We start from the raw sequence: 50898 nt of genomic DNA on the forward strand, positions 1-50898 counted from the left end.
GGAGAGCCCCAACGAGGGCATCACCGACTTCCTCACCGGTAGGTGTGTGCGCTCGGTCGGTTCTGTGGGTGGGAACGGCCGCGGCCCGGCTGCTCTCACCGCGGTTCTCCTGCAGAACTGGCCAACTACGAGCGCAATGTGAACCGAGCCATCCACAAGTACAATGCGTACAGGTACCGCTTCCCTCCCGCCGCGTCCCCGTCCCGGGCCCCAGCCCGTTCGGGCGCTGACTGGCACTGTTCCGTAGGAAAGCGGCCTCGGTCATTTCTCGGTATCCGAGCAAGATACAGAGCGGGGCCGAAGCCAAGAAGCTGGTAGGTGCTCGTGTCGGTGTTGGCGGCGGGAGGATCTGGGGCAGCCGGAGCGGGGACGAGGTGCTGGGGGTTCCTGGGACGCGTGGGAGCAGCCCCGCTCCTGCCAGCGCCTCCTTCCGGTACCCGAATCAGACTTCGGGGACGCAGATGAGGTGTGGCCACTGTGGGGGTTTCAGAGCTGGAATGGGCATCCCATCTGAGCCTCTGCCTGTAAAAATATCTTTTCCCTTTGCCCTCTTACTCCTTTGTTAATTCAGAGATCTTGAGCAGTAAGAATCAAAGCCTTGTTCAAACTTACTGCTTCGGGGAAACTTGATATAGCCCTTGTATTACAGTGTTTATGCCATTTATATTGTACCCTTGAATTCTTGTGCTCTTTCATGGTCCAGTATTTTATTGTGGTCTTGGGTGCCCATAGTTCTTTCTGGACTCTAAATTCTAGGGAGTTTTCCTTGCTTCCCACATATAATGACTTTAAGTGATTTTTAAGTTAACTTGTTTGTACTCACCCCCAATATTTAGGATGGAGTGGGTGCTAAAATAGCTGAAAAGATAGATGAGTTCTTATCCACTGGAAAACTACGTAAATTGGAAAAGGTGGGTTTCTTTCTCCTGTTCTGTATTTCTCAATAGCTGCTTTTCTTGATAACTTGCAAAGTAGCCTGTTTGTTCATTGCTGTTGTTGTCCCTGGAGAGTCTTAGGAGTGGTGAACACAGGAGTGTATGGTAAGTAGAAATCAAGGATTGAGAAGCTCAGACAAAGCCTCAAAACTGTCTATTTATTAAAATATTTTAGCTTACATAATCAGCATGTGCAGGTCTTCTATCAGAAGTGGAAATCTGTTGCTGGAAGGCTGTGGAGTTTTGTGCTTTAGGCCTGCTGTTGGCCTTAGCGTGGCCAGTTGGGTGGTTTTCAGGCTAGTTACATGTGGCATAATAATGCACCACACTGCCCTTGGTACTGTTTTGCAGTGACTTACAGTGAACCTCCAAACTAGAGTGTGACTAATCTATTTTATCTTCTCAAGGCTTCATTTTATTTGTTTGTTTATTGCAAATGGAGTAAAGAAGGATTTGGGTTGCACTGTTTTTTGGTGGGTTTTTTTTGTAGATTCGACAAGATGATACAAGTGCTTCTATCAACTTCCTGACACGAGTCACTGGCATTGGGTAAAAGTTTCTTGGGGTGTTTTCTGGGCTTTTTTTCCCTGTTCCTGTTCATTTGATAGACTTAGGAGCAGAATTTGGGTGATTGCACATAATGAAGAGAATGAGCCTGAGCTGATAATGTAATGCCCACACTGACACACTGTAGTCATGATTATGGGATGGAATGATGCAAAAGGGTATAGAATTATGATCTATGGACTTTGTGGTAGAGGAGTGGAAGTGGAAAGCTTCCTGACAGGGGAAGGAGAGAGATGCAGGTCAAGAATGGAACTGTGGAAGTGAGACTCTTGCCTCAGGGTTTTCATAAAAGGAGAAGCAGAGCCTCAAAGGAGGCAACAAAACAAAAACAAACAAATAAAAAAAGCCCATCAGAACTCTGCTGCAATGTTATCATGCATTTGGTATTACTGTCTGAAGCAATATTGCCTATTTGCTGTGACTTTTTAAATTTCTTATACATCACTGTATAGTTATATCAACGCTAAAAAATGTGCAGGCCAAACTTTGGCTCTCTGCTGACCAAAAGCATAAACTGAAAATGAGTATGCTGAAAAGATGTAAGCATCACAAGGAACCTCAGTCTTACTCTTTAAGAACCTACACAGTTATAAATCATTCTAATGTCTTGTTCAGTGCTGTAAGATTCTTGCTGTTCCTGATGCCAGATTGCCTTGTCTCTTTGCAGTCCTGCTGCTGCTAGGAAGTTTGTTGAGGAAGGAATTAAGACTTTAGAAGGTAGGTGTGAATATGGGGCCTTGGTTCACACTCCAGTAATCTTTTTTTCTGTCAAGCTGCCTCTTAAACAGTGGTACTGTGGTAGCATATATGCCCTAGGCTTTGAGGAGGGCGTGTAAGATGCTAAAGCTAGTACACAGGCTTAAGGCATTTCATACATATCCAAAGTACAGTACATGCAGGTTACGTGGAAGGTAACAAGGACTTTGGTGGTCTATTAAGTCTTTGTTGGAAGTGCTCTGTGCATTTGTGGTCATCCTATCAGCTGCTGTGTAGGTAGTTTGAAATTCCCTCCTTTGAGGTTGTATTCTCCTTACGTATCCTTTATGTGCATCATCTTTGCACTGATGGAAACTTACTGTAAGATTTTTAGTCCTCAGTTAACTATTTTGTTTGGATTCTTTTCCAGATCTAAGAAAAATTGAGCACAAGCTGACCCATCACCAGCGAATTGGGTTGAAGTAAGCTTTCTTGGGTATAAGTGGTTGTGTTTCTAATGACTCCTTCAGACACCAGGATGTAATATAAGGTTACACAGGCTGAGTAAGGTTCCCTTCTTTCTGTGCTCTACGTGCCTTTTCAGCAGTTATTTAGAGCTTTTGTTTCATTTGGGTTGGAAGGCTTAGTCTCCATTCAGAGGGACGTTAATGTCAAGTGACTTCTTCAGTTAGCTCATGGAGAATCACTTTAGCAATGTTGTGGAGTTGTTTCTTCACAATCTGCATAGAAGTGGCCCAGGCTGGTTTTTTACGTGCTGTGAACAAGGTAACCTTTGCATGTCTGAATGTGAGAATGCTATGCAGAATGTGTGTTTGTCCCTCAGTATTCATCAGCTGGATTGCTGTTTGTTGAGTGTCTCTTCGGTGTGGTAGTTCTGGAAGAACTATAGCTGTGTTTGTCAGTAGCTGCAAGTGAACCAAATAAAGCCAATGGTGTTTCACTTGCCCTCTTTTTCTCCACAGTCAAGCAGCATGCTGACAATTTGAGTTTTATGGTGGAAGGCAAATATATCTGGAGCTGTATTTGAGTTGCGAGCTTCCATTTAGCTCCTTCCAACATAGGTCACCTCTGACCATGGGTGGGGAACCTGTTCCTCCTGCTCGCTGGTGGGCTGAGTTTTGTCAGAAACCTTCTATATTTTCAGAGGGCTATGTAAATATTAAGCAATTGGTTATACAGTAATACTTCTCCTACCTCATAGCAGCTCTTTGCATACAGTGGAAATACTGAAACTGGGTTCTGAGCATTGTCAAACTTGCAGTTGTGAGTTTTTACTGTCATCTTGCAAGATGTTTTCTAAGATGTTTGATGAGAGTCAGGAGCTTTTTGTGATGTGACAGTAGTGTAAGTTACTATTCTTTCCTCTGATATACGTTTAATTTACTAAAATTTTAAAATGCTGCCCCTGCCACTCTTTCAGATACTTCTATTTTTATATTTGCAGATACTTTGAAGATTTTGAGAAAAGAATCCCAAGGGAAGAAATGCTGCAAATGCAGGTAAAAATCTCATTGTTAAGAATGTGATGTACTGATGGCCAGTGAATGACTGGCCACCTCTAAACACGCTTCTTTCCTTTTTACATAGGAAATTGTGCTCAAAGAGATAAAGAAACTGGACCCAAATTATATTGCTACAGTCTGTGGCAGTTTTAGGCGAGGTTGGTATTCTGTGATCTTGTTATCTTTATTTTGGGATAGTAAGCAAGACAAGTTACAATGTATGTTGTTCTTCTTGACAGACTATGCTGGAACCTGGCTTTTCCTGTTAGTATTGTCTTGACTAGCTAGTTCAGTGATGAGACACCTGCATAAATCCTTGCTTCTCCATTCTTCCCCCGTAAAGAGTAGTATCTTGTAACATGAATTGTTTGCTTTGTTTTTAACAACATTAACAACATTTGTGTTTCATTGCTATAGAGCACAAGAAATTATTGGATATTTTCTTATGTATGGAGAATATAAACTTTTGATGAAAGAACAAGATTCTTTTGCTTTAAGATTATTTTTTGTTCTGCTATCTCTAATAGTGACCATTCCCTGCTAGAAAACCATGTTTATAAGAAGAGGTAAGATGTATGTACACCAACATTAGTATACTTTGCCACACATGGGATTTTTCTTTGCTTCTTTCTTGCCTAGGTGCAGAGTCAAGTGGCGATATGGATGTTCTCCTAACCCATCCCAGTTTCACATCCGAATCATCCAAACAGGTGCATTTCTCAGATGCCACAGATCAGAACTGTACATTTCATATAATCTCAGACTTGTATTGCAGCTTTTTGTGGTTTTGTATTTACTATAATATTTAACTTTTCTCTTGGATTACCATGTTTATTTTGAGGAGTTACAATTACTTCTCAGGTCCATGTATTATGTTGCATTTCTCTTGTGGAACTAGTCAATATACTTATTTTTACCCTTCTCTCCTTCCTCTTTCTGTCACATATATTCCCCCACCCCCTTGAATTAATGTGCTTTAATAATGCAGAACTGTAAAGCTAGCTGGATTAAAGGTAGACTGACTATTTCTTTATGTAGCCATAATCATTTAGATGATAAGAAACTGTCCTGCTGCCCTTGTAATCTTTTGGGACTAACGCTGAAGTAGTATTAATGATAGTGGGGTTTTTTTTTAATTGCCTTCCTTCTATAGATTTGTTGTTTAAAAGCTGAATTAGATTTGTCATTTCCAACTAAAGGCGATCTCACTCGGGGGTATTGGTGGAAATTGTTTTTATGTTGCACAACTGTAATTTTATTAGCTTTTTTCCAGTATTATTGTTACATTTTTTTCCGTTTTGGTCAAATTTCATGTAGAATAGTACATACAATTATGATGATGTCCTGTACTTATAGGAGCCTCTACCTAGTAAATAGGTAAGATAGTCTTTTATTTGTGAAGTAATTTCTTCTTCTTTGGTACCATTGTTCCTAGTCAAAACTTTTGCATCAGGTTGTAGAACAGCTGGAAAAAGTCCACTTTGTCACAGATATGCTGTCTAAAGGTGACACAAAATTCATGGTAAGAGCTTTTTTGGTGGTGAAGGATGTTGTGGGGGGATTACTTTTCCTGCCAGAAGCTAGAATGAATACAATTGCTTGGGTTGCTGGAACTGGGGGTGATGTGTGTTTGTTTTTTTAATTCTCCCGCTTGCATCTCATAAGAATTTCCTGCAGTTAACTCTGAGGGAATACATTATGGTAAGATTTCAGTATTAGAAAGTGTACAGATATTTGTGTAGTTCTAAACCCTGCTGACATAACCTTCATCACATATTGTCAATTGTGTCTGTATTGCTGGATGTTTCCTGGAACCTCAGCATAAAATCACATCTTCAATTGCACCAGTGACCACTTCTGTAACTGTGTCCTCAGGATCTTGGAAACATTTAGCTTTGATCTCAGAACTATGTTTACCTCATTTTGTCTAATATAGAATACACTTTTGTCTCCTTTTGTGTCAGTTTTGCTGCAGAACAGATCTAATGGATAAGCTACTAAACTTAGGATATAATAGGGAATATGTGGGATGCCTAAAGCAAGTAATGAATTACAAGAACATTAATTTTTTGTGTCCCATGGGGCAACTTGCTGATATTCGTGCATACTGAAATGCCTGATAATAATGAGGACAGGGAAATTAGGGCCCTTCCTGGTGCAATAAAAATTTAAGCAGTTGTATGCTACAACAGTTCTCACAACAGTGTAAAATAGTGATTCACTGTATGCTGATATCTGGCTGTTCTAGTAAAATATTTATTCAATTCAGCAGGGATTTAACTTTGCTTTCCAGGATGGCTGAGGATTATTTAGAGGTTGTTTAGGGGTGGGGAGGTAAAGATGGTTCTCAAATCTGTTTAATTTCATCTGACTTTCTCGCTTGCCTTAATTCCTCATAGGGTGTCTGTCAGCTGCCAGATAAAGAAGATGGAACAGCTTATCCACATCGCAGAATTGATATCCGGTACATGCATCAAAATCCCCCCACCCAAACCCCTAGTTTAGCTGTCTGCTACAGAGTAGGCATTTGCATCAGGTTTTTTCATTCAAATCTCTACTTCCATGTTCAGAACATGGCATTTACTAGGCTTCTAATGCCTTTGCAGTGTGGCAGCCACTGGACAACTGCCAGTAATTACAACAGGTTGTTAGCAATAATGCTGTGCTTCAAATCATGATGCTCTATTCAGATTCAGAATTGTGTCCTATTTTATTATCCTGCTGTGACACTGATTCTCAGCAGAAGTGCAAGCACCATAACCAGGTAGTGGCTGAACACCAGTAACTTCTGGGTAAGGGTAGATACACTGAACCTTTCTTTCATATGCAGTTCCTTTCACTTTCACATCTGGCTTGTGGGAAAACTAAATGTACAGAGTTGCAGAATGTAGATGCATAAATACAAAGTAAATCTACAAGCGTTGGAACTACTGGATTCTAAATAGCTTGTTACTTCTTTGTTGTATATTTATTCTAAGTCCTCACTTTTACTTTTTATTCTAGGCTTATCCCAAAAGACCAGTATTACTGTGGTGTACTGTATTTCACAGGAAGTGATATATTCAATAAGAACATGAGAACTCATGCTCTGGAAATGGGCTTCACAATCAATGAATATACAATACGCCGCCTGGGTGTTACTGGTCAGTCTGAGCTTTTGCACAGAGTATTCTTTCTAGTTACGCACTTTGTGTGATCTCCTTCAATGGGTTGCAATTGTTTCAGAAATACTTCTGATAAATGCTATAGTTTGTGAAATTCTTCACGGTGTCCTTTTTGATATTGGGCACCATTACACCAAGAAAGGGCAGCCTACTTACATACAGGCAGCTCTGTGGCACAAAGTTACCTATTGGGCCTCCTAAGCTACTTAAAGTCTTAGTGATTTAAAGATTTTTTTCTGTGCCATGCACAGCACATATTTGGTTTCCTACTCTTTTCACAGGGTATGTCATGTCATTCAGTTGCTTTGCTTTGGAGGAGATGTGATTATATATACCCACACACAATTATAAATTTATTTAACTACGTAACCACTTGGCCTTAAAGTTAATTCATTACCTTATTTCCTTTGACACTAATAAGAATCAGTATGTAAACACTATGAAAATTTCATGGAGGGTGGGGAGGTTGTTCTGGGTGGATTCTTCAGGGTTTTTTTACCTACAGCAGTTTTGTCTTAATCTTGCAATGCATTTGGCATTTCTGAATGGTACAGACTTTCCACCTTTCAAATATCCTGTGTAATTTGCTTGTAGGAGTTGCCGGAGAGGCCCTGCCAGTAGAATGTGAAAAAGACATCTTTGACTATATCCAGTGGAAATACCGAGAGCCAAAGGATCGGAGTGAATAACTAACTGCTTGTCTAGGTCTATAGCCTACAGAGATATTTTCATAGCTTCTTATGAAGATGTGAAAGTGCATAGTCTTATTTTGAATGTTACTTGAAAAAGGTTATATTACTGATAGCTAAAGCAAGTCCATGGCACTTGAACAGAATGTGTCGTGAAGATAGATCCTGTGAGATTTCCTTTTCATATAGTCACAGAATAATTTGGGTTGGTAAATGTCATGTAGTCCAGTCCCCCTGCCATGAGCAGGGCCATCTTTGACTAGAGAAGATTGCTTAGAGCCCAGTCCAATCTGACCTTGAATGTTTCTGGGGATGGGGCATCCAGCATCTCTCTTTGTATCTTATATATATCTAGATACCAGAATGAAAAAGCAGGCTATATCATGAAGTACTCCTGAAGAGTACCATTTTCAACTACTCTCTGTGTCTCATCATACCTGTGTTAAGTGTCTTGGTGCAGTGCTGAAGCTCATGACGAGTTGCTCCTGTGTACTGACTTCTAAAATCTTTCAGTATGGGCTATTTGCTAGGGTGGCCATTCTCCTGTTGCATGTGAACTGTGAATTTTGTTACTAGATATGTTGTAGTACTATTGATTGCAGTGCTCTGTGTTTCGTTCAGCTTGGTCTGATTAATTGATGCATTGCTAGTGCTCCTGTAGATCCAGTCTGCCCTTTTTAATATGCAAACCTGTCAAATCTTATTTTACACCTCCCCTTTAATATTTGGGAAAGGTAATGAGTATTTTGGATGTAAGACGAGGTCTCTTCAAGAATGCATTACTAGTTGTATTTGGGACAGGGATTCTGTTGGTTAACTTAAAAATTTTCAAAGTAGTAAACTACTAGCTTCCATGTGTTACAGAGCATTAGCATGGAATGTATTGGTGCTATTGTATTTGAATACTATTTCTTATTTTCATCTCGCTTAAGCCTGCAGAACAACTACATTTTCAACTTGTTCTTATACAAGGAGAGTTCATCAAGCTGATGCTCTTACTTATCCATTTATTTTCTTCCATTTTACTTGTTCGGAGTTTTAATTATTTTCTGGGAACGTTCCCCAGTGCTAATGCATGCAGTAGTATGTAAGAAAACTAGAAGTTAACTTGGTACTATGTGAAGTATTCTGATGCCTCATTGTAAAAAAATATATATAGCTGATATATTTAGTATTTACTTCAGTAATCAATAGGAATAAACAAATTGAATATTCCATCATGAATATGTGATATGTTTTCTCCTCGAGCCAGGTCTTATGAGCTCTCAGAGAACCTATCACACCCAAGATAGCCCAGCTACCTCAAATGGCATAAAATTAGCAGGGTGGCTTCTGAGGTAGTGTTGGAAACAGAAAAGTTTTAATAAAAGGCAAAATAACAAAGCTCTTACAGAGAAAAACCTGAGCCAGGGGCAAGAGGTTCTTGCTCCTGCTAAAACACCCTACAAAAGTGATTACATCTTTTGTTCTCTTCTTTTTCTAGTGAATTACTTAGGTGGGACCTTTTGGCTTCTGTCCAGTTGGTAGCCCTAAGTTTGAGGCGAAGTCCCAAAGGTCCTATGAGGTGTGTTTTTACCAAATTGAGGAGAGAAACTTCTGGGCTTTTTTCCTTTTTAAGTAGACAAAGGATAATTTGGCCACTCTGTCAACAGGGGGCACATTCCTACAAATGTGTAGTGGTGTTTGATTATTATTTTCTTCACTGTAATTTTAGAAGATCAAAAAGCAGTTTACCACGTTTACAAATGTTTCCTGGCCAGCACACAGCATTACACTGATGCCTTCTCCATCTTCAACAGGTAGCCCAGAAGACTACTTTGTCTTGGACCTTGACACAGAATTCGTTGGCTTGCAGTCCCTCTCCATAAAACTGTGAATTCTTCTATGTGCAAAAAAAGAAAATATCTTCTTTCGAGAGCTTGCTTGTTTTTTGTGAATTATATAAATATACATTGTGTCTTTTTTTTTTTCCCTCTCCTTTCTCTCCCCACTCCCTCTATCTCAGTTCCCTGGCTTTTCTTCTAGACTTGTACTAGACTGCAAGATGTCTGGTAATCGTAGGAGGCAATAGCTGTGAACCTTATCACAGGGAATCTGTGTAATTGGGCATGTACTATACTCTTATTTGGGTGCATAGACAACCTTATTTATGTGCAGAATAACAGCTGAGCTTTGTCAACGATACTAGCTGCACCATTCTGTCAGTGTTTGGTTTTGTCCTAGTTGCAGTCTTACCTTAAGAAGATTGGGTGGGCCTGTGTCCTTCCTTTGATTCAAGGCTATAGTTGCTCTAAGGGGTTTGTCTGTGCAGAAGTTCCAGACGGGGCTGACAGTGAGTTAAGGAGGTTTGCTGATCGAGGTTTGAGAGGGCCTTTAGTGCCCGCTGGAGTCTCGTACCGACTCTGACAGGCTGGGTGAGGCGGGGCTGCCCTGCACAGCTCCCTGGGCGCGGGGCCTGCGGCACTGAATACCTCCGCAGGAGGCGCCTCTTCTGCCCCTCCGAAGCACAACTTCGTGTCGCCGAGAGCGGAGGCGGCTCCGGCTGCACTGCAGCCTTTCGTCGCACCGGCGGGAGGCCGAAGCGCGCTCCTACGCGCGCTCCCGCCGCGCCGCCATGCTTTGACCGCGCGCGGGATGGAGCGGGGCCGCGCGGCGGCAGCCCACCCAGGTGGGCGGGACCGGAGCCTGGGCGCGTGCGCAGCGGTGGCGACGCGCATGCGGGCGTGGGGGCGCTGAGAGCCGTACCGGAGGCAGCGCGGGCGGCAGGTAGCATCAGGGCCGCGGCGGGGGGCCGGGCCGGGCGTGATAGGGCCTCGCGGCGCTGTCCGCGTGGAGCCCGGTGCCGTCCTCTGGGCCGGTGCCGTCCGAGGCGGAGGCGGGCGTCCCCTGAGTCACCTTGCCGCGGCGGGGCTGGGCCAGAAGCCCCAGGGGGCGCCGGCCCCTCGCTCCGGCGGCAATTCGTCGTCCACAGGCCCCCGGGCTGCCGAAAGGGCAGCCCCGGGACACGGGCCGGCTCTCTCTCTGAGACCAGGCGGCCGGGGGTCTTGCCAGTTGCTCCGCTTTCTCGGCCGGGAGGCACGAACTTATGGGGCGGCTGCGACCGAGTGTTCCTACGGCGCCGGCATTTCATCAGGGAGAGGAAGAGGCGCCGGAGCGCGCCCGCTCCGTTACCCGTTACGTAACGCGGGCAGTGCCGGGGGCGGGGGCGGCGCTCGCGCTCCCGGGGCCGCGCAGCCGGCGCCCCTCTGGTTCCACCGCGAAAGGCGCGTGTCGGTGGTCGTGGAGAAGGCCCCGCCGCATCCGTCAGTTAACATGAAACCGGCCTCACGGTTATTGTTATTTCTTTTGCAAGATTTTTTTTGCGGGTGGGGGTTGGTGTTTAGGGGAGTTTTTGTTTTTCTGCAGACTTATTTTAGAAGAGAAAGACTAATTTTCCACCGGGGAAGAGTTTGCCTGCCTTTTTACTGTGGGTTTTCTGGTGCAGAATCCCTAAATTGTGGTAACTAATAAAATGTATCATCTACGCTGCAATACTACATGCCCATCCATTTGAGCTATGTTCTCCTATGTAGTTGTAACAGTATTAGGAAATGTACCCCTATTAGCAAATTTAGTTTTTGCTGCTCTGTGTGCACAGTGCAGAAATACTTACTGATGGCTACTGAACAGTATACAGAGATCTCTTTCCTATTTTTCACATCTCTGAAAAAGCTTTCGTTGAAGTCACAAGTGTAGATGGAAGTGACACCTGTTTTCCTTTGGAATTGTTAAGCGTTGACAGCGTTTGGAAGTGTTGAGCGTTGAGGTCCCTTTCAGAATGGGTCCTGTCACAAAACCAGTATTTCGTCATTATCAGAACAGCAATAAGGCTCCTATGAGTTCTTTTTGCAATGTAAGTCTGTAAGGCCAGCATACGTAGTGGAATGTAATAGCTTGGGTTCAGTGATTCTAAATGGATTGGCTTTTATAAATTTTTTGAATTGAAGCTTGTTTTGGACAAAGCAACAATAATGCAAGGATGACTTTGATGAACATTTTTCAAAGATCTGACAGTTCTGTATTGGTGACGTACTCAGAGACTACTAATCATAGATGTTTATTAATGCTTTGGATATAGTTTGCATTTTATGCTTTTACAGCTAAGATTCTTACAGCTTCCTCTGTACTTCAGATCCAATGGCTGTCCCACCATCATACTGTGACTTGGGAAAGTCTGCCAGGGATGTTTTCAACAAGGGATATGGTAAGTAAGATGAGGATGGTTTGATTACCTTTCAGATTTTTCCCTTAGGCATCTTGAAAATGCCTGTAAGAACATGAGTACCTCAGAGATTCCCTAATACCTTACCAGCAGAGCCCTGGAGCATCTAGCCCCTTCTGATTCTGAACTTTGGACATATGTTATGATAGTACTGCAGTGGCAAAGAGTTCGAGGGGAAAATTACAAGTTTGACCTCAATATGCACTCCAGACTAGTCTCTGAAAAATGCTGCCTCCTTTTTTTGCCTTCTGATTTATCTATTTAGAGTCATTAAATCAGGGATACTGATATAGATTGGCTGTAGGAGACCACATGTGGCAGTAAACAGGTTCCTGAGGAAGAGTGACCTTTATGTTAATCAGAATAGCCTCTTGTTAAAGCTGGAGTGCAGATATTTTCACAGTATTTGCATTCGTTCCTTTTCTGGAAACAGTACTAGAAGGTGTTGATTTTTTTTTTAATTTGAGTTTGTGTGTAATAAAGATTTCATTTGTATCCCAAATCCATATGCTACATAAAACTAAAATGCACTGTGGTCTGGTCTCTCCCACCCTGCAGTTCAGGCTTTGCTAAGAATCAACTCAAGTTCCCTGTTTTAGAGTCAGTTACTTCAAGCTTTTCTACTTAGTGCAAGGGCCAGATATTTCCCTAGATTCAGAGCAGACAGAAAAGGAAGAAAGCAGTAGTACTTCTGTATATGGCACTAATTGAAGTAAGTTGAAACATATTTTTTTGGAGTAGAGAAGAAAAAATTCCTGCCTGAAATCAGAAATAAAATGTAAACTAAGTAAATCAGAAGACATGGTTAACTGTATTGATGGGTCCTAGACTGCAGGTAGCTACAGAAGGTGGAGGTACTTCACGGTTGGTATCTGTTATGACTATAAATTATGAGGCAACTTACTTTGAGTGGTCAGAATTCCTTCAGTCATTCTTCCCATAATCCTTGTAACCCTCAGTATGATCAACAACTGTTTAAACATGAAAAGTGTTTCAGCCCTACCTGGCTTACTTTGGGTGTGTTGAAAATAAGAAGCCTTGTTTGTATCTTTCAGTGAAACAGGTGCTATGTGCTATTTTATTTTCAGGATTTGGAATGGTCAAGTTAGAGTTGAAGACCAAGTCTTCCAGTGGGGTGGTAAGTATTTGGGGCTTTCAATATCACCAGCATAGCAGTGTAAGGACAAATTCCTGAACTGATAACAAGTATTAACTTGCTAGCAGGTGTTGCTTCTCTCTTTCATTTCTCATTTTAAAACTCATAGCTGACTGAGATATTTCTACAATAGTATTAAGCTGATGTAGCAGTACTTTTTTTTCTGTGGCATTCAAGAATTTTTGTACACCTTATTGTTACTTTCCTGCCTGTTCCATTGGCACATCCCAAAGATGAGTTTCTTCCCCTTACATAGCTCTCATTTCTACTTATGAATGCAACTGAGTTTCCCTGCGGTTACTAGTTTTCATAGGAATTTTAGTCCAGAGGGACTTTTATCCAAAAGGTCAAGGGACAAGTAAGCACCGGAGTTTAACTTAACTATGTTTTCACTCATTTCCACTGTGCTTAAAATTCAGGACTTAATTAAAACTGAAAACAGTCCTGCAGTACCCTGTATGTAGAATTTGAGAGCTTAAGTAAGCTTTAGCATTCCAAGTAACAAGAATCCTGTGATCCCCATTTTAATGATGGAGAAATGGAGCTACCTCACAATTTCACAGGAGGTCTGGCAAAACTAGGAATGGGTGTCATAATTTTGATCTTTAACCACAGGCATACATTATCTACTAGATAATATTTTTCTTACACTGACTCTGAGTTCAGCATGTCTTACCGCTCAGTGCTGTTCTGATTGGTAAGACGAGTCGCTTCTCAGCCTACTTTGTAACCGTATTTGCCTGAGCTCCCTCCTTCTCTTGCATTCTTATTGTGCAAATGGTGTAAGTCCTTACTTCTGTAGTACTGCATTCTGTCTCAGTTGAGCTTTTGATGATTACTTGCGTTGTGCACCAGGAACGCGTGGACACAAGGAACTATGTGGTCTCCATACTATGGCTGCCTCTGTTTACTGACATCTCTTGATAGGCAGTTTTCCTGGCTGGAAGTTTTGATTCTCAAATAATATGCTAATAGTTAATTATGCTGTCTTCTGATTGTGATGGAACATGAACAACTGTATTAAGTTCTAAAATGGGCTTTTTCTTTTCCATGCGATTTTCTCTGGATGTTTATCCAGTTGGTAAGAATGGTGACTGTTTTGACATGTTGGCTCTTTATTGCTTTGTCTGACAAGGCTTTCTGTGCTGCATACTAAGTCATTTGTAAACTGTTGAATTGTTTTTAGTTGCGTTGTTATTCACGCTGTACAGTTTGACTGTGTCCATAACCCTAGATATGCTGTATGATCCATGTATGTAAAGCCATTTGCAATCTTTGTCCAGCAATCCACAACAAGAACGCTGTAAAAACAGCAAGAGGGAAAACAAGATAGATATGGTATTGGTACAATTGTCTGTTGCTTCAGGTTTTGAGCTTGTTAGTGATTCTGATGTAACAATAATAGAGTTTTGGGGATGGAGATGAAGTTAGGAACAAAGCGTGAGAACTAATTCATACATGGATACGAATAGCCTCAGATTGTTACGACACAAACATTTGGGTGTTTTTCCCATGGACTTAGAAAACCACAGTGATAGTGTCTATTGATTATAACTGCTTCATAGATTGCAAGTGGTTTTGCCTACTAAGTGCACAGCATTCCTGTAGATGGTGGGCACCATGAACTAGAAGGACAGTGAGAAGCTATGCTTAACTGCTGATGCAGACTGGCGTGTGACATGGAGCCAGAATGAGTTTGATTTTTCAGCTAAAAAAACTTCAAGAAATAATGGTTTGGCAAGATGTTCTAGTTTACACAGATAAAGACTGATGGCAGCAGACTTCTGTCTCTGTGGTGTCTGCTTCCAGAAGCAGATTGAGTTCTTGATGCCTGAAAGAATGCTTTGGCTCTTGATCATATGACAATGCAGGGTTTTTTATTTCCTTTGGCTTTGAGACAAATGTTTACAATCTGTCCTTTACTTGATCTGAGAAAGAAGCCAAGCTTTTTTTAATCAGTTTCCTGTTCTAAGATTAGAAGAAAGTTACTTCTGAGTTTTGATGCAGGTTTGAGACATCTTTACATGGAATTTATGGAAGTGACATTAGAACAATTATGACAAAGACTACTTTAAGACATAGCAATTATGTCTTAAAGTAGTCTTAATACATCCTGACTTCTGTCACATGTTTTGGTAGCTGGCTAGATGTGTTACATAACTGCTGTGCTGTTGCAGTAGTGCATTATCTTAAGTGTCTCCTCCTGCCCCAGCGGCATCCCTCACCACCCCAAAATGTGTGTAAGGAGTGTGACCTGTCTCCCCAGCACTTAACAACCATTTAAAGACAGTCTTTGTATCCTTGTATACTCTGCAAAGTCCAGAATTGTCAAAGTAATGTACATCCAGGAATACAGTCCTGGAATGAGAAGGATCTGGAAAGTCAGGGTTCCAAAGCTTGGATATGTTGGAAATGGATCCTGCCATCTCTTAAGCACTGTATCCTTCAATACTTAAACTTCAAGAGAGACAAAACTTGTAAATGTAGTGACAGATTATTTATCTTCCTTCAAGGGAAATATTGGAGAGATGAGGATAACAAATGAGAGCAGTTCTCAGACGCTTCTTAAAACCTAACTCGTACACCTTGAGCTTACTACTGCTGCAGTGTGCCTGTTCACTGCTTAATATTCAGCTGTGTGTGAAACACTGCCTCTTGAGCTATTCCAGGAGAGATGTATATTGAGATTTCAAGTCCACTAAATAACAGGAAGCTCTGGTGTGTGAAGAATTGACCGAATAGCATATTACAAAATGCATGTTCCACAAAATTCAAAGTTATTTTTTTCATTACACTACTGAGTGAAGGACCTGACAGAGCGATGTCAAGGTGCTCAGGTCAGGTTACTTTCTGATACTGTAAAGGAGAAAAGGTCTGCAATTTGAAGGTGCCTTATGAAGGGTGACTTAACTTTTGAAGTGGAGTTATTGGCTGAGGGAATGAAAGAGAAGTTGTGGGGGAAGATACTAAAGTCATCACCACAGTATATGAAGAGTCTAAATGACAATAGCATAAATGGTAGGGGGAACCACAATGTTAGGGTGCAGTAGTTGGTATGAAAAGCATCAGTTCTCCAGAAAACATTTTCACTGCTGAAACATGGCAGGGGGAAATGACTACAATGCAAAAACACACAAGATGTTCAGAGACATGTGAGAAAATACTTCTTTTCTTTTTGCTATTCACCTAATTTGAATGTAGGATTGCTTTTAGAAGGGGGAGTGGATTTCCAGGACTGCAACAGGTGCTTTTCCATCCACAAATGAGACAGTACTAGTAAGATGGTAAAGGGAATTAGAGGAGATTGTGAAGAAAAATCCAGGAATATATACAGCTTTGTATCCCAAGCAAGTATCTTTTTATATCTGGATACAGAGTCACATGAAAGTACAGAGCAAATTGTGGAGTTTTGAAATAACTACCACTTTGGCAGTGAAAGTCAGAAAAAGGATTTTTTGATGCATAAGCATGGGAAAAAGTATGGTAAAGTTAAGATGCAGGGTAGCAAGTAATCAAACTCCCGTGATGAGAAGTGAATGAAGATGTCAGGTCTTGGTGTAACAGGGCTTTTGCCAACCTAGGCAAGTTCCAAGGCTCTTATCAGTACACCTCAATAAAAGAAATATTCAGAACAGAGATGCCAGAAGGAGTAGCATTTTGTGATGCAAAAGAAATTGTTTTAGGTGGGGATAGGGAAGAGGAGCATGATGATTTTGAGGGTTCTGTCAAAAGGCCTAAGGGCGTGAGTGCTGGCACTTGACAAGTGGAAAAACTGAATGTAATAAAATATAAAGACTGCTGAAACTCATGATTAGCTACTTAAACCCTGTGATTAGCTCAGTTGATTAGAGCATGGTGCTAATAACACCAAGGCTGCGGGTTCGATCTCTGTATGGGCCGTTCACATAAGAGTTGGACTTGATAATCCTTCTGGCTCCCTTCCAACTCAGACTTGTTTTGTGATTTTGTGATATTGTGCTCTTGACAGGAATTCACTGCAACCGGTTCTTCCAGCACGGACACAGGCAAGGCTTCAGGCAGTCTAGAGACCAAATATAAGGAGAAAGACCACGGACTTACATTCACTCAGAAGTGGAACACAGATAACACACTGGGAACAGAAGTTTGTGTCGAGAATCAAGTAAGACTAAGTAGATACTTTGGAAATGTGTCTGCAACTGGTATGAGACTGTATTGAGATGAACAGAAAACACTGGAGAATGAAAATTGTACAAAAGTATCTGGAGTATTAAAAGAAGTTACGTGTATTTGCAGAACACACAGGCTGGGAGTGGGGGGTGCTAGGTGATGATTTGGGGGTACAGTTACTGCAGTTACAGGTGTGTAGAATTACCTAGCTTAGTTGAATGAACCTAACTATGTAGAATTGTCACTGCTGCAGCCAGGCAGAGAAACCAAAGACAGGTCTCATAATTTTAAATGCTTTAATGTATAAGAACTCAAGTTTGGCTGCCTTGAGATTGAATATATTTTGTAAGGTTGAAGAGAAAGATGAATGTTTTCAGCTTGGCACTGCTTACACAAAGGGTTGCTAGCGTGCAGCACTCTTAAAACACAGTTCTTTTTGATATTATTATGTTTATGCCTTTCACTTAATGCCTCAAGGTAATGATGCCAAAGATAGTAAAAATTCTGTAGTGCCATCTGCCATGTATGGCCATCGTGTTTGTACTTTCACCTGTGCTTTAAAATAGAAAGTGCTGTTTAGCTAGTAACAAAGGTGGGGGAAAATGAGACGGGTATGTGCTTTGGCCTGTGAAGAAGTACTGTGTCTTAACAGAGTATCTGTAGATTATGAGAGATTTTTGAGCTACGGTATGGACTGTTTGAACTGTAAAGAGTAAGGAAACATGACTTGAGCAGTTTTCTTTCTGTCATTATTCTGTGAATAATTTTCTTGTGGTCAGTGTCATCTTCCTGTATGTAAAAACAGGAAGGTTTTACAAAGTCTGCTGTTAAAGGGCTTCCTTGTGGGAAGTCCTATTTTAATCCTTCATCATGCAGCATCTTCAGATTTCATTGTAAATCATGAGGGAGACATTATAGTTCTATTTTGTTTTCTCTTTAGACAGGAAGTAAGAGTACTACTAGTGGAATATAAGAAATTATGTTTCAACCGATTTTTGAGCAGATGTGTAATTTTCTTTGCAGTTGGCTGAAGGGTTGAAGGTGGCTCTTGACACTACATTTGTACCAAACACAGGGTAAACATTTTCTATTACCTTTATCTACAGACTGCTAGAATTTCCCATAACTTCTAAAAATACTTACTCTGCTCATTGTGTAAAAGCTCAGCATTTATTGGAGAAGATTCTGCAGTCACTGTAGAATCTTCTGCAGGCAGTGGATAATACTTAACTCGGAAGGACAAGTTCTGCTTGAAAGCATTCTTCAGCTTTTTGGCCAGTGGCAAATTTATTGTTCTGCAGTAGGTACTAATCTCTCTCCCCTTAAACGACTAGGTCTTCATGTTCTTGACAGTCCTATGGCTGTCAAGTCAGTAAAGCAAATTTTTTTTTTTCTTTTTGCTGATGCTTTTGGCCAAATGTCTGTGTGCAGTTGAATGAGGAGGTAGAATGGGCAATGGAATAGCACTTAGTTGTCTTTCTCTGTTCTCATGTACTTAAATTTGGTAAGTAGTAGAGCAAAGGAGGGCTGTTTATGTCTGAATAATGCACAGAGATTGAGACTGCTTTGCAAATAAGGACTGGTGTTCATTTATTGATGGGGAGAGCCTGTCAGAAGACTCTTTGAGTTTGAAATACTGCTTGGATATGAGGAATTAGAAGCTAAGTCAAAAATGAGACCCCAGGCCTAGGTATGAGCGACAGGCAGCACAAGTGTTCTGCCATGTCTTGAGTGGAAGAGAAAGGAGGTTAGGGGGAGAATGAAAGAGGCGGTAAAGTTTTGTCGTAGTTGTATTTGAATTGGCAGCAAAATCAACAGAGACATGCATCGGAGGGAGAAAGAGGTATCACAAGAGGGACAGAAAAAACAGACTAAGTGGATGATGTCCGGAGGATGAAAAAATCTGGTTTTGGTAGAGGAGACTGGTACCCAGCCGTGAAGAAAGGAAAGCAAGCACTGCACAAGAAAGGAACAGTGGAGAGAACCAAACAGACAAAAATTCATTGAAAGACAGACATTGCTGCAGGTTTATGGACGCTCCTGAAATAAACTGATGATGCCATAACACATTACACTCACAGAGGAAAAAAAATTGAAACCAGATGGGTTTTAAAGCATTAAGGAGAAACAATTTTGTCTTTCTTGCTTCTTGAGGATTGTGTGGAGTTTGAGGTGGTAGGGAGAAAAGCGGCACCAGGTGAATATAACTAATACCATTATCCTTATCCTGTGCCCTCTTTTCAGCAGCAGTTAAGTTTCGAGTAGGGAATACAGTAGTTTCATTAACTGGCCTTAAGGAACATGCATATTGGAATAAAACTACATATATTACATACTTGTGTACTACTGCGGATAAAACTGCGTGTTTCTGCAGGAAGAAGAGTGGAAAGTTGAAGACCACCTACAAAAGAGATTATATACATGTAGGCTGCAACGTAGACATTGATCTCTCTGGACCAACTATTTATGGCTGGGCAGTGGTGGGCTATGAAGGCTGGCTTGCTGGCTACCAGATGGCTTATGATACAGCCAAGTATAAGCTTTCACAAAGTAACTTTGCCTTGGGATATAAGGCAGGAGACTTTCAGCTGCACACTAATGTGTAAGTATTACCTGAGCCTAGAAAAACGACAGAGGAGCCACATTATAGGAATAGTTAGCAGTAATGGCTTTAGGTCAAAGGTGGGTGAAGGGAAGGGGATGCTGATTTGTTTCCAGTTAATTTATATTCAGTGTTTTCATTTCCAGTACAATTAAAACAGGGGCAACTTCCCATCTCTTGACTGTCTTGACACCTTGTTTCAGAGCAATTTTGGGGTTTGTATATCTAAGATGGTGATGCAAAGGTCCTTTATGGTAATTTTTAATTAAAAGCTGTGAGCTTTAACTTCTGTAATGGCATGAGACAAAAAAACCCTTCATTTAAACTATTGTACCTTCTCCCCCTCTCCATCAGACAGAAAGTTTCTCCCTGAGAAATGGCCAAGATGAAGGAGAAAGGCAGCTGTAGCATTGTGTTTGTTTCCAGCTGTCATCCCTGCATAGCTCTAGTCTTGGCATTCAGATGGCCTGAGATGCTTTGAAGATGGTGTATTTAAACAACTGTAATGCCACAACATGGTTTTCAGTCTTCTCATTCCTGTAACTGAAGTCTCCTTTATGTGTTACTACACAGTGGCAGTACCCACTGCCACTTTTTTTTTTTTTTTTTTTTTTTTTGTCAGAACCTCAAACTGTAGGTCTCTGGCCATTGCAAAGTCCTGTTCCATTCTGCAAAGCAAAACATGTTTGGTGTAAAAAAAATATGAGCACCAGTCTGCCAGCTCCAGCTAGGAAGTAGTGAGCCTGTTTAGGAGATAATGATCAAATGATTATGGGGAAGGGTTAATCTAAGGAGTTACTAAACAAGGCAAGGCTTGACACACTTGCATCTATTACAAACAGGAATGATGGCACTGAGTTTGGTGGGTCTATTTATCAGAAGGTTACTAATAAGGTTGAGACATCAGTCAATCTTGCATGGACTGCTGGCAGTAACAACACACGTTTTGGTATTGCTGGAAAGTACCAACTGGATGACAAGTCTTCTGTTGTGGTAAGAACTTTGTTACAGAAATGAGTATTTCAAGCTCCCCTAAATACTGAAACTTCATGTTACGAAGCAGTTGCTTTAACTAGTTACTGAGGAAGTATGGTAGATTGCAAACTGTGGCTTCTGATGTGGTTCAAATTTAAATTGGGACCTCACACATCACACTTGTGAAATTATGGGGGAAAAGAAGTCCTAAATATAATTTTGTCCATAGTGAAATAGTCTGACTAGTGTGCTGCAAAATGTATTTTAAAAGGTAATGAAAGGACACAGTGTCCTTTTAATTTTGAAATCCATAATGAAAAACCCTATTAAGGTTACAATGGTGGAAGTTAAGCTGAGCTTACAGCCCTCTCCGAACAGTAAGTTAACCCTTGAAAGTCAGCTGACAAGTGAGTGTTTTTAATACTAAGAATTGAAGTAACAAGCATTTATGTTTCAAAACAACAGGTTCCAGGACCATTGAACCAAAATTAAACATGAGAAATACTATTGTAAAGAGCTCAAAGAGTAGTAATGCAGAAAGGGGATTGCATATTCATGTATTTCTTGCTCATTAGAAGCAAAAAGAAAATCACTCCTGAGTGATGTGAACAGGCTCTGAGGCACTGTAGTAAGTAGCTCTTTAAAGGATATTAAGACATAATAGAGGAGGCAGTGAAGAACAGCATGGCATTCTGTGTAGGCAGAATTTGTGTAGGACTACTATTTGCTGAGAAAAGGAAAAGATTGTAACATGCTTCTAATAGAGATTCGTCCACAAGTAGCTGAAGAGCGTTAATACCTAAGCCCCCTTCTCAGGGCACTGGGACACTTCTGTAATATTTAAGTATTCAGTTTATAAATACTGTGATTTTTTTTTTCTTGTAGGCTAAAGTGAACAATGCCAGCCTCATTGGAATTGGTTACACTCATGCCCTCCGACCTGGTACGTAATTCTCACTGCAAATGGGCAAAAATAGCATTAAGTACTACACTGTGGTTTAATTCACTGTCATCTTAAAAACACAGTAGACGAACAAAGGAGCCAGAAGTCTGTACACAGACTCAGAAGTAAAGGATGTCTATGTACACAAGTTCCTGTGGCAACTAAGCCACGTTAGTGAAGTCAAGTAGCTGAGGCAGAGAGCACTGTACAGGGATCTCAGCGTATGATGGTTCTCATGACTTGCTTTTGTAGGTGTAAAGCTGACACTATCAGGCTTGGTTGACGCCAAGAATTTCAGTGCTGGAGGTCACAAACTCGGGCTGGGATTTGAGCTGGAAGCCTAACACAGCTTTAAGTAAAACAACTGGTGGTGCTCTGGAAGATGAAGGAAAAGTGTACCCCACGCACTTCAGCCTTAATATTACTCTGAAATTTGAAGAAGTGTGAACTTTCTACTCTTCCCAAGAATGACTTTAACCCAGTGCTGAAGTCCAGAGTGTGCCAGCACAACAAAGGAAGACACGTGAAGGAATGCATAGAAGTTGTGATGTTTGTGCCACATTTCAGTTTCCTGTATTTTAAATCTGTTTCAAAAAAAACAGAAGAAAATCCAGCCTCTCCCCACTATTGTATTGCATTTTGCATGTCCTATACTTCATGGCCTTTTATAAAAGGAGGTCTCTGTGCTGTAGTGGAAATTTGGGGTTACGTCAGAATGAAATAAATTAGTCACGGTCAAAACACAAGGTTGGCGTCTGTTGACTCTTACCAAGTTTCCATCCAAATGGGTTTTTTGGTCTTTTTTTCTTTTCATGCAACTGTAAGCACAGTTAATAGATAATCTGCAAATGCTTTGTTACAATATACCTATACACTGAAGGTTTCCTTCTCCTGTGGTTTCTAGGATAACATTCTTATACCTCTCACATTTTAGAGACCTGCACAGTGAAAGCAGCTTTTTCCATTATAGTGTTATTGAGCGCATCAAAAAGAGCAAACCAAAAGTTTACATGTTTTAGATCATTTCGTTCCCATACAGGAAACAAGTATTAGGTAAGTACAACCATTACACTTAAAGAAAAAAAGTGCAAATCAGCAAAGTTAAGAAATTAAGTTCACAGTTCATTAGGAAGGTGTACATCCATTGTTCATTAGAAAGCCTAAAATGCAGCAAAACAGCCACCAGGTGATGCCTAAGGGAAAATTTATCAGGACAGAGTATCTGCTGTCTTAAGGCACAATTAAGAACATTTTCCAAGCAGTTAAGAACAGGCATTCCCTACTGTATCTTTGTGAAAAATTGACAAGTGGATACTAAAAACTAGGCCCTATGGATCACATAAGCAGTTGGTGACAGTAGGAGAAGGCAGTTGATACTCCCTTCTCAGAGGCAGCAGCTTTTCACAGTTGGCTTCCCAAAGTAGCGTGGCTTCAGAGGCAACCAAAGTGATTTTACATCTCTGTTTGTCCTGGACTGTTTGTTTCTTCTACCTGAAGCTGCAGCCAGCTCCAGTCTAGAGCCTAAAGAATAAATGAAGTTCAGTGCTAGCTTACAGTTGAGTTTTTCTAGAATAAAAGTGAAGCTTGTTAATGAGTTTAAAAAAATTTACTGTGAACAAGTTGGTCAATATACTTTCATTATGAACCACATGACTGCTATCAATTAAACACTTAACCTACTTGCACTCTAGTATTTTACAATATTTTTAATATTCTGCATCAATAAATTAAGCATCCCTGCCCACCACTGTACTGCCACCCAATTATCTTAAATTTGTGTGCAGTTTTGCAGTATTTTTGTACAACGGCCAAGTGCTTTGCCCCATCCTTTACTGTTCAGCACAAGTTCCCAGCACGTGGCTCCCAGTCTAGGCAAGCAGAATATGTCAGTCAACAGATTATGAGGGAACAAGTGCTTCCTATCTCTGCAGCTCCTACTCGCCTCTTGTCTAAGAGTAAATTGCAGATTTCAATTAGCTATATTAGTGGTGGCAAAGTTGCAGAAGCAGAACTTAGAAGCCATGCCCTTCCCCAGTCCATTTATAGAAGAATGAATACATTACCAAGAAACTCTGCTCTTGATCCTTCATTGTGTCATGCATCACATTTTCTAGTTGGCTACAAAGTTTCTGAGATTCCAGCAGTAGCTCCTCACTGAAAGGGGCAATTATTACGCTATTAATTTCTATGACAGTTTAAGGAGATGTTGCCTCTATCATCAAGAAATATTTCTGGCAGATACGATGCAGAACACTGAAGTCAGTCGGGTCATAGGCCTGTAATTCATACTGCAACTTGAAAAGTTGGTGGCAGCCCCTGAGTTATTACACAGGGGCAAGGAAATGTATTTCAGGATGGGATTGGGTTCTTACTATGTGGAACCACTATTGCTAGAGAAAAAGCTGAGAAGCCTATAAACTTAAAGATGGAGCAATATGCAAATAAACAAACCAAGGTCTCTCATTCCAAGTGGTGGGTGACCCAGTTCATTTAAGCAAGCCAGAACTACACATGCTTGGTTACAGCAGTCTCCTCAATGATACAGCTCAGCTACTATGACATTGCATGACAATGCTTCAACAGTTCTTGCTGGCAGTGTACTTCCAAGTGAGCCCAACCATCTCAGATTAAAGGAAGAAAACAACCACTGCTATTACTGAGGCAGGGGGAAGTGAAGGTATACATGATTCCCCATTTTTTGTAAGCAAGATCTGCAAGCCCCAGGAAGTCTAACTATTAAGTAAACCAAGACTGCTGACAATGCAAGCTGAACATGAAGTGCAAAATATGAGAAACCCTGTGTGCCATTATTTCATAAAGCAGGAAGCCCAGCTTTGTAGTGCTGGCATTAGCAGCTGAAGAACTCCAGACTTTGCCTCACCTTTTTCTTACAGAGTCTGATAAATTGTATGTTCCAGAAGGGACCTGCAGCAGCAGCTGACCCGAGCTACCAAGACGTGATGTGTTCATGCTCTCTGGACTGCCAGTAACAGGACCCCGTACTTTACTCTGAAGAAAACACAGAATATTCAGAGTGCAATTATTTCCACTAGTTTTCAGCAGCCAGGAATATGAGACAACCTGGAACTTGGCTTTAATACGAATTCAAAATAACCACAAGACACACTCAATTTACTATTATTTCAGTAACCTATGCTACAAACCATATTCTTGGGTTAAAGTGGAGTTTTTCTTTTACTTACACAAGCAATTTTCAGCAAGTTCCACAGTTCTTTCTGTCGTTTCTCCTGAAGCCTAACAACTGTTTCCTCATCTTCACTCATCAGAGTCATCACTTTCTCCACTCTGGGGAACAAGTCCAATGCCTTCTGTTTGCAAACTACAGTTTTACTATTAAAAAAGTAAAAACTTATCACATGTGGGCCACTGAAGTAGGACAACATTCCTGAAGTTACATATTTCCTGTAACACTGCAAGATCTCATTAGCTGTGTGCATTGAGTTTTAAACCTTCTCTCACTGGAAGAGAGAATGCATTCTCTCAACTCTGAACAAAATCTACAAAGCTCACCTGAGCTGAGCATAAATGACTCGAACTTTTTTTTCAAAGGTCTGGATTGCCTGTAGGAGCAGTCGTACTATTTCCTGGCTATCACCGCTTGTCCTCTGATCTGGAATGAGAGTCAGTATTACACAGAAAGGTAGGTTTGTAGGACAGAGTGAGAAGATTCTTAGTGGCTTGTTTCCATCACTGCTTCAATCCTGAAGCATTCAAAGTTCGGGATATGCAGATTTGTGTGGGATGAATTACACTGAATTTTCACCACCTTCTTCAAAATTTAAAGAACTTGAAAAGGAGAGTTGGGAATGTATCAAAGGAACAGCCATATCTTTTATCATTCCTACACAGAAGCAGCAGCATATGCTTGTGGCAACAGCCTGCTCTGAGAAGAGTTCCAGAGAGTTTTGAGAACAGCTTACAAAGCACCAAGCTGGCCTAGTGTGAAACAGACTCCCTGAGTCCCCTCTGGAGAAAAAGGCAAGTCCAGGAGAGCCCATGTGCTGCTAGTGTCTGGGCAGGCCTAGAAGGCAGATAGTTTTCTCAGTGATCATTACTACATCTCCAAAGTTACTATCCACACAAAGCAAGCTGACCTTGAGTAAAGTGTCCTTTACCTCTTGGCTTCTCTCTCAGTCTTCGGTACAGCTCTCTGGCTTGTTCCTCTCTTGAAGAAAAAAGCAGGAAAAAACAAAGGTTTTCCAAAGAACCAAAATTAATAACAAATAGTTTGAGAACTCAAATATTTTCTATACCTGTCTGCCACTTCAGACCAATGACAGATGAGTCAAAAGCCATCTTTAGTGTTAAAGTCCTCCCAGTCCCCTGTAATTTGGGTGGAAGTAATAGCCCTTTCATTGTCCTGTAGTGAGTAAGCTTAGCTAGAAACACTTCTGCATCTGAAGCTCAAGGTAGTTCAACTCACAAATCCTCCAGTGTTCCTCCTTGTTTACGACCTAGTGGGCTTCTCTGCAGGTCCACAATATCTGTCTGCAGGGCCATCATCCTTTTCACTAACTGGTCCACATCATCCTCCTGAAAGCAGGGTAGAACATAAGCAACAGAATCATCTCATACTTAGAGACACTACCACTCACATTGATTCATATTTCTAAACACATATTTCTTGCTGTTTGCAAGATGCAAACAGCAGCCTTGGCCAAAGACAAATGAGAATAGGAGTCACTTCAATTCAAGGAAATTAGGTCGGTGCTCTTGGATAAAACAGCTTCCACGACATTTTTGAGGTTTCCCCAAGATCTCCATCTTTCTCCTAAGCCTTACAACAGAATAAGCTTCAGGTAGTACAAGTAATGGACAAAATTGGTGCCATGCAAACCAAGGCAATGTGAAATCTGGAGTAAGTCCAAACACAAGGAGTTTCTATTTAAGGCAGGGACAATGAAGTAAAAGGGGGAGGAGGGGAGAGATAATAAAAACAAGCCTCTTTTTCTTTATGATAAGCCGTTAGATTTAGAAACATACCCGCCCACAAAGTTCCACAGCTTGCTCCATCTCTTTCCAGGCAAACAGCAGCTTCTCAGAAGCTACAGGAATCAAAGAAGAGTGACTGGCTTTCTCAGGTTCACAGAGAAAGGGGTAGGTGTTTTAGTGAGGATAATAGGCATGAAAAGACCTGTTTGCCAGATGCTATACTCACTAATTCCAAATTCAATCTGCTCTTTATACTTTTCCAGATCAATTTGGATGCTTGTTTTAAAGAAGTCCAGCTTTGCTTTCAGCTGCTGAGAAAGGGAGGCCATTGAATTCTTCATCTTCGAGAGGGTACTATTGTAACGCAACAGATTCATCCTGCATGGACAAGAAGGTCCTATTAGCCTCTAAAAATAAAAATCCATCAGGCTTCCACTAACATCCTAAGTAGACACTTGAGATAACATTGAGGACAAATGCAATTGTGCCACAGGGCTAACTCTCAGCTTTTCACTAATTGCTTACAATCATGGGCTTCCCCATTCCAACAGGGTCCCACTTCTGTCTTCCCTTTCACCAGAGCACAAAGACAGAGATAAGCATTTTAGAGAAACTGCCACCGTACATGGCTGCTCGCTGCCCCTGCTGAAGCCGGTTACAGTCCTCTTTCAGCATCCGGATTGTGTGCCAGATCTGACCCCACACTTTCCGCAACTGGAAAAAGTGGAGATTCTTCTTTGGATCCTGAACTGAAAACAGAGGTGGGGAAAAGGGAAACGTACGTATCAACATGAAGCCCGAAAGTTGCATTATCACAAAACAGACCAAAACATTGCTCCTTTGAGGGGCATGTTACCACCTGCAAAGCCTAGAGCTGGATAACCCCCCAGGATAACCCCCCAGTATATCAAAATCCAACACTTCCATTTTCAGTTATTCTGATAAATTGAATGAATGACAGTCTATTTTACTGCTTCTTGATGTAAAAGCTCCCTCTACTCTTTGTACATGATACAGACCGCAGAACATGGACACCGCTCTCAACACAGACCCCCTCCCTTCACATTCACATCAGAGAAAGTCCTTACGGATAGTGTCAACACTTTCTGGATGAGGACGTAAGGCCACCTGAGCCTCATAGGAAACTTTCTTGTTATCAAAGAGGAAGAGAAGGTCTGTGTCTGCAGCTGCAGTATCATTCACCTGCAGAAGACAGAAGACCCAACTAGGTTTTCTCAGGAAAAGCAAGCCTTGGTAACACTGTAAACGGAACAGTCCTCCTCAGCTACACAAAGAACACCAAAGGCAACAGGGTGCCTATGCACCTGCATAGGTGCCTATGCTACAATGGCTGTCAGGTCTGTGAGGTTACCTTGGCAAAAGCATGCCAAGTCCTGTGATCCCAAAGTGAGAGCAGTGTCTTCTGATTCACTCAAAAGCAAGAAAGGGAATATCCATACTCACCTTGCTATCAGCTCTATGTTTAGTGACCAGCTTCTGAGAAAACAATGCAAGTCCTGCTTCCTGCAGTAGTTCCTGGTCCTGTTCTGGAATTCCTGTATCTGACTGAATCCTGGTCTTCACACTCTGCAGAGTCTCTTCCTCTGTCACAGGGTAGGTGTGCACAGTTCCCGTAACCATGTTCAAAACATGAAGCAACTACAAGAAGAGTAACATGGCATGAGAAAGATGACCAATGTATCTTCAGCCTTAGAGCAGAGATCGAGGGACTGAGACAACGACCACCAAAAAGCTGTTCAAAGCACTTGCCAGACTCAAGAAGTCACTCTGCAGCTACTTTCTAACATTATGGCAAAGTTCTTCTCCTCCATCAAGTGAGAGGACAAGAATGGCAATTAAATACCTTCAGCTGTAGAATCCTCTATCAGAATATGGAACTAAGCATGCATAGAAGCTATTCACTACTCCTAATAAGCTCAGGGAGTATTTGTCCTCAAAGAAGCAAGAGGAAAGCATCTGTCACTAACTGTCAGGAGACAGTTCTATGGGTTTCTGCCTCACTCTTCCTCCTAAGTCTATGATTCAAGCCTCTCCTCTCACAGACTACAGGCAACTACTCTCTGGAAAACTTTTCAGGGTAATATGGACCTACTGCTTACCTTCAAGTTCAAAATGTCATCCAAAGCTTTGAAACACCCATTGGGTCCATATGTAGGATCTGTACCTCTCTGACGTGGGTGCCACATTAACATGAGTTGCAGCCATTTCTCCAGCCTCCCAGACAAAACACTGAGCAATAAAAACCAGGAGATCAGAAGAGGTAAAAGTGCATTTGCAGTAACCACATGGCCTGTTCTGTGTGGGAGGACTAACAAAACTCCCCCCCTCCCCCGTCACAAAGGCAGAAACCAAGACTATACAAGTCTGACAAGCGATAATAGTACTGCCTGTGTTAGGCACTCCATTTATTCACAGATTAACACAGTAAGGCATATAATATAATCTTGGTCCTTTTGCAGAAGAATCAGTTTATCTCAGCACAGCAATTTCTAGTACTCACCTGTTCAGATTGTTTGGGCAGGGCAGACGGCTAGAAAACTTGACTTCTCCAGATAAGTCCTCTGAAACAACAATATCCAGCTCACTCTTCTGACGCACTTTTGTATGCCTAATGTAAGCAAGCACAATGGTGAAATAATTGCCTGCCTCTCCCATCCTGCAAGTTATTAGGCTCTTAGAGCTACTCTTGACAGACATAATACAGATGCCACTTTGGTTTCTGTTATCTGCCCTGCAGGAGTCAGCCCTTATCCCATAGAGCAAGTATCAGGAATGTTGAACTTGCTCAGGTGGGTCAAACTCCTGTAAAGGGGGTCATTTTCCATAAGGGCAAGGAACATAGGGATATTATCCTCAGAATCAAGGGACCACACTTCTACTTCCTGTAAACAGGAAAGTCACATCATACCCACTTATCACCCAGCCACGGTTCACTCACCATTGCACTGGCTGCCAGTTGGGTAGGAATGGTCGGAAGCCTGTAATGCACTCAAAGGCAAGCGTGCCAAAGCTCCAGTAATCCACTGTCACCGTATACTTCTGCTGTTCCAGCAGCTCTGGAGCCTGATAGAGTTTACACACATGAGACAAAGCCACCCAGCCCTGAGCTTTCTCTATCCCTTAACATCTCATTAACATTTGTACAAACGATTAAAGTCATTACTGAATGCTGCCTCTCACATGCTTTAAGACCGTCTTGGAGTGAGCAGCATTCCTGGTTACTGGCACTCCTGCTTATTTATAACAGAAGCAACTAGCAGAAAACCCAGTGTCAGCAAAAAAAACAGTCACCTTCACTAGTTTCAGCACCATAAACACACCCCTTACCATGCAAGTACTTAATCCCAGCCCAAAGCTTGATAACAATTAATTCTACCCCACTAGAAAGCAGTAGCTGCTCTTCTACCTGAATTCCTTTCTTACCAAGTACTGCAGAGTCCCAACAAAGGATGTGCATAGGCTACCCTGATCCAACTCCTTAGCATAACCAAGGTCAATGATTTTGTGTATTAACTGAAACACACAACAGAGAATAAGAATGCTAGACCGAAGTCCTGTTAAAAGCACATCATACAGCAGAAAGAAAAGGTTCAGCTCTTCAAGGCTATACAGGAAAGGTGCCAGTGAAGAGACAGAAGTAGAAATGGGAGGCTACTGTAGATTCCTAAAACCACAATGAATTTGAAGGTGTCATAGCACACTTAGCAGTTATGCATCTAGCTCCTTCCAATCTTAGGTCAATCGGTACAGTCTGGCTCTTTCCTTAATAGCTGAAAGTCGAAATGTCAGGTGTTAACAGATGTCTAACACAATGTCTTATCTCAGCTGCACACAGAATACTATTCATCTGACACAGTGACCTGAGACAGGTGTTATCCTGGGCTGAGTGCTCTTGCAGAGGGACCATGTAACTGCATGAAGCACATGCATGTTCCTTGTAAGCTTACTTGTCTGTGCAAGCAGAGACAACTGCTTCCTGCTTACCCTTTGTTCTCCTTGCTGCAGCACAATGTTCTCTGGTTTCAAGTCTCTGTGGATGATCCTGTTCTCATGAAGGTATCTGAGAGCAGAAGCTGAAACACAGAAAAAGCCAATTTTAAGAGCATAAGTAACAGTACCTAGCACGAGCTCAGTAAGGATTCAGTTCTATCTAGCAATAAGCATGGCTTTCACATCAAACCTTGTACAATCAAACATACAATGAAACACTAAGTGTAAGGTGTAAAGTTAGCATCATAGAACGCTGGACACAAACTGAGTTCTCTCTCTGAGTGTTCCCTCACATTCTTCCTTTAAACTGTAGTAACACTGGCTAGCTTCCAGTAGGCAAGGACCTCCCCACACTCCCAACACTTTTGGTAGATGATCAAGATCATAAAAGTTCAGTCTAAAATGGAGTCACTAAGGTCACTGCTGTATATTTAGAGAGTGGATTCAGGACTAAAACGGTTTCTATAGCTCAGACAACTGAAGGTACTGCTACCACTTACCAATGTCAGATAACAAGATAAGAATAGCTTCTTCTCGCAAGCCACAGCAATTCTCCAGCTGGTTCAGGTACTGCAAGTAAGCAACACAGAATGCAGTCTTTCCTTCCTCTACCCTGAGCAAGGCCCACAGTCCCGCAAATTCTCAGGGATACAAGAAATTTCAGCAACAACAATTAAATTCTCCAGAAGCACAAAATTCTATGGACTGTGACCTGTGGTAGCAGCAATTACATATTTGTAATTAAATCAGCCTTATTTTAATTGCATGGGAGGATAAAGGAGCAGGTGAAAGAAGTCACTGTCATCCCATTCTCATCCTTCTGTTTGTTCCATCCCTCTTTGCCATTTCCCCTGTGCCTGCCAATATCAACTCCAATATCAGGCCTAAAGTCTGTGTTTTAGCTATGGGCAGATTATAGCAAAGGTCAGAAAAGCCTGAGGATTAGAACTATCATGTGTTACTTCTTCCTATGACACACAGGAGTTAATCACTTTCAGGAAGGGTACAGCCTACAGATGCACCTACCCTTACAAAGGTCTTGGCCATACTCGTATACTGTTGCACATCCCTTACACTTGCCCTCATTCTTTATGTGCAAACTCCTCACAGTGTCACTTGCATCCAAAAAAATAAAAAAAGTTTCACAAAGCACTTAAGTCTCCAAAAGCTGAACCAAGGACCAAGCCACCAACACCTGTTGATGCCATGACTAGAATTAGAAAGCATCAGGATGTGAAAGCAAAGGTTTTAAGGGAAAACTTCAGTAGAAAACCTAGGATAAGATTAGAAGCTGATCCATTCCTTAGTTACCACCCCAGGGATCTCACCTTGCGGAGGTCTCCACCTTGGCAGTACTCCATGGCCAGCAATGGCAAGTCATTTGGTGCGAGCTTCTGCATCCCTTCAGGAACATCACGGGCAGCCACCACATTGGGATGGTTCAGTCTGCGGAACAAAAATTAGGTAAGTACGTTCTGCAACTGCTATACAGTTTCACATGTTCCTGGTCATTACCTAAAGTCGTACATGGTCACAAATCCTTTTAGAAACAAAATGAGTGAATTCTAAAGGTTTGCATCTTTCACGGATCTAGACTCCTTCCAACTCTGGCATTTCACATGCAAGACAGTGTGTTTCTTCAACACATATGCATTACAGATCTGTCTGGAAGGTACAGCAACAAGCCTTGCAAGGAGTGCAAGGCAGTCTGTTGCCACCGTCCAGAAAAGACCCACACTGCAATCAGACCACTTACACCCGAAAATGTTAATCCAACACCCCAAGGGACTGCCCCAGCACAGACATTAAGTCAGGCAAAGCAGCGGCTAGGTAGCAGCGTTGTTGTAGCGCTGAGGGCACAGCAGACGAGACGAAGACGGCAGTGTGAGACCCAAGAGTCTCACGCAGCAAAACGTGAAGTTTTCTTACGCGTGAACTTACACGCACTTGCCGCCTCAGCGGACCGGGCACCTCCCGGAAGGGGATACCTTGGCGGCCGGCGGCCGAAAGCCTTTCCCAGCATTTCCCTCAGCGCACCCGTCAGATCCGCGCTCCAGGGCCGCCTCCGCCACGCGTCCCGGGGCACTGACCCGACACCGCGCAGCGACCCCTCCGCCCGGCCCGGAGCAAGCGGGCACCGGCCGCGGCCCGAGAACACCGCCGCCCCGCCTCACCTCTTCATGATCTGTATTTCCAGCGCCCAGCGGTCGCGGTTGCGCGGGCTCAGCTCCTGCCGGCACTGCTTGATGGCCACCTGCTCGCCGGTTTCCTGTGGACACAGCAAGGGTTGGGCTGAGCCCGGGTCCCGAACCGGGGCGCCGCGGGCCCGGCCACCGCCTACCTTGTTGTGCCAGCGGATGACGTTGCCGAAACCGCCGGTGCCGAGGCGCTCCCGCATCTCCCAGGGGCCGCAGGTCAGCGCCTGCAGCGCGGGCGGGCGGCTCATGGCGGGCCCGGCTCCGCTCCGCGGGACCTACGCTTCCGGCTCCGGCGCGAGCGCCCGCCCTTAAAGGGGCCGCGCCGGGCCGGCGCTGGGCTCGGGGCCGCCCCGGCGAGGAGCGGGGGAGTCGCGATCGCCGTGGCCGCGATATCGCGTGTAGTCAGGGGCTCGGGAGGAGAGGAGAGAACAGCTCGTGGGCTGTGTAAGTAAAATTGCCGAGTTGTCTCTTCTTCCCACAGCATCTCCAAGATCTGCCAATCCGGAACGCACCATTTGCTTTTCCCACCGCACCGCCCGAGCCAAAGCGCTATTCTGGGCATTACATCGGGTTTGGATACTTCTTCCTTCTGGGCTGGCTGGCGTGAGGTGCTTTAATGCCACCGCAAAGACGCACAACAGTACGAGGGTGGAAAGTGCACTCCAAGATCTACCACAACTCCAGTCGCCTGCGCTGGACCTGCCAAAGCCACCGGCCACAGAGGTTCCCGTCAGGGTGACGTGGGCCTACTGTGGGATGTCATGATGTCACACTTCGTCACTGCCATTAAACAGTCCTGCTGAAATTATCCTGAGGATCAACTTAGAGAAAAGCCAGTAGATGGTGCTTGAGAGAACAGACCCTTTTATTGCTGGCTTTCCTAAAATATGTTAAGCCCTACAAATGGCACCACACTCTGTAGGCAATTATAGTTGTCCTTAAGCTGTGAAAAGCCAGGAAATAATTTCTGAAATCTTCCCCCATGGCCATCACTTTGTTAGAATCTTTAATCTAGAAATCAAATGGTTATTATCTTAAAAAATAAAATAAATTAGCCCCTGCTCATTCAGCAGTGTTCAATCTCAACAACTGGAAGTCCCTTCCAGAAACAGTCAAATGCATCTACACTTAAATCAGATTTATCGCAGTAATGTTATCACCAGCACTGTGACTCTCGGAGAAATAAATTTGATAATATTGACACAGATCTCCATGCAGATACAGAGTACCCAGTGGTTCATCTTTACCATTATGCAAAATAACCAGTGCTGTGCTTTCCAAACGAGGACTCCACGCAGCTGCTGCTGAAAATGGAAGTCCCTCACATACTGGTTCTTACATCTTATACTAAATTCTGTCAGGAGCTTGATTGCTAGTGTGTCACATGCTAGTGATTCAGTTCCAAGCAGGTAGGACACATTCATCACTTAATAATTGCAGCAATGACTGTTTTCATAACATGCCCTAAGATCAGCTCTAAAACTGATCATCACATTTGTCTGCCACACTTTGATAACTGAATACCTCATGACCACATTCTGGTAAGTAGATCTTAATTTTCTAGAATGAGTAATATCAGTGAATATGTAACTCTGGCCCTCAACATGCTGTTCCTTATTTGTATCTAAAGTTCTAAGAAGTTTTGCTCATTTAACTTGAAAACTCCCCTGTTTCTTCTCCCATGGCTCTGTTCAGGGCATGCTTTGCTCCACAATCGGGTTAGGGCCTCTCTGACAAACATCTTAATTAGGAGCACAGCACATTACACTTGTGTGTGAAACAGGAGTTTCTCGTTAATAGGACTAAGTCTACATACTGCAGACTTCTAATTATATTAGAAATAATACAGCTGTGCATTCACTCACACTCCTAGAAGCATAATGGGACAGGACAGGTAGCTGTAAGGGATACGTACTATTTTGTCATTGAACAATAAGGTGTTCAATGGGGAAAAAATTGTTTTGAAAACTGAATCTGCTCTCTGACTGGGAATGAGAAAGAACAAAACAAACTGGCTGTAAAATCCAGCAGCATGCTAGCAAGTATCCCGTCCCGCACAGGACTCCCTCCCCGACAATCCGGACGCCAGCCGCCTGCCTGGACCATCCCCTAGAGGCTCAGGAAGGGGTGGGATGCGGACAGCACGCCCCATGGCCCAGCTCCATCAGCACGCTCCACCCCCTCGAGTGGCGCTACAAGTAGGACAGAGAGATCAGAGCAGACGCACAGGAAACACAAACCTAGACTGGTCTGGAAAGAAAATCATCAAGACAGTACAGAAGAGAAAAAGCAAAAAGGTAGGCACTACTCTGCACCTGTTTCAAAAAGGGCATTTCCTGTTTTCAACATCAATGGCACTGTCATTAAATACTATTAAATATTATTATTTAATAAAACCCAATTTAATAAATGAAGCACCATGATAGTTAACTAACTGAGCTATTGCCTTCCTGCTTTTGTAGAAATTCATAGTGTAGGTAAAGCTGCTAACTTTCAGTTGTTTCAAGAAAGCTGAAGCTTTCTAGGGAAAGGGCTGACAGCCTTAGGCTCTGACCAGTTTGGCAAGGAGGAGTTTCCTGCACAAAGGACATTAGCAGAAGAAATTAAGAGTTATGGAGAAATAACTTGATGATAAGGTGACACAGAGAACTAGCTGCAAAAAGAGAATTTATCTAATCTTCCCAGTAGGAGATGAGACTATACCTTTCACCCCAGGTTCCAAAGCATTATAATGGAGGGACACAGAGGAGGAGGAGGGTGGGCCATCTTCACTTCTCCCTAAATATGCTTCTCCTTAAATGTGGCCAAAACCACAGGAAATACTGAGGATGATTTCAGAAACAAAGACTTTAAAATATTCATTTCCTCCAATGTCTTCAAAGACTACAGCATCTTACTTTTGTTTTCTTTTGGGTTTGTAGCTCTTTCCCCCCAAAACAGAAGTCTGTTTGTTGTATTTTTAAGGAGAAATAGTTCAAATCTGCTATTCATCTGCTTGGTTCAGAAAAGGGATACAGAAACGCTTCATCCAGAAGGCAGGAAAAAACAGCAAGGGTCTGCAGTCTGTTGCTTCAACTATATCAAGACAGTGGATCATCATCAAGAAAGCTATGAGGGCTATAGATTCAGAAACAGTGTATTTTGGAATGGACGAATTATGTCATTGGGAGGAAAGAGAGCTACTTTTAATTTCTGTAGATGTTGCACTTAGGGACACGGTTTAGTGGTGGATTTAGCAATGTCAGTTTTACAGTTGGACTCAATGATCTTAAAGGTCTTTTCCAACCTAAATGATTCCATGATTAATGACTTTTTGTTCACATTTGATAAGTTACAGCTATTTTTTAGGTCTTATTCCACATAGGTAAGATAATGCTCACATTATTACTGCTTAGAAAGGCTGTTAGTAATAATATGTTAATATGTGGTGTTTTAAGTGTTCCTGTTGATGATGCTTCAGCAAAAAGAGACAAATTTAAGGTATCACATATTGTTATGTCCTAATGTACTTGAAAGTGTAGAATCAAAATGTCAGAACATCACATCTAGGTCTTTGACTTATTGGTCTAGTATTTTTGATTGGAAAGCCGCACACTGTTTATGAGAGCCCTACCAGATGCACATTGCTTGCAGGTTTCTGCTTGGAGCCTTGTAAACATACTTTTCAAACAGTCATATGATTTCAATTTGACAGCTTGTCATTCCAGTTGACTGGCCTAAGTTGTACCTTTCCCAAAACTGAAAATTAACACATGGTAACATCTGTTACCAGTTTTCCATGCATAGTGGGACAGCAGCCATCAGTGGATGGACAGGTATCCCACAGGGAGAGGGGGAAAGGCTGCAGCACTATAAGCTAAGATAGCCTGAACAGGGGCAACAGAAATCAGTGGAAGACAGGATGTGACATCTGATGCAAAACCACTTTAGAGAGACTATCTACAGCACTTTGCAGTATAAACACTTGCTGTGTACAGCTAGAACCTACTTGTACAGATGAATGTATGAGATGAACTTGATTAAGCTATGCAGGTGCTTTTTAAATAGAGATTCCTCATGTCAGTCTTCCAGGCAAAGAAAATATAAAAAGGACATTTTTAAGTTTAAAAGATGTTTCTTGCTACCCCCTGAAAATGATCTGCAGTTTCCTGCTGGTTTCAGGTAGCTAGGACTTCATCCAAGATATCAGTTAGGCCAGCTGTCCTCCCACAAAAAACAAACAAACAAAAACAAAAAAACCCCACCCAAAAAAAACCCAAAAAAAACCACCCCAAAAAACCTGATGTTGCCTTGTTTTTGGGGCATCTTAGCAGGTACCTCAGAATTAAGGCTTCAACAGTTCTTTACCGTGCTTCCCAGGCAGGAATTCTAACAAGGCAGCTCAACCGTGATCTAAGTAGTTTCACTGAACAAAGCTTTCCTTGAAAGCGCCTTAGCTATCAGAATCTTGTTTCCTACGGGTGTAAGAACTTCAAGCCTTCTCCACAGATAACAACAAAGATCCCCTGTGATACCAACAATTTGCAAGTTAAAACATTGCCACTGTGGGATTCAGAACACAAACCTGTGTAGCTGTAATAATGAGCCACAGCTGCAGGGAGTAAGAATACTACACAGGGTTATGGCAGAAACCAAGCGACTGGATGGCAGTTCAGAGCATTCGCTTCGGCTTTGGGAATGCTGCTGATTTAGTTCAGATTCAATTGAAGTTGAAATTGAATGTTGAAAATCAATTAATTGAAAATCACTTGTACCACTTTTAAAAAGGCTTGTTATACAACGCAAAATGTTTCCAAAGAGAAAATAGCTTGAAAGTATATAAAAAGCATACTGTGACATCTACGGACCAATACAAATCACTGAGAGATGCACCGAATTATAAGGATTTTATCATCAAGATGTGACTCAAAGATAAAGCATGGAGTAATAAAGGTTCTCGGAAGATGTTCTTGTGAATCTTTTCAGTCTGACTTGCAACTTAAGTCCCCTCTTTTTGCAGCCTGATGATGAGAAATCACATCCTAAATTATCCTGTTGTACTCCTGATTCTGCTTCAGAAACTGGACTACTTGTGCCTTTTGCTTTGAACAAATTTTAAAACAGACAAACAATGAAAGAAACCCAACGACAAAACTACTGAAAAACCACAGAGTCTTTTTTACTGAAAAACCATATTAGCCTTGAATCCCAATTTATGACTCATGTATCATACTTCAATTTCACCAGCTGTTATCCAGCTGCCTTCTCTGGCTTTATATAAACAGAGTCTGAGCTCATGATTTCTGGAAGTAGTAGTTTTCTCAAATAATTGGGTTAGCTTTCTGCATATAACATAGATGATAAAAAGGTGACAGTGTGGGCAACAGTGCCTGGATATTATTTCAAATATTTGGAACTTCAGGGCAATCCTAGAGACTAGAAATTAAATTGTATCTTCTTGTCTGTATCTTGTGCCTGCTATTGTATCACACTCCCAGCTCTTGGTTTGTAGAGGAGGTATTATATTTTAAAAGGAAGAGAGAAAATGGACTTCTGGTGTGGGACTTGTTCAAAGCAGGGGAGGTCCACCACATCTACATCACACCTTCACAATCTCCCACTAGGGATCAATGAAGGTTCTCTCCCAAGCGTACTGATATAGGAGTCAGACTAGGTAAGTAAATTGATTTGGAGCAAGTAGAAACTCTTTCTGGTGGACTGAGGAGGGCTTTGAAGTGTAAAGCTGCTGAAGGGATTAGGGGGAATAATTATAGTTGCGACTGCATAGAAGTGACATACAGAAAGATGCTGCAACAAATAAACAACACTATCATAACGAAAGCTAGCCTGCTAGACCACTGCCATGCTCTGCCTTTTTTAGCAAACTCATATGATAACAGTAAAAACTAAAGGCTTATAAGAGACACAGCAGTACTGTCCTCACCTATCATCAAGCAAAGTCATTTTGCCTACACATCCTCTACACAAGAGAGAAGCCTTCAGTCTCACCCAAAGCAGCAATCATACAAAAAATGCAAATCCTCTTAAACCACTGTTACCATAAACTGACCCTTCAGTAGATGTCTGTGTCTCCTCAAGAGATCTCTTAAGTAGGTGTCAGTAATCTCAATCTCAATTAACGCATTCAAATCACCATCAGACAAGCCTATCTCTCTAATAGTGCACACGGTACTGTTGGCATCCTGCAATTTAGGGAAAAAGTACTTGGAATTTACTTCTGTCTTATTCCCCAGGAAACACCTTCTCAGTTTCCTCCAGACATAAAAGAATGTGCTTTAGCTTATCAAGTTTCTAAGTCTATCAGGTAAAAGCACATCTGGGTCCAGCCTGGCAGTTTCCCCAGGAAGACCAGGATAGTTAGACCAGACAGCTGAGAAGCGATGGGTTGAAAATGTTTAAAAAGAACTTTCATAATTTAAAACTTTCATGTAAAGTTACACCTTGAACTCCGTTCACACTGTAAAACTTGTTTGTTCAACATCTTTTTTTTTTTTTTTTTTTTTGTCTCTAAAGATAATTTGAGATTTGGAACTGATGTGGAAAACACTCAAAATGGAGGGCAAACTCCCATGTCTCCTTCTGCTGGTGGGAGCAATCATGACTGCCCAGTGCCAGGTAAGAGGCTAATGCATCAAATAATTCTCTTGCCATCTTCCTGTATTTTCAGCGGCACTTCTTACCATTGACTCCAGCTGTCTGCATCAGTCAGAAGGAGAATCTGCTTAGCTCACTAGAAGTCAGAGGAATAAATGTTACAAAGTAGTCTACCTCTTGTTGTGGATGCGTTATGTGTTATCCTGGTTGGTTTTCATGTCAGTAAGAAAGTCTTCTCCAGATATTATTTGTGTATCTATTCACTGTCGTCTTTCCTTGTTAATAAGAATTCCATTGTAACCAGCCTTTCATTTTCTATGGTCATCATCTTCATCACTACTCTCACTTAAAACTGGACATCAATGGTTCCCTTGTCCCCTCACTTTAAGCCGCACATCGCACACAACTTGAGTAAATGCTACACAATTCTAAAATGTTTACTCCCTTTCTCAAAAAATTGCTAGCCCACCCTTCCTCCTTCTTTTCATCTTCTTTCTTTTGTGGCCTACTCAAAGAAGCTTTCTAAATTGGTTTCTTCCATAAAACTTCATCCAAAATATTTCATTTAATTGGCTGCAGGAAACACATCTCTTAAAGATAATCAAGCCACAAAGTCTTATGGGGAAACTGCATGTCAGTGAACAAAAGTAACTGCTTTTTGAATTTACCTTGGTAATTATTTGCTTGAACCTCCTTCAAACAGCAGAAAGCTGACAAGCTTTAGTTAGCATTTGCAATGCCCCGAGAGCGCATAATGACTTCACACACAACCTGAGTACAATGTATCCCAAGTTCACATCACTCAAATGACAAGCAATCACCTGGTAATCTGTGGCAACTAAATGTTTTACAATTCTTAGGAACCCATATTGAGCTACTAGAGGCACTTTTCACTGAACTGTCTGACAAGAGGGTAGACAATTCCTCAGAGCTTCCCTGATTTACATGCCCTCAAGAAAAAGACTGACTCTTTGAAGGTACTTGTTCTCTCATATTTTTAAGAGAGCAGTTACTCACAGAATTAACCTTCTTTGCTTGCAGGGCTTACACATGCGTTTCAAACGAGGAGCCAGATCTAGAGGTAAGCAGGCTAACTAAAACCATGTTAGCTGGAGCAATATGAACATGGGAGGGGAAAGCACATGATGTTGAAGAAACAGAGCCTGAAAGCTTTTTGTCACGGTTATGTGGATGAGAGATTCAGAAGGCAAAATATCAGACCATTAATACCATCCACAACAAAGTTTTCCCCTCCCTCTGCTCTTCCTGAAAGAAAAGAAGGCCAGTCAATAGTGGAATAGTACATCTGGCAGCACAGCAAAGAAAGAGATGGGACAGTTGTGGTCTGAGAAGGAGAAAGGGCAACCCATTAGACAGATGGTCCCATCACAGATACTTTTCTCCTGGAAACAGAAGGGAGTCCTTTAGCTCAGCGAGGTCTTTTCCAGTATTCTCTAAAAGAGGATTTCCTTTCTCTGATTACAGCCATTTGCACAGATAATTCATCCGCAGAAATTTACCAACACAGGGGGACCTGGCTGAGGCTTTCAGGGAGCAGAATAGAATACTGTAGGTGCGACAGTGGTCGGAGTCGCTGTCACACTGTGCCTGTCAGAGGTATGTATGACAAAGAAAAAGGAAATGGTGATTGTCCATCTAATCATCCTAAAGAAGAACTCCACAGTCAGGGCCAGAGTTACTGCACAGAATTTTTTTCTGGGAATAGAAGAGGATAGAAATGAAAACACTGTACGTTGTCTTGGGCAGGGTTAAGTGGGAGTGGGCATGGGGCTGAGGAAGTCTAATAAAATATATGGAAAAAATGAAACAAATAAAGAATGGAAGCACTACATAAAAAAGGCTGTAAGAACATGGCAATACCAGGTGGGTAGGGAAAACCAGAAGAGGCTAAAGGAGGCTGACAGGAAAATGGAGGATGTGTATACATTGCCAGCTTCTTGCTTCTGTGAAATCTAACAGTATTTCCTGTCTTTTGCTTATTCCACAGTCTGCACTAGAAATAAATGCTACAATGGGGGCCAGTGTTCACAGGCATATTATTCCCCACAACTCTTCATTTGCCAGTGCCACCAAGGTTTCTCAGGGAAGCAGTGTGAAATAGGTGAGTATATCACATCAACTGCTGTGAGCAATGCTATTGCAATGCTATTGATGTTAGCTATGCAGTGCACAAGGATGAGGTACCCAGAAGTTCCTGCTGTAGGCTAGGCTCTCTAATAAGTTGTCTTTTTTATTCTAAAGCTAGAATAACCAAAGAACTTTCAAGGACACCTGGGATGTTCTAGGTGTCTCTTAATAAAACTGTGAATTTTGCAACTGAAGACCTTCATGTACACTTACAGTCTGCCTGACAGAGCATTTTCACTGACTTACTAGACAAGATGTCTGAGAACTAGATTTAAACAGAACAGAGACTGGGGAAGCTGTGTGGGAAAGAATTTGAATGCTGTCCTTACATTTTTTTCCCTTTTGTTCAGATACTGAAGTTAAATGCTACAAAGACACTGGAGTAACATATAGGGGTACCTGGAGCATGACAGAGAGTGGAACTGAATGTTTAAATTGGAATAGCGATGGCTTGGTGAACTGGAGGTACAGTGGCCAAAGAGAGGATGCTGCTGAGCTGGGATTGGGCAATCACAACTATTGCAGGTGAGAGGCTGATGGCACACAGGTCAGAGCCACAGGAATCAGCCCATTCAGAGAGCCTGGACCAAAAGAATGGCTGCTTGCTGTAGTCTGATTCCAAGCAGGGAACATTCTGCACAGGTGCAGATACTGTGCAGCCCGTGAGCAGTAATTGCAACATCTGTAGACATATCTGAACTTCAGGTCTTCCTAGACTGGATGTTTATGGCAGACTACAAAATGCAAGTATCTCTCACCCCACAGGCTTTCCCTTGCCCCTTCCCAGCCCTCCCTAAACTCCATTTGTAATTCAGTTTCCTACTGCTTCAAATCCTGGTCAAAACTGTAAAAACATAGTATTTCCTGTACATGACCTAAACTGCACAAACATGCTGTCCACTCCTGCTAGCTACTTGCCATCTCATCTTCACTTCAATGTATTACACATTTTTATAATTAAAATAGGAATTCTAGCAACTTCTGATGGTTCAGTCCACTCTTCACTGCAGAGTAGGACTAAGTTAGCGAAGTAGATGGCCTACATGTCACTATTGGCAATAGCTTTATAATGATGCACAATATTGTAACTCTTTCAGAAACCCAGATGAGGATTCCAGACCTTGGTGCTATATCTACAAAGGGGGAAGGTACACCTGGGAACACTGCAATGTGCCTTCCTGTTCAAAAGGTACATGCAGGGAATGGACTTTGGAATTTCCATTATTCACTGCATATATAAGGGTTCTCTGTGAACTTGGGCTATTTCTGTAGCCTAAAAAGTTGAGACTCTCATGTTTTAGTATTTATAACACTGAGAGAATGAGATACATAGAGGTAATATATAGATGCCTTGATAGAAATCACACCTAGGATTTCTATCTGAACTGACAGGTTCACATCAATTGGTTAATGTGCAGCTTTCTTACTGAAGCTAGGAACCTCAACTGCAGATCTGGAAGAGGCACAGATTACCGTGGCAGCCACAGTGTTACCAGTTCTGGAGCTACCTGTTTGAAGTGGAATTCTCGAATCCTTGTCAACAAGTTATATACTGCTTGGAGAAGAGATGCCTACCAGCTGGGCCTTGGTAGTCACAATTTCTGCAGGTATGCAGTTGGTTATAGAATAAAAAAAAAAAAAAACCACCAAACTGTCTTGCAGTACTCTTAAGGCAAGGCTCTAGTCTTTTACATGGATTAGTAAAGCATAGGAAGTACATTACTGGTGACAATGAAACTCACTCCCAATAGTAATTTTATTCCACCTGACCTATTTATGCTTCTCTAAGATCAGACTCCACAAGTGCAAATTTCATGTGCCCTTAGGGCCCTCTGAATCTCTAGAAAAATCAAAAAGAATACACTTGGGTCACAGTCTGATATCTTTAGGTCTCTGCAAACTCTCTGCAGATCTGATAATTAAAATAGCTCTTCTCTCTCCTATGCTACAGGAATCCTGACAATGACAGCAAGCCCTGGTGCCATGTCCTGAAAGGAAATCAGCTCACATGGGAGTACTGCAATGTGCCTACTTGCTGTAAGGATACCAGCACTCCTGGTTGTCTCTTTCTTTGAAGCATTACTGTCCTGCATGTCATCTGTATTAAAATAAGATCTGGAGGGCAAAAAGCTGTATTACACTCAAGCATCTTCCAGTTAAAAAAGAGCTGGAGTTAAACAAACAAACAAGAAAACCGTTTTGGAGCAGAAAGAGATTCTGTAGCTCCACTCTCACAGAAGTGCCTTTTGGTCTGCCAGAAGGGAAGATGGCAGAAATGGAGAACAGGAAAGGCAGGGTTTCCTTACTGTATTTTTCAAATCAGAATACAAGTTTCCTAGGAAACAAGGATGAGTCAAATACTAAACAGTTTGTGGCAGGCTGCCTCAACATGGCCTGGTGACTAGGAGGCTCTTAGCCCTAACTCAAAGCAAGAGTGCCTGAACAAAAAGCCTATTTTTGGGTTTGTCATCCACAGCCACCTGTGGCTTACGGCAGCACAGAGTACGCCAGTACAGGATTAAAGGTGGTTCCTACGCAGACATTGCAGCTCACCCGTGGCAAGCTGCCATCTTTGTGAAGTATCACCGAGTGCCTGGAGAGCACTTCCTCTGTGGAGGAATTCTGATCAGCTCCTGCTGGGTTTTGTCAGCTGCTCACTGTTTTGAGGAAGGGTAAGTTGAGGATTCAGTACTATCTGGGGGAAAAAATGTCTGGAAAATAGAAGCATCCAGTATAGCTTTACTGGAAGGGTATAAGACTTGGAAAAAAAAAAAAAAAACCCTCTTTATCCCAGTAAGTCTGCACTAAAGATTATAGTTAATTGTGCTGAGCATTACAGAGAGGCATTTAATTGGGCAAACTAGCAGGATGGCATTAAGGTGCCACAGGAGAGTATCAGATACTTTAAGAACAGAATTGTCAACACACAATGCAGAACCATCTGAAACTTGAGAACAGCAAGGGGCTGGCAGAGGAGCTTTGCCCTGATGGCTGTAAGCACACAGAACAAAAATGAAGGCAAATAAGTTACTTTGAAGTCAAACTGCCTGGGTAACAAAGTAGTAATAGAGCTAAAATAAAAATAAATTTTTAAAAAGGCAAAAAGCAGACTTTCCAATAACACATCTTCAAGGGAAGGGTGCACTCCAGTAAAAACAGGAATAGACACTCTCTTTTCTTCAGCTTTAGTACAAATCAGCTGAAGATTGTGCTGGGTAGGACTTCCCGAGCAACTCCCGAGGAAAATGAACAGAAGTTTCAAGTGAAGAACTACACTGTGCATCAGACATTTGACTCAGAAAATTTCAACAATGATATTGGTAAGAACTTCTCTGACTCTGTGACTGGAAGGTCATGGTTGGCTCAAGTTTGTGATTAATGAAGTGGGGATATTTTTTCCTTGTTCAGCTCTGTTGCAGTTGAACTCAGATGCAGATGACTGTGTTGTTGAAACAGGCACTGTCCGCACAGCCTGCCTCCCCACGCCAGAGCTGCAGCTGCCTGACTGGACTGAGTGTGAGATCTCTGGTTATGGGAGAAATGAAGAATGTAAGTAGAAGATAAAAGTCTACATGTCCAGAGCTTGAGTCCTCTACCCTCAAAGAATTCAAGCCTTTAGCATCACTGAATGCATAATGTATCATATTGGCTTATAGGAGCACTACAAAATGTACGTAGGAGTTACTCAAAATCAAGTTTTGCTGTAAGTTATTCATCTCAGTTCTGTCATTTGCAGGGGTTGGTCTGTCAGTAGTAGAGTCTTCCTTGATACTCTTCACAGTACAAAACTAAAAAAAAAATGGCACAACGAATAAGGTAGGAGAGACATAAGATTTGCAATCAGGGCTGCCACATCCTCTGTACTCAGTACATTTAGATACTGTAATTTGGACAGAAATCCATCTCTGTTAAGCCTTGATATACCATATAGTTGCAGATTGATGCATTATTCTAAGAGACCTTGGCTATACAGAGATTAGCAAAAAAAAAAAAAAAAACAAACTAAAGAAGTAAAAACCCCAGATATACATTAAAAGGCTGGTTAAATTGTTTTTAAAGTGAACTTTAACAAACAGAAAAAAAAGCTGTCTGAAAGTGTACAAAGTCAGACCTGTATTTAAAGCAAACAAAAACCCCCCAGCCCTTATTTTATTTCCTTCCTTTTCCATTTTCTTTAAATTCTCTAGCTTGTAAACTTAGTAAGACAAAAACTGTGAAGCATGCATCACGCAAGACCTAATCAGAGTTTGGATCCATAGGGGTTTTGGAACAGACCTAAAGACATAGCATGTAAGGAGGGCATAAAGTATTTTTGAAGTGCTTTTAAAGCTGGTCCTCAGCACTGCTTACAGGGAGGACAGGATAAACTCTGAGAGGGAAAAGATGCTGCAACTGTAATTCAAAACTCTACTGAATAACAACAATCCTGCCAATTTTTGGTTTCGTGCAATTGTAGCTATACAGGAGAATAAAACCGATATCCAAAACTGACCACCCAAATCTCTTCCATTCCAACATAAGTGTACCAGTTACTCAGTATTATGTATGACAAAGCATCTAACTTTTGTTAGTGCAAGTCTAATGTTAAAAAGTTAGGATCCTGTTTCATACAGTTAAGGCATTTTCATAGACATTTCCCATGACTTCACTTTGATTGATGTAACTGTGCAAAGATGACTTATCCACACAAGAAACCTGGCAGTCTTTAATTTGGAGCCTGCATAAACCTCTCTAGCTTGCTGAAGAAACAGTATTGTTTCTCAACTAGATTTAAGCTGTTCTGATTATTGAAGTGGAACACCCAAGATATAAAAAGACATTTTTGCAAGGAAATTTTAGTTTAGCCACAGAGCTACTTCTATTCACTCTCCCCTAAACTATGGAAATGGAATTGCAACTTTTAAAAAACATATATATGCACATACACAGACATATATACGTATTTATATTGTCATTTTTCTTCCAGTTTCTCCATTCTATTCAGAGCACCTGAAGGAAGGCCATGTCAGATTGTTCCCAGCCAGTCGGTGCACAGCACGGTATCTAGACAACCGGACAGTTACAGAAAATATGCTATGTGCAGGAGACACAAGGAACCTTGATGATGCCTGCAAGGTAAACTAAATTCTGTTATTTTTTCTTGTCTCTTTTCTTTTCTCTGTACTTTGAGCTAACTAAACAAAAAGCTTCAGAAAATAGTTTAAAGAAGTTATGCATTTGCCTACATGGCAGTTCTAGTAGACTTTTGATGAACAGAACTGGTGGCTCCTCTTTCATTTCTCTTCCCCCACCACTCATGGAGAGGAAGGCAGGAATCACTTAAGCAATCAAACCAGAGCAACACAGACTGAAAATCCCAAATACAGGAAATACCACAAAACTGAACAGGAAAATCCACCCCAGCATTTCCTAGTATTTTCTGTTATGTGAGCGTGCAAAACACTCAGCAGGAGGTTGTGTAGGAGGAAGGGGGTGCCCCTCTACTGAAAAGTAGAGAAAAAAAAGAATAAAGGCTGAAAGGTGGTAGAGAGCAATGACACGAGGAAAAAGGAAGGCGTGCATTCAATCCATATCCTTTCTGTTTAAACAGCTATTTAATAATTTTGCTTTACTGTTACACACAGCAGTATAACACACCTTGGATCTTTATAGTTTGAATAAGGGCCTTCCTCTCTTTGTTCTTTTCAACATTTTATCTGCATTTCATAAATGAGCTCCATACAAAGTTAGACACTTCAGTGTTACATTTTTCTGTGTCTCTCCCCATAAGAGGAGCATTGAGGGAGTCTGGAACATAAAAGTGACTTAGGTAAAAGTACTGTTACTAAGAGCTCTTGATTTGTGAGCATACTACGTAAGGTATTTCTGTAAACACTAGTGCACCCCTAAAGCCAGAGGGGGTGGGAAAAGCAATGCAAAACCAAAAGAAAGAGATTGTTACTAATCTCCTACTTCTCTGTAGGGCGACTCTGGAGGGCCTCTGGTCTGTATGAAGGATGATCGTATGTATGTGATTGGAATCATCAGCTGGGGAATAGGCTGTGGCCGAAAAGACATACCTGGTGTTTATACAAATGTGACTCGTTATCTTGACTGGATTCAGGACACCATGAAACTCTGAGAAAGAAAAATGAACCCTTTCCAATCTTGCAACCATGCCCTCACAGCTTCTTTCTGGGTGCTTTAAGTGTGCTGACAGGGCTTCCTGTTTGTCCAGATGCTTATGACTTCTAGTACAACAGGAAGACAAACTGCAATGTTTGGGAAGGGCATGTTCTCATAATACTCTCCCTATTACAGGTTATTAGAAGCTAATCATCCTTTTCCCCAACATCACCAAACTTTCATATTGCATCAAAGCACATAAGTACAATAAAAAATTATTTTTGGCCCTGAGTGAATAAACTGAGAGAGATCATGCATCTCTTTAGCAGCTAAATTGTTTTAAGAAAGGGTGTGAAGTGAAGGGGACATTTAATTTCCTGAAAGCTTGATCTCCCTCCTTACTTGGCTGTACAACTGGCAGACGTTAAGCTCTGTATATACAGAGCATCTGACTTTGCTAATTTAAGCTGGTTTCAATAGAAGCTGGTTCCCAATAGAAAAAACAAAAGCTGTAGGCATGGGCTGCTTATTTTCAGATCAATATACTACTTATGTCTTCAGTTTGAAACCGATTAATTAAGTGAGTTTGAGCTTAAACTCTCTGGGCAAATTCAGGATGGCTTGCTTATTAGGACATTTTATTCTTTCACTTGGTTTTGCTCCTGGTAATGGAATAGGTAAAAATTTTAAAACTGGCTTGCTCTGCCACAGAATCAGTGCATATTTTTTGACTATTAAGTTTCTATGCATTATCATCTGATATGAAGCAAAAGCTCTCTCTTCTCTGCAGCAGGGCAAAACAAAGGACAAGTGTATTGGTACCTGTTTTACGTGCCTGCTAGATTTACATCCACAAGTAAAGGCCAAATCAGATATCACAAGGCTGTGTTTGTCCTTTAACAGAACACAGGACAGGTACAACCAAATCACCATGAACTAGAATCTCAGTAATCAGCATTATTTCCTTGCACTGCAGCTGCCACATGACGCTAAGTGCCATCTATGCACATCCTAAGAGTGAAGCCTCTCTGAGAGCTTCTCTTTTATCCCATTGTTTTGTAAAGAGAAAACAGGTGTAACTACCATTTTACAAAAGGAAAACATTGTATTGAGGGTACAAAATTAATTTAGTTTTATCATCATTCAGTAGCTAGAAAACTAGCCTGTTGTACTTGGGAAATTCAAACCATTGTAACACAAAATGTTTACTCTCACAGTTTTTAAGGAGCTCTCTGATAACCTACTAGCATAACAACTACTCAGATAAAGAATCTAAGCAGGTATAGAAGAGAGATTTGGTAAGATGGCCATTACTCTCTCAAAGGCGTTTTGTTAATGGCAGTCTCATAAATGGTCTGTGAGTCTAGCAATGGTCTAGCTACCGGCTTAGAAACTGACCTCAAAGAGATATTCTCTAATGGCCTCAGAGGAACAGTGGTGAAAATCCAGTTAGTTTCAGCAACAAGTCTCATATTCCAGCCAGTGGAAGGAGAAAATATGTTTTTTAATGAGGAGTCACAGTTCAGGTTTTTGGTGTGATTTTTTTTTTGTTGCTGTTGCTAGTTTTATTTTATTATTAAGCTAGAGAAAAATACAAATTAATTTCCCTTCACTTCCCCTAAGCCCACTTCCAAGCACTCTTGTGCCTCACTATCTTGGTATTCCCAAGCCTGCCAAATACCTGCAGCCTGTAAAACAGTCTAAACTATTTCACTGAGTAATGCAAGTCAGAGTCCTCAGGAAGGCAATTTTTGTTTTGCAATTCAAACAGTCTATTAAATACAATATTTGAGCTCAATACGATCTATCAGCCGCTGATAAAATGTAACTGAACCACACCTGACACAGATCTCTTTTAGAAAAATAGAACCTACAAAAATGTAAGCTGCAGAGAACAGTTTTACCTCACAGCTATTACCAATTCTTGGAAAATACCATTAAATGAAATATCCAAGCTGACAAAGAATGCTAGATAAGCCCTAGCTGCCATCTCTGCACTTGTTCCTTCCTTTCATCCCGATCTGTCTTCTGAGTCATCTTCTCTGTAGCTGACTAAAAGAACGGCCCAGAATCAACTCCAAATTTTTAAATGTTTCCTTATCCTTCATTTTTTAATAGATCCTTAATCTGGGATATTTACCAAATCCTTGTCCAATAGCGAGCATCTAGTATTCTCCAGCCTTACTTCAAATTGCATTTCATTTCTCAGAAGTTGCTACAACCTACATCAGTGCATTTAACTGCCTTTCTCTGGCTCCCTTACCCATTACATCCCTCCCTGATAAAAAGAAATCCCTGAGATGGTTTCCATCTTTACAACAACTTTCCCAATTCTTACACGGTTTTTATCCCTACTTGTCCTCTTTCAGCAACATAGTAGCACCATCTTGAGACAAGGTCTAAGAATAAGGACTGCCATCTGCCTACTTGCTTTCATCTGACTTTGCAACTGACATTGTCATATTCAAGTTTCAGAACTCTAGTTGACATCAGCATCTTTTGTAATTGAAGTACACAGCTGCTCCTCATGTTTCCCCTGCAGAAGTCCTTCTTATGTCCAACTTATATCATTGAAGTCGTTGTCCATTTCCCCTTCATGCCCTGCTTCATCTTCCATAGGAAGTTGCAGTCATCTCAGACTGGTATGTCATAAGGGCCTGATGCCCTAATGTATATAAGAAACCTTTCAATATCTCGAGTAACATGGATCACTTCAGCAGTAAATAAAAGATCCTTTAATAATCAAAGCTACAAAGCCAAAGGACAGTATCAATACTTGAGGAGCAGGAACGTGATGAGGTATTTAATTGTCTTCATAATCAAAGCACTGCCCTTAGCATCCTACCCAGCCCAGTAAACAAAAATGGTTCAGCTGTGTTCCTAAAGGCATTTTCACTTGAGGTTCTAGGAAATGCTCAGCATTCCTTTTGGGAAACACTAAGAAAAACGACCAAGAAAGCAATTAGTTTCAGTTTTTCAGACAGCGACTTAGTCCCAGGTTTACAATGCCAACCACATAAAGACATTTATCTCCCTAAGGCACCCACTATACACAATCAAATTGGCATAATTTACATTCATCCTCAAATGCCAACTTTATTTCTTATAAAGTTTGCACAAACCACTCTGAAATGACACAGATGACATGTAAATATTTTATTGATGCCCTTGTTGAAGGTTTTGTTTGCACTGAACATGCTCAGCAGTAACGTCACCTCAGCAGAATGCC

The 50898-nt window shown here is 41.7% G+C and overlaps 4 protein-coding genes and 1 long non-coding RNA gene across 5 annotated transcripts; 3 read left to right on the forward strand and 2 right to left on the reverse strand.

Annotated features, from left to right (window-relative positions):
- Window positions 1-6: 6 nt before the first annotated feature.
- POLB (DNA polymerase beta) lies at window positions 7-7808 on the forward strand. Its single transcript, XM_068174611.1, has 14 exons — window positions 7-38; window positions 116-173; window positions 248-314; window positions 837-911; window positions 1426-1484; window positions 2170-2219; window positions 2629-2680; window positions 3664-3718; window positions 3807-3879; window positions 4361-4431; window positions 5157-5243; window positions 6121-6185; window positions 6725-6864; window positions 7480-7808. The coding sequence occupies exons 8-14, from the start codon at window positions 3704-3706 to the stop codon at window positions 7572-7574; spliced, it is 546 nt and encodes a 181-aa protein (XP_068030712.1). The 5' UTR covers window positions 7-38; window positions 116-173; window positions 248-314; window positions 837-911; window positions 1426-1484; window positions 2170-2219; window positions 2629-2680; window positions 3664-3703; the 3' UTR covers window positions 7575-7808.
- A 2447-nt stretch (window positions 7809-10255) lies between these two features.
- VDAC3 (voltage dependent anion channel 3) lies at window positions 10256-22406 on the forward strand. Its single transcript, XM_068174565.1, has 9 exons — window positions 10256-10340; window positions 11746-11817; window positions 12924-12973; window positions 16980-17132; window positions 18164-18216; window positions 19515-19742; window positions 20585-20735; window positions 21603-21660; window positions 21913-22406. The coding sequence occupies exons 2-9, from the start codon at window positions 11751-11753 to the stop codon at window positions 22002-22004; spliced, it is 852 nt and encodes a 283-aa protein (XP_068030666.1). The 5' UTR covers window positions 10256-10340; window positions 11746-11750; the 3' UTR covers window positions 22005-22406.
- Window positions 22407-22616: 210 nt separating this feature from the next.
- On the reverse strand, window positions 22617-33120 carry IKBKB (inhibitor of nuclear factor kappa B kinase subunit beta). Its single transcript, XM_068174563.1, has 21 exons — window positions 32966-33120; window positions 32799-32893; window positions 31953-32070; window positions 31125-31194; window positions 30619-30707; window positions 30058-30147; window positions 29573-29697; window positions 29135-29242; window positions 28734-28863; window positions 28078-28272; window positions 27702-27816; window positions 27239-27362; window positions 26840-26991; window positions 26665-26726; window positions 26105-26214; window positions 25797-25846; window positions 25192-25291; window positions 24864-25011; window positions 24542-24669; window positions 23724-23814; window positions 22617-23181 (listed from the first exon to the last, which is right to left on the reverse strand). The coding sequence occupies exons 1-21, from the start codon at window positions 33068-33070 to the stop codon at window positions 23113-23115; spliced, it is 2274 nt and encodes a 757-aa protein (XP_068030664.1). The 5' UTR covers window positions 33071-33120; the 3' UTR covers window positions 22617-23112.
- Window positions 33121-39344: 6224 nt separating this feature from the next.
- On the forward strand, window positions 39345-47986 carry PLAT (plasminogen activator, tissue type). The gene is made up of 13 exons (XM_068174566.1): window positions 39345-39437; window positions 40458-40497; window positions 40902-41033; window positions 41425-41538; window positions 41915-42089; window positions 42662-42753; window positions 42997-43171; window positions 43516-43601; window positions 44041-44236; window positions 44748-44884; window positions 44973-45113; window positions 46531-46679; window positions 47527-47986. Exons 1-13 carry the CDS (start codon window positions 39357-39359, stop codon window positions 47683-47685), a joined length of 1677 nt encoding a protein of 558 aa, XP_068030667.1. The 5' UTR covers window positions 39345-39356; the 3' UTR covers window positions 47686-47986.
- LOC137463400 (uncharacterized) lies at window positions 43627-44588 on the reverse strand. The gene is made up of 2 exons (XR_010993907.1): window positions 44468-44588; window positions 43627-43679 (listed from the first exon to the last, which is right to left on the reverse strand). It is a non-coding gene; the product is annotated as an uncharacterized lncRNA (long non-coding RNA).
- Window positions 47987-50898: the final 2912 nt, after the last annotated feature.

This window comes from Anomalospiza imberbis, chromosome 28, assembly GCF_031753505.1.
Source record: "Anomalospiza imberbis isolate Cuckoo-Finch-1a 21T00152 chromosome 28, ASM3175350v1, whole genome shotgun sequence".
Classification (NCBI taxonomy): domain Eukaryota; kingdom Metazoa; phylum Chordata; class Aves; order Passeriformes; family Viduidae; genus Anomalospiza; species Anomalospiza imberbis.

What these genes read in the sequence shown, in the direction of transcription:
- PLAT (XM_068174566.1), top strand. Translation starts at nt 39,357, where the DNA reads ATGTGGAAAACACTCAAAATGGAGGGCAAACTCCCATGTCTCCTTCTG. An exon ending in AAATTTCAACAATGATATTG is followed by an intron (nt 44,885 to 44,972) that starts GTAAGAACTTCT and finishes TTCCTTGTTCAG; the next exon opens with CTCTGTTGCAGTTGAACTCA. An exon ending in ACCTTGATGATGCCTGCAAG is followed by an intron (nt 46,680 to 47,526) that starts GTAAACTAAATT and finishes ACTTCTCTGTAG; the next exon opens with GGCGACTCTGGAGGGCCTCT.
- IKBKB (XM_068174563.1), bottom strand. Translation starts at nt 33,070, where the DNA reads ATGAGCCGCCCGCCCGCGCTGCAGGCGCTGACCTGCGGCCCCTGGGAG. An exon ending in ACTTGCTGAAAATTGCTTGT is followed by an intron (nt 24,670 to 24,863) that starts GTAAGTAAAAGA and finishes TGTTTTCTTCAG; the next exon opens with AGTAAAGTACGGGGTCCTGT. An exon ending in TCAGACTCTGTAAGAAAAAG is followed by an intron (nt 23,815 to 24,541) that starts GTGAGGCAAAGT and finishes TGCCCCTTTCAG; the next exon opens with TGAGGAGCTACTGCTGGAAT.
- VDAC3 (XM_068174565.1), top strand. Translation starts at nt 11,751, where the DNA reads ATGGCTGTCCCACCATCATACTGTGACTTGGGAAAGTCTGCCAGGGAT. An exon ending in TGTTTTCAACAAGGGATATG is followed by an intron (nt 11,818 to 12,923) that starts GTAAGTAAGATG and finishes TTTTATTTTCAG; the next exon opens with GATTTGGAATGGTCAAGTTA. An exon ending in TTTCAGCTGCACACTAATGT is followed by an intron (nt 19,743 to 20,584) that starts GTAAGTATTACC and finishes TATTACAAACAG; the next exon opens with GAATGATGGCACTGAGTTTG.
- POLB (XM_068174611.1), top strand. An exon ending in CATCGCAGAATTGATATCCG is followed by an intron (nt 6,186 to 6,724) that starts GTACATGCATCA and finishes TTTTTATTCTAG; the next exon opens with GCTTATCCCAAAAGACCAGT. An exon ending in ACGCCGCCTGGGTGTTACTG is followed by an intron (nt 6,865 to 7,479) that starts GTCAGTCTGAGC and finishes ATTTGCTTGTAG; the next exon opens with GAGTTGCCGGAGAGGCCCTG.